The sequence below is a fragment of the Tachyglossus aculeatus genome, chromosome 21 (assembly GCF_015852505.1).
Source record: "Tachyglossus aculeatus isolate mTacAcu1 chromosome 21, mTacAcu1.pri, whole genome shotgun sequence".
Lineage (NCBI taxonomy): Eukaryota > Metazoa > Chordata > Mammalia > Monotremata > Tachyglossidae > Tachyglossus > Tachyglossus aculeatus.
Genome location: NC_052086.1, coordinates 8394674 through 8465731, shown reverse-complemented (window position 1 = coordinate 8465731; position 71058 = coordinate 8394674). Strand labels below are relative to the sequence as shown.

The window sequence follows — 71058 nt, the reverse complement described above, 5'->3', positions numbered from 1 at the left end:
ATTTTTACTGTAATCTCCCAAGTGCTTAGTACACTTCTCTGTACACAGTGAGTGCTCAATGAATACCACTGATTGACTGATTGAACAGTTATCGAATGACCATTTTACGGGTGAGGAAACTGAGGCCCAGAGGCGTGAAATGACTCCCCGGAGGCCCCATAGTTGGTAACGGCGGAGCCGTGATTAGAACCCAGGTCCCCTGACTCCATCCCAGGGCCCTTCCCACTAGGCCACACTGCTTCCCGTTGGACCAATTGGCTTGTAAGCAGAGAGCGCCATTTTGGCAACCAAGAGCTTCTATTGACTCCCTCGGCCACTCTGTTCCTTGGGCGCTTTTTCTGCTGACCCAAACTGGAAATTAAATCAATCTCTAAATAGAATGAATTGGTTAGAGTTGGCCCAGCAAGGCCAGGGGAAAGACATAATCATTAAACTAGATTACAGAAGGTCACAGGAGCAATAGGAAAGGGCAACAGGCTCTGAAACAATTGTCGTTCATCACTGGGATTTGATCCCAAAGAGCATATTCGCCTCTTCGACCTACTCTTCAGCCCTCCTCTCACCCTTCCCATGACTAGGAGAAGCAGTATGGCCCGATGGAAAGAGCACACGTCTGGGAGTGAGAGGATCTGGGTTCTAATTCCCGCTCTGCCGCTTTTTTTATGGTGCTTAAGTGCTTACTATGCGCCAGACACCATTTTAAGTGAAGGTTGAAAACAACGTAATCAGGTTAGACACAGTTCCTGTCCCACGTGGAGCTCGTGGTCTTAATCCCCATTTTATAGACGAGGGAACTGCGGCACAGAGAAGTGAAGTGACTCGCTCGAGATCACACAGCGGACAAGCGGCGGTATCGGGATTAGAAAACTCAGGTCTTCCTGACTCCCATGCCCGGGATCTAGACACTAGGCCGTGCTGCCAACATGCCCGTACAACAGGAGACAACCATTTTGTGTGCACATTACAGCCGGCATTTTCAGGTGCTGCTTTGATCTATCTGGCCAAGCACGCGTTCACAGGTGAATTTCATCGGCACTCATGTTATCTTCAAATACTCAGGGTGACTATATGAAAATAAATTCCTTACTATGGACTACATACTGTCCAAGATAATCAGGCTGGACACAGTCCCTGACCCTCATGGGACTCACAGTCCAAACAGGCACATTTTACACACAAGGAAACTGAGGCCCAGAGAATAATAATACTAACGATGGTATTTGTTAAGCGCTTACTATGTGCCAAGCACTGTTCTAAGCACCAGGGTAGATACAAGATTTGCTCCCTTTATTCACCCCACCCAGCCCCACAGCAATTATGTACGTGTCCAAAATGTATTTGTTAATGTTTGACTGTTCCAGTAGCCTGTAAACTAGTTGTTGACAGGGAATGTGTCCATTATAGTGTTGTGTTGAACTCTCCCAAGTGCTTAGTACAGTTCTCTGCACACGGTAAGGGATCAATAAATATGACTTACTGATTAAATTAGCCGTTCTGGCATTAGAACCCAGGTCCTCTGATTCCCAGGCCTGGGCTCTTCCCATTAGGCCACACAGAACGCCCGGAAACTCTTTTTGGGTCACTCAGTGACCTGACAAGATGTGTTTGCTTGATTCTGTATAGTCTCCAACATTCTCCCCATCACATGAGACCTCGGATTCACAAATTAGTCCGAAACTATCTGGGAAAAATTGTCTCTCTGAAGTCTGTTTGAGGGGCAGGGACTGCGTAAGTGAAGAGAAACCATCCTGACACTTTTCTCCCATCACTCTGGAATAATAAGACGTCAGGTTGAAAATCCTGTCAGACTCTCTTCCTGATCATCAGAGCCCTGAAACAGAATTTATTTGGGGTTATATACTGGATTCTATATTTACCAATTCACCTCCCGGCTCGGACCGCTACGTTTTATGGCTGTGTTTGACAACTGCCATAAAATGAAATGAACCCAAATCCAAAATCATCTTTACCAAGGGAGTGACTTTTGTGTTCACTAAAGCAGGCCCATAAAACAGCAAGTTGGTTTCCAGAGCCGTGGGAGACTCCGACGGTGGGATACTTAAATCGAGAGGAGAAATTAGGGGAAGTTCAGAGGGGTTGGTGCCCTGGTCAAGGGCAGTGAGTTAGTAGAACTGCAAGAGAGCCATCCTGGGACGCCCAGCCATGTTACGGACATCCATGGGGACTTAGAAGAAAGAGCGAGACGTGAGCCCAGCCCTCAAGGAGGCTACCATCTAATGGGCTTATGGATACGGATATACCGGGGGCACTGGAGCATAGGAAAAAGGGAAAGAAATCAGGAAGGTCCTCCCAGAACACATTGCTGAGCTGGGATCTCGGTCATGAGGCGTTTGGGTTGGGAGGTGGTGGGAGTGACGACTGGGAAAGAGAAGGGAAATGTCACTCCTTGCTGGAGTTGTGTCCCCAGAAGTCATCCCGGGATTCTATCTCCCCTTCCCTTGATAATAATAACAATAATAATGAAAACTACAGTACTTAAGTGCTTACTATGTGCCTAGCACTGTTCTGAGCACTGGGGTAGATACAAGTAAATCAGCTTGGGCCTCAAGTACAAGTGAGTAAGTGAGCAGGGGCTCATCATACTGTGAAGTGCTTTACCAAGTCCCAGTCCCACACGGGGCTCACAGTCTTAAACCCCATTTTACAGATGAGGTAACAGAGGCCCAGAGAAGTTAAGTGACTTGCACAAGGTTGCAGAGCAGACATATAAAGCCAGGATTAGAACCAAAGTCCTTCTGTCTTCCAGGCCCGGGCTCTATCATCAACTAGGCCCTGCTGCTTGATTCTTCCACCTGACAGGTAAAAAGATCTGGCCCCATCCCTCAAAGACTCTTGTGTCCTGAGCGAGACACTTGTATTGTAACTCCAAAACCTCACTCTCTCATTCTCGACACTCAAATCCAAATTGAGATACAAAGAAGCAGGTACTTTATTTGATGGGGGAAATCCAATAAACTATTTCCTGATTTAAAGAATGGTACACGGCAAAGAGACCCAGAATATGGATTCAACTTCAACAGTTAAATCTCTCTCTCTCAGAGACAGATTCGTGGGTTCCCCAGCTCGCTTACTGATTCTTGCGGGAGTGAGGCGGAAGGGGCTGAGAAGACTGATTGGTATATTCCACCCCAGGAAAGTCCAGTGGAAATAATAGTAATAATAATAATAATGTTGGTATTTGTTAAGTGCTTACTATGTGCAAAGCACTGTTCTAAGCGCTGGGGTAGATACAAGGTAATCAGGTTGTCCCACGAGGGGCTCACAGTCTTCATCCCTATTTTACAGATCAGGGAACTGAGGCCCAGAAAAGTGAAGTGACTTGCCCAACGTCACAGAGCTGACAAGTGGCAGAGCTGGGATTTGAACCCACGACCTCTGACTCCAAAGCCCGTGCTCTTTCCACTGAGCCACACACCTAGGTTACACTAATAATAACATCATGGTATTTGTTAAGCACTCACAATGTGCCAAGTACTGTACTAAGCACTGGAATATATTCAAGATAATCGGGTCAGATACAGTCCCTATCCCACATGGGACTCACAATCTACGTAGCAGGGACAACAGCTATCGAACCTTGATTTTACAGATGAGGAAACTGAGGCACAGAGAAGTTAAGCCACTAGCCCAAGGCCACCCAGCGGGGAAGAGACAGATTAGAAGCCAGGTACTCTAACTCCCAAGCCCGTGCCTGGGCCACACTGCTTCTCTAGTTCTAGTCCCGGTTCCGTGACCAAGGGATTGCCTGATGGGGCTTGTCCATTAGTGATGAAGGCTTTGGTCGTCCGGTGAAGTGGACGGGCCCAGAGATAATTCTGGGATAAAGATGGCTAAAAGGGGCAGCGAAAAACTTAGTGGCTACCATGGCAACCATGAGCCCAGCCATGTACCAGGGCACAGAAGTGGGATTATGTTGAGGTCACTTTAGTCCTGCTGGGAAGAAACTTGGTAATACAATTCACAATATGCTGCGCCCCTGCTCACTTACTCACTTGTTGTACTCGAGGCCCCAGAGGGAACACGGCAGACAGAGACAAGAAGGAGTGAACGGCTCGGCCCAAACCACTGGCAACGTCACCGGTATCATCATCAGTGGTATTTATTGAGCGCTGACTGGATGCGGAGAACTGTACAAAGCGCTTGGGCTATGATTAACAGAACATATCTGTAAGATCGTTGTGGGCAGGGAATGTGTCTGTTTATTGTCATACCGTACTCTCCCAATAAGAGAAGCTCAGAGAAGCAGTGTGGCTCAGTGGAAAGAGCCCCGGCTTTGGAGTCAGCGGTCATGGGTTCAAATCCCAGCTCCGCCAATTGCCAGCTGTGTGACTTTGGGCAAGTCACTTAACTTCTCTGTTACCTCATCTGTAAAAATGGGGATTAAGACTGTGAGCCCCACATGGGACAACCTGATCACCTTGTATCCCCCAGTGCTTAGAACAGTGCTTTGCACATAGTAAGCGCTTAACAAACGCTTAGTACAGAGTTCTGCACTCAGTAAGCGCTCAATAAATATGATTGAATGAACAAATACCATCATCATCAATATCATTATTACTATTACTATTTCTAGACTGTGAGCCCGTTGTTGGGTAGGAACCTTTTCTCTATATGTTGCCAACTTGTACTTCCCAAGCGCTTGGTACAGTGCTCTGCACACAGTAAGCGCTCAATAAATACGATTGATTGATTGATTGATTGATTGATTGTTGGGTAGGAACTGTCTCTATATGTTGCCAACTTGTACAGTGCTCTGCACACAGTAAGCGTGCAATAAATACGATTGATTGATTGATTGATTGATTGTTGGTTAGGAACTGTCTCTATATGTTGCCAACTTGTACAGTGCTCTGCACACAGTAAGCACTCAATAAATACGATTGATTGATTGATTGATTGATTGATTGTTGGGTAGGAACTGTCTCTATATGTTGCCAACTTGTACAGTGCTCTGCACACAGTAAGCGCTCAATAAATACGATTGATTGATTGATTGATTGATCGTTGGGTAGGAACCGTCTCTATATGTTGCCAACTTGGACTTCCCAAGCGCTTGGTACAGTGCTCTGCACACAGGAAGCGCTCAATAAATACGATTGAATATTATTTTTAATATTCTATTATTTTTAATAGACGGTGACTGTGTTCTGCTGCCGCCTGGTGGTCACCTGCAAGTATACACCGAGACGGTACCGTTCGGGTGCCCCCTAGTGGTCAATACAAATTCACAAGGAGACGGTGACTGTATTCTGCTGCCCTCTGGTGGCTACCTCTATTTTCACACAGGGTCGGTGATTATTTTGATGTCCGTCTCCCCTTCTTTAGGCCGCGAGCCCGTAGTGGGCAGGGATTGTCTCTCTTTGTTGCTGAATTGTGCTTTCCAAGCGCTTACTACAGTGCTGTGCACCCAGTAAGCACTCAATAAATTCGATTGAATGACTAAATTCAGAAGAAGCAGCAGCAAGGCTCAGTGGAAAAAGCACGGGCTTTGGAGTCAGAGGTCATGGTTCAAACCCCGGCTCTGCCACTTGTCAGCTGTGTGACTTTGGACACACCACTTAACTCCTCTGTGCCTCAGTTACCTCATCTGTAAAATGGGGATTAAGGCTGTGAGCCCCATGTGGGACAACCTGATCACCTTGTAACCTCCCTGGCGCTTAGAACAGTGCTTTGCACGTAGTAAGCGCTTACTAAATGTCATTATTATTATTATTATTAGAACAGTGCTCCACACACAGTTAGCACTCAATAAATATGACTGACTGACGGACTGACTGAGAAAACGGAGGCTTGTCTGGACCAAATGGAATCTAGGTCTTAAGGCCCATCATATTCCATCCCCTTTGTTTCCTACCATTCCTAGGGATTCTAGTCACTGGAGTTACTTCTTGTTTGCTCAAACAAGATGGTTAGGAGACAGTCAAGTGGGCCTAGCGGCGAAACTGTCCAGAGGGGACAGTCAGAAGAGAAATGGACTAATGTGAGGCCCATTGCTTCCACAGGCCCTAGCGAGAAAGAGAGAGAGAGAGAGAGAGTAGGCCGCCCTTCTCCAGGGCGGAGGGACGTGGGGAATGGACTTGCTCTCCTGCTGTCGGCCCATCCACAGCTGCTTCTTGGCTCTGCCCCCTGGCAGGAAATGATTCTCTGGGCAGGCCTGCCAACCTTCTGCTGAGTGGCAGAGCCAGAGGGCAGAGTGAATGACCGCCCTACCCGCTGAGGAACAAATGACCACTTTGTCCACCCAGAGAGCCAACTGTCTGGCAGACTCGGGAGGCAGGTTGGGGTGGAGGGTTAGGGTTTAGGAGACCCTTTCTGAGGGTCTTTAAGGAGACCGTTACTTCTTTCAGAGCCCTCAAAGCCTGTCCATCTTTTTCCCAGGATTCCCTCTGGGCCCGTCCACCTCACAGAAAAACCAAGAACATTCATCATTGATTAACCAGTCCCATCAGGCAGTCCCCTGGAAGCATAGCCGGGACTAGAACAAGAGAAGCAGCGTAGCCCAGGCACCGTCCTGGGAGTCAGAGTACCTGGGTTCTAATCTGTCCCGTCCCTGTTGGATGGTCTTGGACTAATGGCTTAACCTCCCTGTGCCTCAGTTTCCTCATCTGTAAAATCAAGGTTCGATATCTGTTGTCGCTCTTATGTAGACTGGGAATCCTGCGTAGGACCAAGAATTGTGTCTGACCTGATTAACTTGTATATGCCCCAGTGTTTAGTAAGCGCTGAACAAATGCTGCAATTAGTATTATCACTATAATAATTCAGGTGTTTGAATTCCCAGAATCATGTTCTTTCCACTGAACTATCCCAGGATGGAACATGCCAACCTGCTCTCTCAGCCCCTTCTATTTATCTCACTGCTGCAAGAATCAGCGACTGAGCCAGGAAACCCATGAAGCTGTCACTGAGAGATAAAGAGATTTGACTGCTGAAGTTGAATCCATATTCTGGATCTCCTTGTCTTATCCATAGTTAAAGACAGGATATAAACCATAATTCCCCCAATAAATAAAGAACCTTCCTCTTTTTATCTCAATTCAGATTTGAGTGTTGAGAATGAGAGGAAGAGGTTTTGGAGTCCTAATGTGAGGCCCAGAGAAACTGTTCATTCATTTAATTCATTCGGTCGTATTTATTGACCGAATCTGCTTACTGTGTGCAGAGCACTGTACTAAGCTCTTGGGAGAGTATAATACAACAATAAATAGTCACATTCCTTGCCCACAATGAGCTTCACAGTCTAAAGAGAGGGAGACAGACATCAGTACAAATAAATAAAATTATAGATAGGTACGTAAATGCTTTGGGGCTGGGAGAGCGGGGAGAGCAAAAAGAGCAAGTCAGGGTGAGGCAAAAAGGTGTGTGAGATGAGGAAAAGTGGGGCTTAGTTTGGGAAGGCCTCTTGGAGGGGACAAGCCTTCAATAAGGCTTTGAAGGGCAGAGGAGAATAATTATGGGATTTGAGGAGACAGAGTGATCCAGGTCAGAGGCAGGATGTGGGCCAGGGGTCGGCGTCAGGATAGGCGAGATGGAAGCACAGTAAGAAGGTTAGCACTAGAGGAATGAAGTGTGTGGAATGAGTTGTAGAAGGAGAGAAGTGAGGTGAAGTAGGAGGGGGTAAGGGGGTGGATTGCTTTAAAGCCAATGGTGAGGAGCTTTTGTAGGATGCCGAGGTAGATGGACAACCACTGGAGTTTTTTGAGAAGTGGGGTGGACATATCCTGAACATTTTTCTAGAAAAATGAGGCGGGCAGCAGAGTGAAGTTTGGACTGGAGTGGGGAGATACCAGGAGGCTTGGGAGGTCAGCAAGGAAGCTGATGGAGTAATCCAAGCAAGATGGGATGAGCGATTGTATTAATGTGGTAGCAGTTTGGATGGAGAGGAAATGGCAGATTTTAGTGATGCTGTGAAAGTGGGACTGACAGGATTTAGTGATGGATTGAATATATGGGTTGAATGACAGAGGAGTGAAGGATAACGCCAAGTTTACGCCGTTAAATGACTTGCCCAAAGTCACACAGCAGACAAGAAGCGGAGTAGGATTAGAACCCAGGTCCTTCCGACTCCCAGGCCTGTGCTCTATCCACTAATTCGGCATGATGAGACTGGAGAACTTTTTCATTATTCTCTGAGGCAAAACTGTAGAACCAAACTGTAAACTAGTCAGATTGGCCAGACGTCAATATTCACGATTATTTGAGAAGCTAATTTTCCTTTTTATAGAAAGTGAGTCTTGGATCACTTCAGTCTTTACTTATTTACATCTTGTTCATTTTTAGGAGGGGGCGGAAGGGAGTAAAAATGTGATACTTGGAAAACTGCCATGAATCTCTGCGGGTTGGCTATCAAAGCTGGAGTTGATGTCTCCAAAGTGGGGAAAAGGCAGAGTGAATCAGTTATTCTCCACGTTGAGGGGCGTTTTCCCAGAACTCTGAAGCACCATGGCCTAATGGAAAGGGCCCGGACCTGGAAATCGGAGGACCTGGGTTCTAATCCTGGATCTGTTATTTGCTTGCTGTGTGACACATCACTTCAATTCTCCATGCCTCAATTTCCTCAACTGTAAAATGGGGATTGAATACCTGTTCTCCCTCCTAGTTAGATTATGAGCCCTATGCAGGACAGGGACTGTGTCTGACCTAATTGACTTGTAACTACCCCAGATCTTAGAACAGTGTTTGACACACGGTAAATGCCTGACAAATACCATTAAAGAAAAAAAAAAACCCAGTCTAGACATATTCCCGGAAGCTGTGTGGGCACAGATTTTAATAGACTCATTTCCCCTACCATTCCATCTGGGTTTCAGTTTCTCAGTTTAGCGGGAAGAGCCCATGCCTGGGAGTGAGAGGACCTGGGTTCTAATCCCAGCCCAGCCAGTTGCTTACTGCATGATCTTGGGCCAGTCACTGAACTTCTTTGTGCCTCAGTTCCCTCATCTGAAAAATAGGGAATAAAACTATGAGCCCCATGTGGGACAGGGACTGTGTCTGATCTAATTAACTTGTACCTAACCTAGCCCTTAGAACAGTGTTTAATGCATAGTAAGCACTTAACAAATGCCATTATAAAAAAAAACAACTCCTCTTGGCATATCACTAGAAGTTGCCTGGCCATAGATTACATCAAACTCATTTCCCCTACCATTCCATCTGGATTTCAGTTTCTCAGCCTAGCGGAAAAAACCCAGGCCTGGGAGAGGACCAGGGTTCTAATCCCAGCCCCCTGCCTGCTGTGTGACCTTAGGCAAGTCACTTCTCTGTGCCTCAGTTCCCTCATCTGTAAATGAGGGTTTAGACTGTGAGCTCCACATGAGTCCTAACCCAATTTGCTTGTATCTACCCCAGTGATTAGAACAGTGTTTAGCACATAGCGCTTAACAAATACCACAGTTATTATTATTAGGGGAGTCCATGGAGGGTCCTAATCTAGCCAGAGTCTCCCCAGCTCCCACCCGCAATCCTCCGCTCCTCCCCTCAGACCCCCCGCAATTTCCAAGAGACACAGTCTCACTGTCTCCCTCGGCAGATGCCTGACACCAGCCTGAGAAATGGCCAGGGGCCATCAGAAGCAGGGGACTGTGCACATTGGCCCTTTTGTATTCCTAAAATGTGAACGTGCCCCATTAAAGCTCTGAAACCATTTTAATGAGAACATACAACACCAAATTGCCTTTCTCTATTCCTCATCTCCTGGCACAATTCACACTAATAAGATTTTCTCTGGCTAACCCATTTTCGCTGCAGTTGGGCTCCAAACCTCATCTTCTGGTCTAGCTATGACTTATGTCGCATTGAGGAGAAGAGCAGAGTCAATTCCCCCCGGGACTGAGGTATATTTCCCCCACCTCTTCTGAGAGAATCAAGTGATATAATCAAGCCAAAGACTCTTTTCCCCCCAAAGCCTTCTAGGAGACCAGCTGCCGGACATTCTCCGGGTTAGGATTATAACGGATGGTGCGGCCAGCAGACAAATCCAAATTACAAAACCCCACGTCTTATATTTATATAAGAAATGCCATACTGGATCAGAACAGTGGTTCAATCTGCCCCATAATCTGTTTTCAGTTTTGGCCTCAAAGAATACTTGGTGAAATACTATGTAGTTGACACCTCCATTAATGGCTAGTGATGCACCTCCTAATATACACTTGCTGGATTAAAACCCAGGTCCATGGGAAGCAGCATCATGCAATGGATAGGGAGTCTGGGAGTCAGAAGGTCATGGGTTCGAAGCCTGGCTCCACCATTTGTCTGCTGTGTGACCTCGGACAAGTCACTTATCTTCTCTGGGCCTCGCTTATCTCATCTGTGAAATGGGGAGTAAGACTGTGAGCCCCTAGTGGGATGGGGATTGTGTTCAGCCTGATTATCCTGTTTGGATTCCAGCACTACAGTGCCTGGCGCAGTAGTAAGCGCTTAACAAATTCCAAAATAAAACCAAAAAAAAAAATGAGCAACACAGCACCCGATCTGGGGAAACCAGAAGATGCCAAATGAGTTTCGGCAATGCGTTTCCTCAGGAATCACATCCAGGCCTCTGAAATGGCTCATAGAATGGTTGATGTTTCTGTGGAAAGCTGAAGGAAATGGAGAGATACCAATAATGGGTCTGGTCCTAAGGTAGCATTTTTTCCCTATTATCTTTGGAAGAATTTCAGAGGATTTTATTATTATTAGAGGCAGATGGGTGGATGAAAAACATGGGAAGAATTTGGGGAAAATTAATTCACTTCTAGCCTACTAGAAGTCTACTAGAAGTCTAGTCTACTAGCCGCCAGTGGGATCAATCAATCAATCAATCATATTTATTGAATGCTTACTGTGTGCAGAGCACTGTACTAAGCGCTTGGGAAGTACAAGTTGGTAACATGGCTGAATCTAACCTGATTAGCTTGTCTTTACCCCAGCTCTTAGGACTGTACCTAGTACCTATTAAACACTTAACAAATACCATTTAAAAAGAACAAATCAAAGACCTATTTCAGCTGTATCTCTCCTCTCCCCAAAGCCAGCTTTTGGGAAAAAAAACAGATGGGCATTTTTTCTAAAACTGAGTTCCCAGGTAATAGCTTTATCTCCCAAAATAAATAAACGCTTTCTCATTAAAATAAATCACTAAAATAAAGTTCCCCTGCATCTTGGGCAAGTCACTTCCCTTCTGTGGGCCTCAATTTCCTCATTAATACAGTGGGGATAATGCATTCAATCATTTTTATTGAGCTCCTACTGTGTGGGCTTGGGAAAGTACAATATAAAAATAAGCAGATACATTCCCCGCCCAAGATAGTAGAAATAATAATAATTATGGTATTTGTTAAGCACTTACTATGTGTCAGGCACTGTACGAAGCGCTGGAGAAAGTGATTTTTTTTGAGGGAGTTTTTGAAGTTTGCGGTTTGGCAAAACTGAGAGGGAAGGGCATTTCAGGCAGCGACAAAGTAGAAAGAAGAGGGATAAATGAAAAGTTTGTTTGGGGGGAATAAAGAGTATGAGCTGAGTTGTAGCAGAAGAGAGTATATAGATCAGAGGGAGCCCACTGTCCATTGTCTTAATTTTACTTAATGCTAGAAGCAGGGGGGAGCCTTTGGGAATTATTGAGGAGGGAAGTTTTGGGCTCCAATTAGCATTTTTAAAAGGTGTCTTTTGCAGCAGTTGACTGCAGGGAGGAGAGACTGTAGTCAAGGAGAATGGTGAAGAGGCCAGTTTATTCAATGAGGGGACTGTCTATCCCCTTATACATAATAATAATGATAATGCCATTTGTGAAGCGCTCCCTATGTGCCAGGCACTGTTCTAAGCACCGGAGTGGATACAAGCAGATCAGGTTGGACACAGTCCCTGTCTCATGTGGGGCTCAGGGTCTCAATCCCCATTTTACAGATGAGGTAACTGAGGCACAGAGAAGCAAAGTGACTTGCCCAAGGTCACACAGCAGACATGCAAGTGCCATCTGGATACACGTGCTGATCGAGTCAAGGGCAGTGGGTAAGGACATCGGGTGTTACTTAGTGCAGATTCCTGACACTTCTGAGATGAGAAGGGAAGCTTGCATAATTAGCTTTAATTGAGCTGCCCATGTGAGGTACATCATTCTCCAAAAGAGTTGAAGGATGAATGCACATTAAATGTGTATATGTACATGCAGAAGGAAACCTTATTTATTGGGAAATAAGAAGTCATACAGCAACAGAGACAAGATGCTTTGTAGTTTTATATCCAACTTGTCCCGTCTCTATATGTTGCCAACTTGTACTTCTCAAGCAGTTAGTACAGTGCTCTGCATACAGTAAGCGCTCAATAAATATGATTGAATGAATGAATGAAAACAAGCAAATCCGTTTGAACACAGCCCCTGATCCACCTGGGGCTCTCAGTCTCAATCCCCATTTTCCAGATGAGGTCACTGAGGCCCAGAGGAGTGAAGTGACTTGCCCAAGGTCACAGAGCAGACAAGTAGCAGAGCTAGAATTAGAACTCAGGACCTTCTGATTCGCAGGCCCAGCATCTATCCACTATGCCATGCTGCTTCTCTACCCATTCCCCACCCTGACCAGCTCCCTTCATTCATCCTCCCAGCACCACAGAGCTTATTACTTATCTGTAATTTATTTATTTATATTCATGCAGGGAATATGCCTGTTTATTGCTATATTGTACTCTCCCAAGCACTTCCTACCTATTAATAATAATAATAATGATGGCATTTATTAAGCGCTTACTATGTGCCAAGCACTGTTCTAAACAGTGGGTGGATGCAAGGTAATCAGGTTGTCCCATGTGGGGCTCACAGTCTTAATCCCCATTTTACAGATGAGGGAACTGAGACACAGAGAAGTGAAGTGACTTGCCCAAAGTCACACAGCTGATAAGTGGCAGAGCTGGGATTAGAACCCCTGACCTGAGCCCCCTCCTTCCTCTCCCCCTCGTCCCCCTCTTCATCCCCCCATCTTACCTCCTTCCCTTCCCCACAGCACCTGTATATATGTATATATGTTTGTACATATTTATTACTCCATTTATTAATTTATTTATTTTACTTGCACATATCTATTCTATATATTTTATTTTGTTAATATGTTTGGTTTTGTTCTCTATCTCCCCCATCTAGACTGTGAGCCCACTGTTGGGTAGGGACTGTCTCTATACGTTGCCAACTTGTACTTCCCAAGCACTTGGTACAGTGCTCTGCACACAGTAAGCGCTCAATAAATACAATTGATTGATTGATTAATACAGTGCTCTGCACACAATAAGCACCCAATCAATGCAACTAAATTGAATTGAATTTAGATTACAAAGCCCATGTGGGAGGAGGACTGCTCTTGAATCTGCTCTTCAAACTAGCTCTCTTCTTCCTTTCAAAGCCCTACAGAGAGCTCACCTCTTCCAGGAGGCCTCCCCACACTGAGCCCCCTTTTTCCTCTCCTCCTTCCCATTGCCCCCCAGAACTTGTATATATTTGTACATATTTATTACTCTATTTTACTTGTACATATTTACTACTCTATTTTATTAATGATGTGCATATAGCTATAATTCTATTTATTCTGCCGGTTCTGACACCTGTCTACATGTTTTGTTGTCTGTCTCCCCCTTCTAGACTGTGAGCCCGTTGTTGGGTATGGACCGTCTCTATATGTTGCCGACTTGTACTCCCCAAGCACTTAATACAGTGCTCTGCACACCGTAAGTGCTCAATAAATACGACTGAATGAAGAAATGCTTTTGAATCTACCCCAACGCTGAGCGCAGTACTTGGCACATTGGAAGTACTTAATGATTCTCACCTTATTTTTATTTATAATTGCATTTGTCAAGCGCTTACTTTGTGCCAAGCACTGTTCTGACGTTTCGGGTCGTGCTTCTGGGACTAGATTTTCTTTCCCAAGTTCGACAGAGGAACACAGTTGGGAAGGAAATGGACAAAGACGGATCTGGCCGGGGAAAAGCAGGAAAGGAAGGGAAGCAAACTCTGGTTAATGACTGCCCATCCACCAAGCTAGCTCTCTTCCTCCCTTCAAGGCCCTACTGAGAGCTCACCTCCTCCAGGAGGCCTTCCCAGACTGAGCCCCTTCCTTCCTCTCCCCCTCGCCTCCGCTCCATCCCCCCATCTTACCTCCTTCCCTTCCCCACAGCACCTGTATATATGTATATATGTTTGTACATATTTATTACTCTATTTATCTTACTTGTACACATTTATTACTCAATTTATTTATTTATTTATTTTATTTGTACATGTCTATTCTATTTATTTTATTTTCTTTGTATGTTTGGTTTTGTTCTCTGTCTCCCCCTTTTAGACTGTGAGCCCACTGTTGGGTAGGGACTGTTTCTATATGTTACCAACTTGTACTTCCCAAGCGCTTAGTACAGTGCTCTGCACATAGTAAGCGCTCAATAAATACGATTGATGATGATATCTATTCTATTTATTTTATTTTGTTAGTATGTTTGGTTTTGTTCTCTGTCTCCCCCTTCTAGACTGTGAGCCCACTGTTGGGTAGGGACTGTCTCTATATGTAGCCAACTTGTACTTCCCAAGCGCTTAGTACAGTGCTCTGCACACAGTAAGCGCTCAATAAATACGATTGATTGATTGATTGATTGAAGGTGGGAAGCAAATTCTTGTGAACGACTGCCCTCTAGTGGCTGAAGGAGGGAGGCGAACTCTGGTGAACGACTGCCCTCTAGTGGCTGAAGGAGGGAAGCACACTCTGGTGAACGACCGCCCTCTAGTAGCTGAAGGAGGGAAGCGAACTCTGGTGAACGACTGCCCTCTAGTGGCTGAAGGAGGGAAGCGAACTCTGGTGAACGACTGCCCTCCAGTGGCTGAAGGAGGGGAGCACACTCTGGAGAACGACTGCCCTCTAGTGCTGAAGGGGGGGAGCAAACTCTGATGAACGACTGCCCTCTAGTGGCTGAAGGAGGGAAGCACACTCTGGTGAACGACTGCCCTCTAGTGGCTGAAAACCGAACCTGCCTGGGACGCGTTCATTCATTCATTCATTCAATCGTATTTATTGAGCGCTTACTGTATGCAGAGCACTGTACTAAGCGCTTGGGAAGTACAACATATAGAGACGGTCCCTACCCACCAACGGGCTCACAGTCTAGAAGGGGGAGGCGGACCACACAACAAAACACGGAGACAGGTGTCAAAATCGTCGGAATAAATAGAATTAAAGCTATGTGCACATCATTAACAAAATAGAGTAGTAAATATGTACAGGTAAAATAAATAGAGTAAGAAATCTGTACAAATATATACAAGTGCTGTGGGGAGGGGAAGGGGGTAGGGCGGGGGGATGGGGGAAGGAGAGGAAAAAGGGGGCTCAGTCTGGGAAGGCCTCCTGGAGGAGGTGAGCTCTCGTTTTATTCAATTTATTGAGCACTTACTGTGGGCCCAGCACCGTGCTAAACGCTTGGGAGAGTACAACAACAAACAGCCACATTCCCTGTCCACAACGAGATTATAGTCTTGAGGGGGAGCAGCGTGGCCTAGTGGAAACAGCCAGGACCGAGCGCTTAGTCCAGTGCTCTGCACGCAGTAAGCACTCAATAAATACGATTGAATGAGTTAATGGACCGGAGAGACAGATAATCTGGGTTCTTATCCTGGCTCCTCCACCTGTCTGCTGCGTGACCTTGGGCTAGTCATTTCCTCTGGGCCTCAGCTTCCTCATCTGTAAAATGGGGGTTCAATATTCCTCCCTCCAGTTTAGAGTGTGAGCCCTATGTGGGCCAGGGCCTGTAGCCATCCTGATAAATATGTATCTACCCTGATGCTTGGAACAGTGCTTGACACATAGTAAACGCTTAACCAATACCATAATAAAAAAAACCTTGAGCCAATGGGAATTAATGAATTGGGGGTAGATCATAAGACTGATTGTCAGAAGGTCTGGGCCCTCATAATAATCATAATGATGGTATTTGTGAAGTGCTTACTATGTGCAAAGCACTATTCTAAGTGCTGTCCCGGCTCTGCCACTGGTCCTTCTGCCTGACCATGGGGAGTCATTTAATGGCTCAGTGCCTCACTTTCTTCATTTGTGAAATGGGGATAAGAAACCTCCTCTTTCTACCTCTTTGATTTGTATATGGTCTAACTACCTAGTGGAAAGAGCAGGGGCCTGGGAGTGAGAGGACCAGGGTTCAAAATCTGGCTCTGCCCCATGTCTGCTGTGTGGCCATGGGCAAGTCACTTCATTTCTCTGTGCCTCAGTTCCCTCATCTGTAAGATGGGGATTAAAACTGTGAGCCCCATGTGGGACAACCTGATCACCTTGTAACCTCCCCAGCGCTTAGAACAGTGCTTTGCACTTAGTAAGCGCTTAATAAATGCCATTATTATTATTATTATTCTCCGGGCCTCATCTGTAAAATGGGGATTAAGAGTGTGAGCTCCAGGGGGGACAGGGACTGTGTCCAACCCGATTTGCTTGTGTCCACCCCAGTATTTAGTTCAGTGTCTGGCACATAGGACGCATTTAACAAACACCATTATCATTTTATCTAGTATCTATCCTATTGCTTAGCACAAAGTAAACATGTAATGAATAGTAGAATTATTTTGAGGTGGTTTGAAAATACCATTTTGGACGGACACTTCTCTATACTACTTCTCGTACTATCACTCTGCCCACCAGACCAGAATATTTTATGCCCTTACCATTCGTCAGCTGTGTGACCTTGGGCAAGTCACTTAACTTCTTTGGGTCTCAGTTCCCTCATCTGTAAAATGGGAATAAAGACTTGAGCCCCACTTGGGACAACCTGATCACCTTATATCCTCCCCAATGCTTAGAACAGTGCTTTGCACATAGTAGGCTCTTAACAAATGCCATCATTATTATTATTAGCATTTTGTCATTTTACATAACTAAAGTTTCAAAAACACAAGCGCAAGATCCCTGTATGCTTCAGACAGGCTGAGGCGGAGGCTACAAAGTTTAGCGCTATCATGGCTTTGACGGACACTACGTGTCTAAAGATTGCTTCCAACGCCTAATCTACTTTCACCAACTTCTGTATCGGTTGACACCAGAACAGGCCTGCCTTACGGATAAATGTTTTTATCAAAAGCTCGCTCTTTTTAACAAGACTTTGCTTCTGTTCCAGCTTGAGGAGCATAGACCTTTGCATTGCACTTCAAGTCAATAACCCATTGGAAAAACAAAGCTTTCAGCTTCAGAAACTTCACCTTTCAGTTGTTTAAGAGCTGTAAATTTGAAATTTCTGGCACGCAGACACTCTCGTTGCATTAAAGCGATGCTCCTTTTTTTTCTTTATATTTTCTAAGCACTTACTACAGTAATAATAATTGTATTTATTAAGCGCTTACTGCGGGCCAAGCACTATCCTAAATGCTGGGCCAGATACAAGACATTCAGATCCCACATGGGGGTCATAGTCTAAGTAGGAGGGGGAATAGGTATTGAATTCCCATTTTGCAGATAATAATAATAATAATGATGATGGCATTTATTAAGCGCTTACTATGTGCAAAGCACTGTTCTAAGCGCTGGATGAAGGAACTGAGAAATTAAGTGACTTGCCCACGGTCACACAACGGGCATGTGGTGGATCCATGATTAGCACCCAAGACCTCTGGCTCCTAGGCCCGTGCTCTTTCCACTAGGCCATGCTGCTTCCCTAGGTGACAGGCACTGTTCCAAGCACTGGGGTAGATACGAGCTAACCATGTAGGACACAGTTCCTGTCTTACAAGGGGTTCCCAGTTTTAATTCCCATTTTACAGATGAGGTCATGGGTTCAAATACTCACTCTGCCAATTGTCAGCTGGGTGACTTTGGGCAAGTCACTTAACTTCTCTGGGCCTCAGCCTGTAAAATGGGGATGAAGACTGTGAGCTCCCTGTGGGACAACCTGATCACCTTGTAAGCTCCCCAGTGCTTAGAACAGTGCTTCGCACATAGTAAGTGCTTAATAAATGCCATAAAAAAATGATCACCTTGTAACCTCCCCAGCGCTTAGAGCAGTGCTTGGCAGATAGTATGTGCTTAATAATAATAATACTAATGTTGGTATTTGTTAAGCGTGTACTATACGTGCTTAATAATAATAATACTAATGTTGGTATTTGTTAAGTGCGTACTATGTGCCAAGCACTGTTCTAAGCACTGGGGTAAATACAAGATAATCAGGTTGTCCCACATGGGGCTCACGGTCTCGACCCTCATTTTACAGATGAGGTCACTGAGGCCCAGAGAAGTGAAGTGACTTGCCTAAGGCCACAGAGCAGACAAGTAGTGGAGGCTGGAATTAGAACCCATGACCACTGATTCCCAAGTCCATGCTCTTGCCACTAGGCCATGCTGCCATCATTACTATTATTATGAATGAATGAATGATTGAATGTATATATGTTTGTGCATACTTATTACTCTACTTATTTATTTATTTTACTTGTACAGATTTATTCTATTTATTTTATTTTGTTAATGTTTTGTTGTCTGTCTCCCCTTCTAGACTGAGAGCCCGCTGATGGATAGGGACCGTTTCCATATGTTACCAACTTGTACTTCCCAACCGCTTAGTACAGTGCTGCGCACACAGTAAGCGCTCAATAAATACGACTGAATAAATGAATGAATGAATGAATGAGCGAGCCTCTCGCCCGGCCCATGACGTCACCGCTCCCCCGTTGGCACCCCCTCTCCTTGCTGGGAGGCCCCGCCCCCGCCCCGCGATTGGCTCCAGCCGGGGGTGATCGGCGGGCGCGCCGGCCAATGGGCGCTCCCCACGCCAGGTTCGCGGGAGCCGAGACCCCGGAAGAGGGAAGGACTGACGGCGCGGGCCAGCCAATCGGGAGCGGGGAGGCGAGGGGCCCGACCAATGGCAGAGCGCGGGGGGCGGGGCCAAGGAGGCCGGGACCGAAGGCCGGAGGGCTCCAGAGGTGAGGAGGGGGGCGCCGCCAGCGGAACGGGCGGGGATTAATAATAGTAATGATAACGATAATAATTAAATAGTGATGCCATTTCTTCAGCGCTTACTATGTGCCAAGCACTGTACTAAGCGCTGGGGGAGAGACAAGGTAATCACAGTGTCCCATGTGGGGCTCACAGGCTTCATCCCCATTTTACAGATGAGGGAACTGAGGCACAGAGAGTAATTATGGGATCTGTTCAGCGCTTACTATGTGCCAAGCACTGTTCTAAGCGCTGGGGCGGAGACAAGGTAATCACAGTGTCCCATGTGGGGCTCACAGGCTTCCTCCCCATTTTACAGATGAGGGAACTGAGGCACAGAGAATAATTATGGGATTTGTTCAGCGCTTACTATGTGCCAAGCACTGTTCTAAGCGCTGGGGGAGAGACAAGGTAATCAGGGTGTCCCAAAGGGGGCTCACAGGCTTCATTCCCATTTTACAGATGAGGGAACTGAGGCACAGAGAATAATTATGGGATCTGTTCAGCGCTTACTATGTGCCAAGCACTGTTTTAAGCGCTGGGGAGAGACAAGGTAATCAGGGTGTCCCATAGGGGGCTCACAGGCTTCATTCCCATTTTACAGATGAGGGAACTGAGGCACAGAGAATAATTATGGGATCTGTTCAGCGCTTACTATGTGCCAAGCACTGTTTTAAGCGCTGGGGAGAGACAAGGTAATCAGGGTGTCTCATAGGGGGCTCACAGTCTTCATCCCCATCTTTTAGACTGTGAGCCCACTGTTGGGTAGGGACTGTCTCTATATGTTGCCAACTTGTACTTCCCAAGCGCTTAGTACAGTGCTCTGCACAGTAAGCGCTCAATAAATACGATTGATGATGATGATGATTTTACATATGAGGGAAATGAGGCACAGAGAATAATTATGGGTTTTGTTAAGTGCTTACTATGTGCCAAGCACTGTTTTAAGCGCTGGGGGAGAGACAAGGTAATCAGGGTGTCCCATCCCCCCACCAAGGCTGTGAGCCCGCTATTGGGTAGGGACCGTCTCTATGTGTTGCCAACTTGTACTTCCCAAGTGCTCAGTACAGTGCTCTGCGCACAGTAAGCGCTCAATAAATATGATTGAATGAATGTGGGGTTCACAGTCTTCATCCCCATTTTACAGATGAGGGATGTGAGGCACAGAGAATAATAATAATAATCGTATTTGTTAAGCACTTACTAGGTGCCAAGCACTTTTCTAAGCGCTGGGGGAGAGGCAGGGTAATCAGGTTGTCCCACGTGGGGCTCACAGTCTTCATCCCCATTTTACAGATGAGGTCACTGAGGCCTAGTGAAGTGAAGTGACCTGACAAGTGGTAGAGCCGGGATTAGGATGACACCTACCCTCCCTCCCTGCCCCATCACCATCCCCCAGCTGCAAGGTCGTTGTGGTCCGGGAATGTCTCTGCTCTATTCTTGTCTTGGACTCTTCCCAGCCCTGCCACTTGCCTGCTTTGTGACCCTGGCTTTTCTGGGCCTCGGTGACCTCATCTGTACAATGGGGATGGACACCGTGAGCCCCATATGGGACAACCTGATTACCCTGTATCTACCTTGAGAAGCAGCGCAGTTTAATGGAAAGAGCCTGGGCTTGGGAGTTCTAATTCTTACACCACCACTCGTCAGCTGGTGCTCACAACGGGGCCTGGCACCTAGTAGGCGTTTAATAAATGCCATCATTATTATTATTATTAGCTTGGATCTCAGAACAGGGCCTGGCACCTAGTAAGCGCTTAATAAATACCACTGAAAGTAGAAAAAGTGTACTATAATGGTCACAATCCCCGCTCACAGTGAGCTTACGGTCTAGAGGGAGCCGAAACAGAGCCGTGTTTTTCCCTCCTTCAGTCCGCGGTGCCTGTGGCCGACGGCCCCCTGCCCCCGAGGCCCAATGAACCTGGCGACCATGGCAGCGGGGGTGGCGGAGCCCAAGTGGACATGGGCCTGGGGCTGGTTCCGGTGGGCAGCGCTCCTGGGGGTGCTGCTGGGGTCCCTGCTGATGCTGCTGCTGCCCCGGGGGAGCAGGGAGGAGCCGTGCACCCTGGTGCTCAAGGGACTCACCCTACTCCGGAGCAGGCTGGACGGCGGGCACCGAGCCGCCGCCGGCAAACCCGGCCCTCCCATCACCGCCGCCACCGGGCTCAGCGTCACGGCGGGCGGGGTGGACCTGCTGGTCGTCAAACAGAAGCCCTCCGCAGGTAAGATCCTCGTTGACCCTTCTATTTCCACCCCATCCCCTACCCAGAAGCCACCAACAGTATGAGGAGGGAGAACGGGGATGATAACTGAGGGGTTTGTTAAGCGTTTACTGTGTGCCGGGCACTGTACTAAGCACTGGGGTGGGTACAGGCCAACTGGATTGGACGCAGCCCCCATCCCCCTTTTACGGATGAGGCACAGAGAAGTGAGGTGACTCGCCCAAGGTAACGCAGCAGAAAAATGGCAGAGCTGGGTTTAGAACCCAGGCCCTTCTGACTCTCAAACCCGGGCTCTATCCACTGGGCCACCCCGCTTCCCCACTCTAAACCCCGTTTTGCGGATGAGGAAACCGAGGCCTGAACAAGTTCAGTGACTTGCCCGAGGTCACCCAGCTGGCCAGTGGCAGAGCTAGGGTTATAACCCCGGTTGCCTGACTTCCATTTCTGGGGTCTTTCCGTTAGCCCTCAGAGTTTCTGCTGAATCTTTATTCACAATGCGCACTATGTATTTTCCACACTGTTCTGCCTGTTGAGAAGCTGAGCGCGGGCCTAGGAGTCTAGACTGTAAGCTCATTACGTCTGTTTATGTAATTATGTAGTATGTCAGCTCACGTGTCTGTTTTATGCTCTTGTACTGTACTCTCCCAAGTGCTTAGAACAGCGCTCCGCACAGTGATACCATTGACCGAGTCAGGGGTTCTAATCCTAAATCTGCCAATGGTTTGCTACGTGACCTTAGACAAGCCACTTCTCTGGGCCTCAGTTCCCTCATTTGCAAAATGGGGACTCAATCCCTCCTTTTTGGGCCGGGAGCGCCCCGTGGGACAGGGGCCGTATCCCAAGTGATGAACCTGTATCCACCCCCATGCTTAGAACAGTGCTTGCCGCATAGTAAGCATTAGCGGATACCATGGTGATACTACCGCTCGTGTGCCTGGCGGGTGTCTCGATGTATCATTAGAGCAAGTAGCCCTCTTAAGCTTATTATGTGCAAAGCACTAAGTGCTGGGGAGGATACAAGGTGAGAGGGGGCTCACGGTCTCGTACTGAGCGTGCCGCGCCTTGTACTCACCCTGCTGCCCGAGCCAAGCCGAGGGTCCCTCCGGGTGTCTTGCAGATGTCCAGCTGGAGGCCAAAGCAGCTCTGAAGCAGGCGCTGGAGATGAAGCGTCAGGGCAAGCGGGCGAAGGCCCACAAGCTCTTCTCGCACGCCCTGCGGATGAACCCGGACGACGTGGAGGCGCTGAACGAGTTCGGCATCTTCTCCGAGGAGGAGGAGGACATCGTCCGGGCCGACTTCCTCTACGGCAAAGCCCTGGCCCTGTCGCCCTGCCACCAGAAGGCCCTGAGGAACCGGGACCGGACGCTGCCCTTGGTGGAGGAGATCGACCAGCGGTACTTCGGCCTGCTGGACGCCAAGGTCAAGAAGGTGATGGCCGTCCCCAAGGGGGACTCGGCCCTGCGCCGCGTCATGGAGGAGGCCTACTTCCACCACATCTACCACACGGTGGCCATCGAGGGCAACACCCTGACCCTGGCCGAGATCCGCCACATCGTCGAGACGCGCTACGCCGTGCCGGGCCGCAGCCTGGAGGAGCAGAACGAGGTGGTGGGCGTCCACGCCGCCATGATGTTCGTCAACACCACCCTGCTGGCCCGGCCCGGGGCCGTGACCCTCCGCGACGTGCTGGACATCCACCGCCGGGTGCTGGGCTACGTGGACCCCGTGGAAGCGGGCCGGTTCCGGCGGAGCCAGGTGTTCGTGGGGCACCACGTGCCCCCGCACCCCCGGGACGTGCCGCGGCAGATGGAGGAGTTCACCCAGTGGCTCAACTCGGAAGACGCCGCCAGCCTGCACCCGGTGGAGTTCGCCGCCCTGGCCCACTACAAGTTCGTCTACATCCACCCCTTCGTCGACGGTAACGGGCGGACCTCGCGCCTGCTCATGAACCTCATCCTGCTGCAGGCCGGCTACCCGCCCATCACCATCCGCAAGGAGCAGAGGGCCGAGTACTACCACGTCCTCCAAGTGGCCAACGAAGGGGACGTCCGGCCCTTCATCCGCTTCATCGCCCAGTGCACCGAGACCACGCTGGACACGCTGCTCATCGCCACCACCGACTATTCCGTGGGGCTGCCCGAGGCGCGGTCTCCGGGGCCGCCGTCGGACGGCCGGACCATCCCAGTCAAGACCTGACCCCTCTCGGGGCGTCCGGTGGGAGCGGGGAGCCGAGCGTCCTCCCTCCGGGACTCGCTTCTCGCTCGGCTGCACCTTACCTCAGACGTTTCTCCTTACGTGCTAAATTAAGCCCGGCCCCCCACGTTTTAATTTATTCTGCCCAGTTATTTATTTTGTTCTCCCGCGTTAGCGGACTAAAAAATGCCAAGGCTGCGAGTCCCCGGAGGCACGATGGACGGACACCGGGATGACTGTCGCGCCACGGTCGGATCGCGTGCTCCCCGCCTCAAAGAGGCGGGGCCGGAGCAGAGTCTCCCAACTAAATGGCCCGTGGGAATTTTTCGCCACACTGAAGCAGGGGGCTTTGGGGGCGAGGTGGAAAGAAACGCCGGGAACAGGTCAAGGGATCTGTTTTCCCGGAGAGGGTCGGTACCTTTTGAGAACCAGATGTAAATTTTGAAGAGCAAGTTGGCTGCTCTTCATTTCCGACGTCTGGGTCGGTCCACTGGGGGTGAGGGGAGGCCCGTCGCAGGCTGGGTGGAAGGATGAGAATTTGGATATTAACTTGGGGGTTTGTTGGATAACAGTTTGATTTCACGGCCTGTTTATTGTCAGGAAACCCAACCTTGGTGACCGGAATGTTATTTTGTGTCTTCAGCCTCTAATGTGCGTTTAACTGGATATTCCCCGCCCACCCTCCCCTCTCCCCCCATTTTTTCTCCATTTCAAGCTCCACAGAGTTCCGTAGACCCACCTGTTAATAAAACAGCTGTTTGTCTACCAGAACTGGCCCTGACCAACCAGATTCAAACTAGAAACTGGACAATTGTGGACAGTAAATTGAACAGTTGTGGACAATGTCAATCTTTTGTCTCTCCACCCCAGCATGATTTCCATCCCCGTGCTGGAAACGTTTTTCTCACCCTAGTAAGGTCTGGCTCTGAGAAACTGCTACCAGTGTAGAGGACACTCCAGGTAGAAACTCCACCCCATCACTCCCCGTGTTCTTGAAAACATGGTTTTCCCACACTGATGGCGAGCTCGTTCTCTTCTTCCAGCTCCGGAGTTGGTCCCCTGCATGCTGCGTGAAGGGGTTTAAATGTTTCTAGCACCTTGGAAGGAGGTAAAATGTTACAAAGTTACAGTTACATAAAAGTCAGCTACATCCTGCGGCCTACATCTCATTTGCTATGGGCAGGGTTTGGGCTCTTTGTGACCCAAAAGCTAACCGGATTCCCTACAGGGACTGGAGCTCCCGAAAAATTAAATTTTCTGACGGCAGTACCCGCCTACAACGAATGTACCTAGAAATGCTGGAGGGCTGCCTCGGAAACTTTTAAACTTCCCCATTCTGGGTTCGATCTGGCTGAAGACTTCTCACTTAAGATATTCTGGTTACATCAAAATACAACCAGGAGTGACAATGAGGGAGATCGGGGAGAGTCTTTAGAGGGATGAGTTTCCCTGCTAGGCCCAGGCATTAAGCTGACCTGTATAAAGGATGTTCGCCTTTCTAAAAAGGCAACGTGCTTTTACTTCATGACGTTACTTCGTCCCTACTGAATCCAGACCTAGGAAGTATACGGTCTTGGGAAGACAACTCACGAGATGAGCCGAATGGCAACCTGATCGGAAAAAAAGACACTTTATAGTTTGACTGCAAAATGAGTGGTTTGCACTTTAGCTGTGTCCAAGATGTTATTTTAACCGATTATTCTAATAAACTATTTTATTAAGTAAACCCGTCCTGTGACATTTCCTCGTGGGTCTAAAGCTTTGCCGCTGCAGGAAAGCAATTTCTTACCAAGTTTTGGGATGCAGGATAACAAAGGATGTCCTGGCTGGGATAGCACCCCTGGGGAGGGTGAGGAACATGGGGTCTTTTCTGGGTGGGGCAAAGGGAGCCCACGGTCCCAAAGCTACAGCGCTTAGTACAGTGCACAGCTCTTAGCGCAGTGCCTGGCACAGAGTAAGCGCTTAACAAATACCACAACTATTATTACTTCAAAGAGCACACCTCAACTGGAAGGTGGAGGGGGGAGATTCAGAGATCAAACCGAGGCCCAATCCTGATCCTTGAAAGGGAAATTTTGGTTTTGTTTTTTTTAAATCAATCTAAGCGGCTCCTTCAGACTTCAAACGGGTCAAAGGAGAAGCTGTGTCCTTCAAGGTGGTGGAGGGATTCACACCCTGATAGAGCACAGGCCCTGGAGTCAGAAGGTCATGGCTAATCCCAGCTCCGCCCCTTGTCTGCTATGTGACCTTAGGCAAGTCACTTATCTGGGCTTCGGTTACCTCATTCGTAATCAAGGATTGCGACTGAGCCCCACAAGGGACAGGGACTGTGTCCGATTTGCTTGTATCCACTCCGGTGCTTAGCACACTGCCCGGCACACAGTAAGTGCTTAATGAATACTGGATTGTACTTTCCAAGCACTCAGTACAGTGCTCTGCACACAGTAAGTGCTCAATAAATACAACTGAATGAATAAAATATTATGATAACTACCCCACCTGCACCCTCTTTCAAGGCAGACTTAAGTCACCCCCAGGGACAGACTCTCCACCTCTCCTGCACAGACTAGAGGGTGGCTAAACCTCACCTTCAGAACCGGAGTCAAAGATGCCCCCTGCTCCAACGACAAGTCCACCCTTCTCCTGCCCACCCCAGTTTACAACTCAATTCCCCACTTAGTGCCCCAGGGAGCCAAAACGGTTGAGGGGAGTGAAAAGGTTGCATGGATGGGGGGAGAAAAGGGAGGGACTAGGAAGCCACCTTGCAGCAACATAGTAGAGAACCTCTGTTTAATAAAACCAAGGCGGCAGGAGGGACAGAGTCGGGTTCGCGCCGAATGCTGAATGCGGACAACAGAAATTGAGGACTCAAACCCGGGGTTCACACGAGAGATACAGGGTCATTTAGCACACGCGGCGACGGGAAGTGGTCCAGGGCGGGAGCGGACAGGGTGTGCACATACCAAACCGACGTCTCCGGTGTCTCCGCTTTGGGAAACAAAGACAACGGGTTTGCCGAGTCGTGTGCAAATGCACCATATAAAAATGGACGTTATCACCTGGAAGGGAACATCCACCCCGTGGACGGGTGATGTGGTTTTGCCCCTCCCCCCTACTAAAATAGGCCATCATGGTGAATCACTAGCGTCTGCCATCGGATCGGGTGAAAAACGCAGAGAGAGGTGGGCGCGGCTGGCGTGGGGGCCGAACGCAGGGCATCGGGCTGGGGGGGGGGGGGCTGCCCGCAGGCCACTTGGGATGAGTGGAGCTCTGTGAGTGTGCGCTATCGAGGTGTCGCTTTCATCTCTCCCCCATCGGACAGAAAAATAAAGACCCAAAAAACAAAAAACACGAAACACGAATATCCTATGAAACTCCTCTCCGTGCCCAGCCCGTACAGCTAGCGCCATTTCCCCGGCTTCTTCCCCTCAATATGAGGGATCATCTTCGGTCCGCCCACCCCCACCCCCGGCTCTCTCTGCCTAATCCGAGCCGGGCTCCCGCCGCCGGCTCCCCGCCTCCCCAGGAGATGCGACCGCCCTAAGTGGCTCTTGGCGGTGGGGGACGAATGGCTGTTTTCTCTCGCTAGCGTTAAGTAAGGACACAAAATGGCTTCCTAGAAGGCATTGTCACATCTCCCCTCCGGTCCCGTTCACTTTTTCAGGAGCATCCTGGCGAAGTCGGCGTTGGACATTTTGGCCCCCGGCGGGGACGGGGAGGAGACCCCGGCGGACTCGTCTGGGCCAGTCCCGTTCTCCGTCTTGGGGCCGGGGCGGTGGAGGGCCCGCGGGAGCAGCGAGAGCTGGGTTCTTCCTTTTCCCCTTCTGAAGAAGTAAAGGGAGACATTAGGGGGAGCCCAGAAAGGCGGCCACGGGTCACCACCCGCCACGCAGGATCTCCTTACTCTACGAAGCACCCCAAATACTCCAGGGGATCGTGGGTATTAGTGGACACCTGGAAAGACAGCAGGCCCGGTGCTCAAGAGGCCTGGGCTCTAGCCCCGCTGGGCAGTCTCGGGCCAGTCGCTTAACTTCTCTGGGGCCCCGGTGCCCTCATCCGTAAAAAGGGGATAACCACTTCCCCCTCTCCGACTTGGCATTCACGACTGAAAGTCGGTCCCCGGGGTTTCTGCGTGAACCGCGGGGCCCTCCCCAAGTTAGCGGAGAACCGACCGCCCGGAGGGAAGCTTCGCACGGTCCGGACGGATCGCCCCCGGGAATCCACTGGGGAAAAGGAGGTTCAAAGCCCACCTTCCCCTGGGATACTCACGCTCCGTAAATCTGTCGCGGTACCATGGGGGCCGAGGCCTTTCCTGCCTCGGGTCTGTCCGGGAATTTCCTCTGTGGGGGGTTGCTGATGGCCACCTTGATGGTATTCTGTTTGATGGTCATGCCGTCCATCTTCAACACCGCCTGCGAAGCCTGGGCTTCGTTCTCATACTCCACGTAGGCCAGGCCCTAAATGAGGAAAACCCAAAGGCGTCGGCAACTCGGTCGACCGATCCGTCACACTGATCGAGCGCTTGCTGCTTGCAGAGCACCGTACTAACCACTCAGGAGAGTACACGAGAACAATAAACGGACCCATTCCCTACCCACAATGAGATTACAGTCTAGAGGGGGACACAGACACTGGTACAAATAAATCACAGCTGCGGACAGAAGTTCTGTGGGGCTGAGGGAGCGGTGGATAAGGGGTGCAAAGGAAGGGGAGAAGAGGAAACGAGGGCTGAGTCGGGGAAGGCCTCTGGGAGATATATGCATTTGATAAGGTTTTGGAGGTGGGGAGAGTAACTGTCCGTTGGAGATGAAGAGGGAGAGCATTTTGGGCCAGAGGCAGGATGTGGGCGAGGCTGGCGATGAAACAGACGAGATCCAGGGACGGTCAGTGGGTTGGCAGTAGAGGAGCAAAGTGTGTGGATTGGGCTGCAGTAGTAAATGCAGGGAGGAGAAGTAAGAGGAGGCAAGGTGACTGACTCAGTGCTTTAAGGAATTATAGGTAAGATGGCCAGAATAACAACAACTCTAGTACCAGCGTATTCATTAAGGCCCCCTCCTCTGAAATATACAGTCAATAGCACACTCAATTCCTCATCCGGCTAAATCCGGTCGTCAACATTTATTATGCCGCCTCCATTGGAAGGGAAGCTCCTGGCGGGTAAGGAAGGGACGTCTTGCTTTCGCCGTGCTCTCCCAAGCGCTTAGGCAGCGAGCGCTGGAGAAATCCCATCCCCGCTTCTACCCCCGGAACGGTGACCCTCCCGCGCCAGGCGGTCTCCCTGAACCGGCCCCCCGGGGCTCCTGGCTACCTTCGGTTTCCCGGCCCGGTTGGTGACCAGCCTGAGGTCTTTGATGGTGCCGTGCGCCCGGCAGATCTCTTCCAGCTCTTCCTTAGTGCAGGAGAACGGCAGGCCGGAGATGAACAGTTTGTGCTTCTCGAGCGCGGTGCTGTACCTAAACACCTGTGAAAACGGGATCAGGACGCTCGCCAGTTGGAAGCGCCATAAAGACCGCCCCCCTGCCCGGAATCTGGCCCATTTTCCCAGGGCCCGTCCACGAGGGTCTTCCGGAAGTTCCAATAAAGGGATCCCGGCGCTGAGAATTCCACGACTACCAATGGTGGGCGGCCGGCCATGTGGCTACCCATCATATTAATTCATCCATTCAATGGTATTTACTGAGCACCTACCGTGTGCAGAACACTGTCATAATAACATCTGTTAAGCGCTTACTATGTGCAAGGCACTGCACTAAGCACGGAGATGGATACAAGCAAATCGAGCTGGAAGCGGTCCCTGTTCCATATGGGGCTCAGTCTTAATCCCCATTTGTCAGATGAGGCAACCGAGGCCCCGGAGAAGTGAAATGAATTGTCCAAGGTCACAAAACAGACAAATGGCGGAGTCGGGATTTGAACCCATGACCTTCAGACTCCCAGGCCAGGCTGCTTCTCACTAAATGCCAGGCCTCGGGCTCGCTTGACTTGTGGTCGGGGTGGGGGTGGTGTGTTCCTGCCCCGAGGCTCCCCGACCGGCGAGAAGGCAAGAACGTACGAAGTTGAAAGACAACGAAGAGGGTCTTGAGCCACTGCACTAAGCGCTCGGGAGAGTACGACAGAACAGAAAACAGAGAGGTTCCCCGCCCACAACGGGCCGACAGCCCCTCTCTCGGCAGGCGTACCTTGAAGTCCGGGTGCTTGTTCTTGTCGACGCAGGGCGACACGAACATGGGGCGGTCGGCCACCAGCTGACGGTCCAGGCCCAGGGCCTGCAGGGCCGCCTTCTCCTCCTTGAACTCCACGTAGCAGTAGCCGCGGAAGTCGCCCCGGTTGTTGAAGATGGGGCGGATGTCGGCCACCTCCCCGCAGCCCTCGAAGAGGGGCCTGAGCGTGCTGGCCGGCTCCCCCATGCTGTAGGGCAGGTTGCTGACGAACACCGTGATGCTGTCCTTGTTGCTGTCGTGTAAGACCTTGGGCATCTCCTTCTTCAGGGCGGCCGCCTTCTCCTTCTGCTTGGAAGGCGGGTCCACTTTCACGGCGGCGCTCCGCCCGAACAGTCCCGCCTCCAGCTCCATGGCTTCCGTCCCTTCTGGCACAGGCAGGCCGCTTTCGCCTCTCGGCCGCTTGCTGGGCTGTTCTGCGGAACATCCGAAAGCAAAAAAATAAACAGGGTTGGGAGGTGGGGGGGATTTGGGACATCCATGAAGTTACCTAAAGTATTCCCGGTGGGAGGGGAACATGTCGACTAGCTCTTTTGCAGTCTTAGTCCAGGGCTCTGCATGCAGAAGGGCTCCATAAATATCGCTGATTGAAGTGTCTGTTTACTGTTGTACCGTACTCTCCCAAAGTGCTTTTAGTACAGTGCTCTGCACACAGTGAGCGGCTCGAGAAACATGACTGAATGACTGAGGAGCAGTGTGACCTCGTGGGAGGAGCCAGGGACAGGGGGTGAGAGGGCCTGGGTTCCAATCCCAGCTCCGCCGCTTGCCCGCTGGTTGTCCTTGGGAGAGTCACTGTACAGGGCCTCAGTTTCCTCATCTGTCCAACGGGCATTTAGGTCCGGTTCTCTTCCTTAGACTGTCAGCCCCTTGTGGGACAGAGGCCGTGTGTCTGACCTGATTATCTTGTAGCTATCCTCAGTCCAATGATTGGTGCACTGTAAGGGCTGAACAACTACCACAGTTCATTTTTATTTTAATTATTGGAGGGTCATTAAGACCTGAAGGAAAACAGGGATCCCGGCGGAGGTGGGTTTTCCTACACCTACCCAACCAGTGTGGGCAGGGACTGTTTGTTGTTATATTGTCCTCTCCCAAGCGCTTAGTTCAGTGCTTTGCACACAATAAGCGCTCAATCAATACAACTGAATGAACGGTATTAATACTTCCCTGCCTGTCCCAAAACAACACGGGGTGATAAACATCTGCCCGAATCGACCCCAACCTTCTTCTTCTCCCCACTCCTCGTCTTCGTCCTCATCAGCTTTGCGTTTGTCTCCGGCTTTGGTCTTCCTGAGTTTCTTCAGCGCTTTCTTCTCCGTTCGCAATCGCTTCCGCTGCTCGGCCTTCTCTTCTTCTTGCTGGGCGAGGACTGCTTCCCTCTCCGCAGCCTAGGGACACGAGGGAATCGCATAAATCTCTCCGCGCGCTCTGGGGAGATCCGTTCCTCCCGGCTTCTGCGGGGAAGGATCAGGTCAGGCCAAAAGAGAAAAGAAAAAGGAAATGGGTCTGTCGGTGTCACGGTACTCCTCGGCTGGAGGCCTGCATTGAGCGGCCACTGCGCTCACTCCGGGTTAACAAAACCTTCATATACCGCGAGGCCTCGGTGGGGACCCACTTACTAGTCACCCCGATTGCCTCAGTTTGGGCTGATCGCAGCTTGCCCTGGTTAGCTTCTCTGGGCCTCCAGCACAGCCACGGCCTAGGGAACTTTGGGGCCAAGAATCTCTCCAACGGAAAAACTACTATCCCGCTCTTCACTGCAGCGGCTTAAGAGAAGCAGCGTGGTTTAGCGGGAAGAGCACGGGCTTGGGAGTCAGAGGCCGTGGCTTCTAATCCCGGCTCCGCCGCTTGTTGGCTGTGTGACTTAGCGCAAGTCACTAAAATCTCTGTACCTCAGTGACCTCATCTGTAAAATGGGGATTAAGGCTGTCAGCCCCATGCGGGACAACCTGATTACCCTTTATCTGCCCCAGCGCTTAGAACAGTGCCTAGCAAATAGTAAGCTGTTCATAAATGCCATCATCATTATTAGTATTTAGATTCATTCATTCGTTCTATCGTATTTATTGAGCGCTTACCGTGTGCAGGGCACTGTACTATGCGCTTGGGAAGTACAAGTTGACAACACATAGAGACAGTCCCTACCCAACAACAGGCTCACAGTCTAGAAGGGGGAGACAGACAACAAAACATGTGGACAGGTGTCAAGTCATCAGAATAAATAGAAATAAAGGTAGATGCACATCATTAACAAAAGAAATAGAATAGTAAATACGTACAGGTAAAATAAATAGAGTAATAAATCTGTACAAACATATATACAGGTGCTGTGGGGAGGGGAAGGAGGGAGGGCCGGGGGGTGAGGAGAAGAAAAAGGGGGCTCAGTCTGGGAGGGCCTCCTGGAGGAGGTGAGCCCTCAGTAGGATCAGCTGTGATCATCTTCTTCACTCCCCCGAGTACGGCATTCTTTATCATCGACAATTATTGATGTTCTCCGGGCAGTGGAAATTTCAAGAGAGATCTTAGGACAGTTTTCATCAGGCCTCTATACAACGAGTCCCCCAGATCAAACATCACCTTTACTCTCTGTTCGTTCACTCGAGCTAGTCGGTTTTCCGTTTTCTGAACTGCTACATCCCAGTCTTCCAAAGTGCCTGAAAGTCAAAGGCAACACAAAACTGAAGAAATGTCCGACGCTTTCTAAAATTTCCACGACTCCACCACCCCTCCAGGGTACAGCTCGTTACTGCGAGTGCATTCGGAAATCACGTCTCCTCCAGGTGGCTTTTTCCACAGTGAATCTCATCACCTCCAACGACTCCATGGATCACGTCCACCCATTCCACCTTTCCTTCCCAAGCTTGTACAGGACCCATACACCACTGATCAAAACGGTTCAACCAAGCCAGCGTGGCTTGGTGACAAGAGCCCAGGCCTGGGAAGTCAGAGGACCTGGCTTCTGATCCCGGCTCTTCCAAGGGCTTGCTGTGTCACCGCTGCTTTACTTTTCTGGGCCTCTGTTTCCCCAACTGTAAGATGGAAATCAAATACCCGTCCTCCCTCCTTACTCAGACTGCGAGTCCCATGTAGGACAGGGACTGGGACCAACTTGATAAATTTACATCTACCCCGGTGCTTAGAATAGAACTCGAACAAGGTGCCTAATGAATTACACCACCACCACGATGATGGTGATTATGATGATATGTTGCCAACTTGTACTTCCCAAGCGCTTAGTACAGTGCTCTGCACACAGTAAGCGCTCAATAAATACGACTGATTGATTGATTGATTGATAATAATAACAATGGTAGTAGTCCCTGCTGGAGAACAAAGAGGCCCCACCCCATCACGGTAAGCCAGGAGGGTATCGGCCATCACCTTCGATCCTCTCCAGGGTGAGAAGCACTTCGCAGACATGCTCCGGGTAGTCACTGGTGCACTGGACCGCTCGGTGTAAGGCCTTGCGACAGTGCTGGGTGTCACCGTGAGCCCTGGGGAGAGCACGAGCAGAGCATCAGAGTCGACCCACCCGCTCCCCGCGAGAGTCAGGCCCGGAAACCACCATTCCCAGAAAACTCGGCGTTTGCCCGCCCTCGGATTCGGGGGTGGGGGGGGGGGGGGGGGGGGGGGGGAGTGCATTCCAACACATAATAATAATAATGATGGCATTTGTTAAGCGCTTACTATGTGCAAAGCACTGTTCTAAGCACTGATAATAATAATGATGGCATTTGTTAAGCGCTTACTATGTGCAAAGCACTGTTCTAGGCGCTGGGGGGGATACAATGTGATTAAGTCTTACAGTCTTAATCCCCCTTTTTACAGATGAGGTAACTGAGGCTCAGAGAAGTTAAGTGACTTGCCCAAGGTCACACAGCAGACTTGTGGTGGAGCCAGGATTCGAACCCACGACCTCTGACTCCAAAGCCCGGGCTCTTTCCACTGAGCCACGCTGCTTCTCTGCCAAGCTCGCCCACACTATAAAGCTCTAACACGCAGAGGTGAGACTCCTTTAACGTCCACCTTGGTTCTCCAATTTCTTCCCTCTCTGCCTCTTTGAGAGCCCCAGCAAACAGAATGAGCGTGTATTTCTTTAACTCAGAACGCTGGTGGCTAAATGAAGGAGTGTGGCCTAGTGGACAGAGCCTCGGCCCGGGAGTCAGAAGGACCCCGCGTTTTCTAATCCCGGCTCCGCCACCTGTCTGCTGTGTCACCTTGGGCAAATCACTTGGGCAAATCGTGAGGCCTGTGGTGGCTTAGAGGGAAGGTAACAGCCTTGAAAGGCTGGAAACCTGGGTTCTAATACCCTCTCTGCCATGAAAACTAAAAAAAATTGTAAATACACAGGAGTGTTTAAAATAAATCACCTAGGAGGGGTGAGATAAAATTTTCTTTTAGACTGTGAGCCCACTGTTGGGTAGGGACTGTCTCTATATGTTGACAACTTGTACTTTCCAAGCGCTTAGTACAGTGCTCTGCACACAGTAAGCGCTCAATAAATATGATTGATGATGATGATGATCACTTAACTTCTGAGCCTCAGTTACCTCATCTGGAAAATGGGAATTAAGACTATGAGCCCGTTTGTTGGACATAGATTGTGTCCAACCTGATTATTCTGTATCTACCCCGGTGCTTAAAACAGTGCCTGGCACACAGTAAGCACTTAAATACTAATATTTTTTTTTTTTTAATGGAGAAAGCTCTCCTCAGGTCCATGAAAGGTTTTACTTAGCACTGCCATTCTAGTTTTCTACCAAAACTGACCTCGAATCACCCGGAACGGGTTTACACGCAAGGGAAATAAAAACACCGCCCCACTCCCCAGAAGCCAGTTACCGTTCCAGGTTGTAGTATTCTAGCCACATATTGGCGTATTTTGCATTTCCTTTAGTCATGATGCTATCCCACAGCTCCCTGGCTTTCTGCATATTGTTACACTGGCGAGCCTAAAAAATTAGAAAGGCGGTATCAAAATGTGTAATAATAATAATCATAATAATAATCAACAGAGGCATTCAGAAAATATTCATTTCTAGATTGTTCCACCTCTAGCTCTAGCATTGGTCCTGGCTACAAGATTGAAGGTTTTACAATGAGCAACATCAGAATGACTGATTTGACAGACTGCTGGACAAACCCACTTTTATCGTCCATGAAAAGCAGGGGCATCAATATAACGGGGTCTTCACCACTTAGGCGCCAACACGAGGCCATCGCCAACGCTATACCCTCCCCGCCCAGTCTTGAGCAGGGAACCCCAAGGCCGAAGCAGGGTGGGTGTCCATGCGCGGTCATCATCAGCGAAAGGACTTTTCGCCTTTAAATGTAAAAAAGCATCTTTCTTTGACATTTCCAGAATGAACTACGCTGACAGACCCCGTACTGAGCAACGATGCTCTGGAAGGACCCTGACGACTCCTTTCCATCCATGTACGTCTCCAAATATTCGAGGCGCACTCGATTTGGAATTGATACCGGGGATAGGCCACGCGAATAAAATGCCACTAGTCCACTTAGTGGCTGGCTCCCACTCAACCGGACATTTCCATGGGCTTATCTCTTCAGCAGGGACCATTAGAACTTTGGCCAGCGGACTCTAGCTGTGTCTACGGGGCTGGAGGAGTGCGAGGGTTTATCCTCCACGGACTCGGAATATTCAGGAATGACATGTGTGAGCATGAGAGGGAAAGGAAGAGGGAGACGGAGACAGACACACACAAACACACACAGAGGAGTGAGGCAGAGGAGGAACCGGAGAAGAAGCAGAGAGAGGCAGGCCAAGGGGATTTTTTTTTTAATGGTATTTGTTAAGCACTTACTATATACCAGGCGCTATACTAAGCGCTACGACACAAACTAATCAAAGATTGGGCACAGTCCCTTGTCCCACATAAGGCTCACAGTCTTAATCCCCATTTTACAGGGGAGGAAACTGCGGCCCAGAGACGTGAAGTGACTTGCCCACGGTCACACAGTGGAGCCAAGATTAGAACCCTGGTCCTTCTGACTCCCTGGCTTGTGCTCTAGCCACTAGGCTCTGCAGGGAGTTAGTTCCCTGCTTTACAGGTGGAGTAGGAGGTGAGGCGAGAAGCTGGAAAGGATGGATGTGGCAGCTCACTCAGGCGGCAGAAGGAAGAGAAAGACGGGGGGGATGAGAGGGAGTGAGGTGTAAGGTAAAAGAGAAATGGACACGCGGGGGGCAGTAGGGCTCTGCTCTATTCACTCCCTTCTGCCTCTCTGCCCATGTCTCTTCTCTTTCCTCACTTGGCCTCCATCTTTTCTCACTCCTCAGGCCTCACCACATCTTCGTCTCTCCCCTGGGGTCTACGTTTCACTTTTCTCCCTCTCTCCGTTTCAGGGCTGTCTTCGGCTGCACCCTGGGCTTGGTACCCAGATGCAGATCGAGGGGTCTTTACCGTGGGCCCCTCTCTTGCTAAGCCCCCTTTATTTTAAGCACATCATCCCCTGGCCGTTACACTCTCTTCCCCCCACCCTACCACATCCTTCATGAACTACAGGCACCCGTGACAGACTGCTCCCTGGCAAGTTTAAGCGCCGCTGACCCCCTGCCTGTGGAAAGCTTTACCTCGATTCTTGCCCAGTTCTGCATTATTGTACAGGACGGGTCCCCGCTTTCGCTGAAACCTGGGGAGAAAAGAATTCAGGATGGTTGGTGGGCAAAGCCACTTTGGAAAAGAAAACTACTCACTTGGGGGCGTGCGGAGTGAAGGAGAAAAATGGCAACTTACGCTCCTCGACTTCCTGTTTCAGATAGTCTAACGCCCGAGCGAACGCGGACCTCAGCTCTTCTAATTCTTTACTGGAGTCTACAAAAAATGGAAGCATGTTAGTTCAGACCTTAGAACGGAATTGAGAATCCACTGTCCTTAACCTATGGAAGTCTGGATCGCCCCTAGACTACTCGCGTACCCTCTTGATGGTCTTGGATAAAAAGAAATTGCCCAGTGGCTGTCAATAAAGATTCAGGCCCTCAGGACTTTAGTCTCTGGGCGTGAATACCTGCCACTTGAAGAAGACTGTGGACCCTGGAAGAGCTGATTACAAGCAGAAGCTATTTCTTTCCTTTCTGTTCACTGGCTCAGATTATCTATCAGACAAAGAACTTCCCTGTCCATCAAACACTTGCCAAGTGCAGTGCTAGGAAGAGAATGGAGAATGTGGACATTCACTCTGCCCTGGTTTCTGGCCCATGGGAGGGGGTCCCGGAGGGGGTGGAGGAGAAGAGAAGGGCACAACCAAAGAGAGGGAAGGACATATATTTAGCAAAGGGTGGGGAGAGTGAGGAGAGAAGGAAAAAAAAGTTTCTGAAAAGGCAACAGTAAAAACGAGCAGCTCGTTTCTTAGCTCCTCTGGTTCTCCCCTGCTCCGGTCTGAGCTGTCCCGATCAAACCATCTCAATTTTCCCCACATTCTTTGGGGGGAACTCGTCTCCCATGACAGCAACAATCAATCAATGTATTTACTGAGCGCTTACTGTGCGCAGAGCACTGTACTAAGCTCTTGGGAGAGTACAATGCAACAAAGTTGGTAGACTTGCGGGGGGGGGGGGACAACACTGTACTAAGCTCTTGGGAGAGTACAATGCAACAAAGTTGGTAGACTTGGGGGGGGGGGGGGCGGAGGGACAAGCAGGGAGAACTTCCATCACTAAGTTTGGGGGCATCTTCTCTGCATGAAGTTAATGGCATATTGAACGGGACTGGTTTCTCTTGGGGAGAAATATCTGTACAACACACGATACCTTGTTTGAAATCCACCCTTCTCCTCAGGTAATCGAGGTAGGCCTGCCAGATCTCCACATAGTCTGTGGCCTGAATAAAACCAGCATTCAGGGCCTTTTCAAAATTGTCTGTGGATAGAGCAAAAGAAAACCACACTGAGTCTGTTCACTAAGTGAAAACGGACTTTAAAATGATCGGGTTAACTTCCCTCCAAAACCGCTACTGACTTGAAGATGAAAGGCAACTAACAGCGGGAACTTAAGAAAAAGAATGCTAAGGCTGGGATTCAGAGAGTAACCTGAGCTCTGAAGAAGCTCTATTAAGTCCTTCGAAGAGGCATCTTCACATAGCAATCGTGGTTTTAAGGAAAGAAACGCTCAGAAATGAGCTCCTGAGCTCCCTCAAAGCAGGGTGCTCCTGCTGTTAGAGCAGTGGGCCCTGTACACCAGATTTCTAGAGGAAAAATCTCCTTCCCTAAAAGATCTACGTGCTTTTTCTGAACTCAAAAAGCAGGACCTGAATTTTGGATACCTATTAGCGCAGAGCCCAGCTCTCAGATAAATAACCTTCATCCTCTTAACCCAGCTGACATGGAACCTGAGGGTCAGTGAAACTCGCCCAAAGCCTCCCCTCGGAGCTGACCAGCTCTGGCCATCTAAGACTCCCCGAACCCCAGGAGCTGAGGTGCCCACCCTCAAAATCCTCAAAACATCTTGGAATTGGGGGCGGGGGGAGGCAATTTCCAGCACGAGGGAGCTCGGGGGCCTCCCCCGGCCCGTCCCAGCTCCTAACCTGCCCAATCCTTTCATAAACCACCCCTCTTCCTCCTCAAACCCAAAGACACCAGGCCACCCCACAGTGAAAAGCAGGAGCCCTGTCCTATGAAATATCCAGCCACCTTCCCGCGGAGCCTCCCCAGATCTGGGTTTCTTTCTACGGCTGGAGGGAAGAACGAGCCTGGCTGCTTCCTCACCGGAAACCAGGTGATGATCCACCCCGTGCCTTTCCATGGCCAAAAGATAGCGGTTCCACAGGCCAACTGTCCACGGACAGTTCCTCACAGCACGGTCGTGGGCTGACAGGACCAGTTCCTTCATCTTCAATTGGCGGTCCTTTAAAAAACAAAAAGCAACCAAAATTAAAAAAGGAAATAGGTCAGGGAAGGGCAGGGGTGTGGCCCACTAAATATTCAACTCAGAGCCAGGCACAGAGTGTGTATGTGTGTATCTGCGCATATGGGCCACTTATAGAAATGCGGGACAACCCGACAATACAACACGATGTACTTAGGTTTGCTCCCTTTATTCACCCCTCCCTCAGCCCCACAGCACTTAGGTCCTTATCCATCATTTATTTATTTCTATTAATGTCCATCTCTCCCTCTAGACCGTAAGCTCACTGTGGACGTGTCTACCAACTGTACTGTCCTCTCCCAAGTGCTAAGTACAGTGTTCTGCCCCCATTAAGCGCTCAATGAATACGACTGAAAGACTCACTGGATTACTGGTTTATGGAATCTCTTTTTAAAACAGCGTTAAGGGCTAGAAACTCGACAGCGGCAGAGGGGAGCAAGGGAATGGAATCCATTCACTGCTCTCTATTTCTACACCTTATACCTTTTTCCATTCCGAACCGCCCCTCTCTTGGGCTACGTTGAGATTCCCTTACCAGATACTGATTGTAGCGGGCCCACAGGTCCGGAACCAGGCAGTTCTCGGCCAGCGCCCGCTCGAAGATTAGCTGGATGCGAGCAGGATCGCCCGTCTTCAGCTCCAGGTCGATGTACGTTTGATATTCCGCGAGTTTAGGTGTCTCGGCTACCAACTAGGGAGCAAAACGACGGGAGGCTTTCGTCACCGCAGGGCGCGGGTTTAAGAGAACAATCTTCAGTACAGGCAGTTCGGAGGGCAGGGGTCAACCGGGCCGGACAATCCCGAGGTTGTGGCTCCGCCGGCTCCGGGTGGCCATGAGGTCCGGCCTCGCCCCAGGGGTTTCCCCAGGACCGGGGGGAGGGCCATCCGCTGCAGCACCCCCAACTGACCCCTTCCCTCGGAAGCATGCTCCACAGGTAACCCACTTGGGAGGCGGGCAGACGATGCCACGGAATACCAGCAGGGCAGACGGATTAAGGACGAAATGTGACCCCTTCCTAAGACTGTGAGCCTCATGTGGGACACGGACTGTGTCCAACCTATCTTGTATCCACCCCGGCACTTAGTACAGTGCCTGGCACACAGTAAGTGCTTTACAAATACCACCACTTTAATCGCTTGGTACAGTGCTCTGCACACAGTAATAAATACGATCGAATGAGTGAACCAACCCAGCAAGAGTAACTGCCAGGGTAGGGGGAGAGGAACTTCAGGAAGCAAGGTTCGGTTTAAACTGCAGGCGGATCACTGGGCTGATAGGCGGATCTTGGGGGGGGCGGGGGCATCAGTGGCTAAATACTAGCCACTGATACTAGACAAAATACTAAATACTGGATAAAAATATTTCACTGAAGCAGGTAAGATCTAGAGGGCAGCCCAAAACCATTCACGACTGTACCAAAGAACCCCAGTGGCACCTGCTTTCCGGTGGCTTTGGGAAAGAATGCACACCAGGGGGTGGGGTGGGATGCACAAAGCAGCCCTCAGCCCCGAAATCGTGAAATCCCGCCATTTAACCCTCACCAGGGCCTCTTCGTAGGGTTTGTATTTCTCCATCTGCTGCAGTGCCTTCCTGTAGCTCTGCGTGACGGAGTCCGGGATGGGGTCAGCCGACCATTCTTCATACTCTGCGTACGTTGCCTCCATATCTACCAAAGGTAAATTCAACCCGGGGCCCATACTGTTAAAGATGAGGGGTCGGGAGGGGCGCCCACGTATGGGTCTTGCCACAGGGAAGCAGAGCTGTGGGCTGAGAGACTATCTCAGGGGGGCAGGGGATCACGGGAGAGCAGTGTTTGGGTTATTATTTAGAAACAAATATTATTCTTCTTTATAAATCACTAATTTTCTTCGTTTATATTAACATCTGACCCCCCTCTCTAGATGGTAAGCTCACTGTAGGCAGGGAGCGTGTCTGTAATATTGTTAAATTGTCCTCTCCCGAGCGCTTAGCACGGTGCTCTGCACACAGTAAGGGCTCATTAAATCTGATTAACTGACAGAGCAGCAAAACCCTGAGGGGCAGGGAAAATGGTTCTGCCGTTCAAGTCGGTCTCCTCGGACTGTGTAGGACGGCTCAGTCTGGGACCGTGCCGATAGGCCTTTCGGCCACATGCTTTCTAGGAGTTCTGCCTTTGGACTTCACATAAACAGTGAGGGAAGAGGAGGGATTGGGTGTACCGATTGGGTAGTCCTACATCAAGCACTTAGTACAGCGCTCTGCACCCAGTAAGCGCTCAATAAATATCACTGAATAGCCTGCTGATGGAGCAGAGAGTCGTTTTCCCCTTTTGAAATCAAGAGCAGACTTTGTTCCACTCTTGCCGAGCTCCGGCAAAAATGGTATGGGCATCCAGACAAACATCACCCGATGAGTCTGATTGGAGTCCTATCCCTTGGTGGTAGTCCCCCATTGCCACCCCAGGACCGCGCTGAGGAAATTGGCAACGTACCCATCTCCGGGCCCCACTACGTGGAGGGATTTTCCCAGCACGCAGTGGGGCATCCCGCTTGGCCCGCTTCCCCGGAGCCGCCCAAAGGGCATCCTTACCTAGGAGGGGGATGCTGAGCTGGCGCCGGAAGAGCGTGTGGATTCTGTCGAGCTGCACAGCCAGCGCCTGCTGCTGCTCGGGGGACGGGACGCTGCCAGCCGCGGGCTACGGGAGGAGGAGGCCCAGAGACGCGGGCGTGAGCCGCTCAGCGTGAGAACCGCCACCACCCCGCTCGCTCTTCAGGACCTTTCACCCACCTCTTCCTCTCCCCCTCAGCCCCATGGCTCCATCCTCACTCCAGTTCGGCCAGGCCTCCCTTCTCTCAGCCTATGCGGGAAATCTAATGTGAACATTTTAATTGCCGCTGCCGCTAACCTCCTCACTGTACCTCGTTCTCACCTGTCCCGCCGTCAACCCCCGGCCCTCGTCCTTCCCCTGTCCTGGAATGCCCTCCCTCCACACATATGCCAAGCTAACTCTCTTTCTCCCTTCAAATCCCTACTGAGAGCTCACCTACTCCAAGAGGCCTTGCCAGACTGAGCCCCCTTTTTCCTCTCCTCCTCCCCATCCCCATGCCCTACCTCCTCCCCACAGCACCTGAATATATGTTTGTACAGATTTATTACTCTACTTTACTTGTACATATTTACTATTCTATTTATTTTGTTAATGACGTGCACTTTGCTTTAATTCTTTTTGTTCTGACGACTTGACACCTGTCCACATGTTTTGTTTTGTTGTGTCTCCTCCTTCTACACTGTGAGCCCGTTGTTGGGTAGGGACCGTCTCTATATGTTGCCAACTTGTACTTCCCAAGTACTTAGTAGTGTGCTCTGCACACAGTAAGTGCTCAATAAATACAATTGAATGAAATGAATGAATGAATTGCTTATCTGAGCAAAGAGAAAACTCATCAAACTCTTTCGGTATTTCTTCACGCTGTACCACTCAGTGCATCTTCTCGGAAACCTGACTACTTAGAAGGATCACCGCCTTGTGGAAAAAGCCCAGGCCTGGGAGTAGGAGGACCTGAGTTCTAGTGTCGGCTCTGCCGCTTGTCTGCCGTGGGACTTTGAGCCCGTTGCTGGGTAGCGACTGTCTCTATATGTTCCCAACTTGTACTTCCCAAGCGCTTAGTACAGTGCTCTGCACACAGTAAGCGCTCAATAAATACGATTGAATGAATGAATGAATGCCTTTAGGCAAGTCGCTTACCTTCTCTGGGCCTCAGTTCCCACATCTGAAAAATGGGGATTAAATGGAACAGAGACTGTGTCCAACCTGATTAGCTTGTATCTTCCCCAGCGCTTAACAAATACCATTTAAAAAAAAACTTTTCTTGAATATGAAGTGGAACAAAGACTGTCCCATCCTCTCCTTTGCTTTAGACCTCCAGAGGCAGGTTGGCCTAGTGCAAAGTGCATACGACTGGGAGACTAGGGGTCTAGTCCTGGCTCTGCCACTGGCCTGCTGTGTGACCTAGGGCCAGTCACTTACCTTCTCCGTGCCTCAGCTTCCTCACATGTAAAATGGGCTTAAAAACACTCGCTCTCCCTTCCTACTTTGGAGCTCTGGACAGCTCTGGAAACACCGTGATAAGAATCCGCGCCAACCCACACCCTGGGCGGGTTCTGCCCTTACCTGGGCCGTTTCCAGAATCGCGTTCTCGAACTCTCGGTAGGCCTCCCACATGGCCGCCCCCTTGGTCACGTGTAAACCGACAGACGTGAGGGCCCTCTCAAATATCCCGCGAACTTTCTCGATGCCTCCTTCCTCGCCGATCCCGCCAATCGAGTACTGGGCGTACTCCAGCCAAATTTCGGGACCTGGAACAGAAGGAAACCTTCGGGACACTTGGAACAGCCATTGTTCGCTGTCAGAATCCATCAATCAATCGCATTTATTGAAGGCCTACTGTGCGCAGAGCGCTGTGCTAAGGGCATGGGAAAGGACAATATAACTGAGTCGGTAGACATGGGTCTTGCCCACAAGGAACTTACAGACCTGTGTTTCTAGAAATATATTAAACTACATAAATAATATGAGACACTATGTGTCCTACTGGAAATAGCACGGGCCTGGTTGCCAGGACCTGGGTTCTAATTCTAGCTCCTCCACCTGTCTACTGCGTGACCTTAGGCAAGTCACTTCACTTCTCTAGGCCTCAGTTACCTCATCTGTAAAATGGGGAATGAGACTGTGGGCTCCATGCGGGACAGGGATTGTGTCCAACTCGATTTACTTGCATTCACCCCAGCACTTAGAACAGTGCCTGGCACATAGTAAGGGCTTTAACGAATACCACAGTCACAATTATTATTACGAAGGCGGTTGGACCTGGTCCAAAATGGTAAAAAAAAACCAAACTAAAGTATTTTCATGGGGTCTCAAACCAGGAAGGGGAATTTCCCCGGGGTACAGACTCCCAAGCCGCCATCAGGGAGGGCTTCTTCAATGCTGGATTCCGGCAGCATGGCATCCATCGATCCTGTCAGGACGCTGATTCATTCTGCTGGCACTCCCAGTCACTTCTCAATGCCCGGTGAGCTCGTTGTGAGCAGTAATGTGTCTGTTTGTTGTGTCTATTTGTTGTCACAGTGTACAGTGTATACTCCAAAGCGCTTAGTACAGTGCTTTGCACACGGTAAGCGCTCAATAAATACGATTGACTAAATGAATGAATTTAGTCTAACTACGGTTACGATCCCATTATGGGGAAACCCACCAGCAGGATGGGGAGACGGAGGGAATCAGTGGGGCCTAGCGGAAAGAGCTTGGACCTTGGGAGTCAGAAGTACAATAATAAGAATAATTCCTGTGGTATTTGTTAAGTGCTTAGTAGATGCCAGGTACTATTCTAAGCACTGGGGTGGATACAAGCAAACTGGGTGGGACAGTCCCTGTCCCACAAGGGGCTCACAATCTTCATCCCCATTTTACAGTTGAGGTAACTGAGGCCCAGAGAAGTGAAGTGACTTGCCCATGGTCACAAAGCAATCAGGTGGTGGAGTCAGCATTAGAACCCAAGACCTTCCGACTACCAGGCCCGTGCTCTATCTACTACACCATGCTGTTTCTCATGGACCTGGGTTCTAATCCCGGCTCTGCCACTTGTCTGCTGTGGGATCATGGGCAAGTCGCTTCACTTCTCTGGGCCTCAGTGCCCTCATCTGGAAAATGGGGATTGAGACTGAAAGCCCCATGTGGGACAGGGACTGTGTCCAGCCAATTATCTTGTATCTACGCCAGCTCTTAGTATAATGCCTGGAATAGAGTAAGCACTTAACAAATACCTTCAAAAAAAAAAAAAAGAATCTAACCGAGGTCTCTTTGGCAGACAGAGAAAATCTAAAGTCTCGCCCATCGCAAAGCCTGGCATTAAACTGGTTGCTCCCAGGGCTAATGAGGGAGCGGAACAGCAGCGGATCCAGCTCTCCTGGCCAGCCAAAAGCAGGAAATGATATGTTTGGGGCTCATTATCCCACCTGCTTTTTCATCTTCTCTGAAATGTGCAAGCTGCTTCTCGCTGCAGAGGAATCTGACGGGGATGACTGACTTGCTTCACAAAATCTGGTCGATAGGTTTAAACCAAAAAAAGGGGCAGCTGAACAATCCTCACCATCAGAGATTTCCCATTCTGGGCTCAGAAAAAAGAAGGGACCCCAGGAGGCCTCGGGGACGTGAAAATAATCATAAACTTTGGAAATCCTACTTTAAAACCAAAAACCTAAAAAAAATTGGTGAAAGGCTCCTTAAGGACAACCGAATTTTGTACCTCCTGTCTGACAGAAAGGTGGGCAACTGAAGGAATAATAATTATAAAAGAATAACTGTGGTATTTGTTGAGCACTTTGTATATGCCAACTAAGTGCTGGGGTGGACACAAGCAAATCAGGTTGGACACAGTCCCTGTCCCACATGGGCCTCACAGTCTCAATCCCCATTTTCTCATTTTCCAGATGAGGTCACTGAGGCCCAGAGAAGTGAATTGACTTGCCTAAGATCACCCAGCGGCAGACAAGTGGCGGAGGCAGGAACAGAACACAGGTCCTTCTGATTCCCAGGCCCAAGCCCCATCCACTGGCCAAGAACGGAAAGGGTGCAGGTTGGGCAGGCCATTGGCCTCCTGGAAAAGAGCAAACCCGGCTCCAGATGGCCCTGCAGCACAGCTGCAGTCCTTGAGGACAGCGGTGCCCAGCTTTACTTCTAGCCCCACCGTCACCACTCACACCTCGGCCTCGCTTCCAAAGAGTTTTGGGCCCGTCCCCAACAACCGCCAAAATTCCGCACAGCTGCCGTGGGGACAGAGGCCACGGATCAAAGGAGGGTGACCCACGTGAGCTGAGGTACCAGCTGTGGAGGGGAATTGGTGGGGGAGGGAAGTACTTTGGATGAAGCTCGATGCTCCCGGAAACGGTGTCTAATACAGGGCTGAAAAACCCCAGCTCCCCAGCACTAGCGGCCCCCAGCACCATTTCCCAGCAACCCCCAATGGTCACGACCAGTTGACCGGAGAGCCCAGCTTGGAACGATAAGCACCTCCAAGAAGTCCCTAATCGCTTTCTTTCTTACTAATCCTGCCCCACTTTCCCTTGACCTCAAAGAGCCACAGCCAGCTGGGGAAATAATCAATGTGTTAAGCACCTACTATGTGCCCGACACTGTACCAAGCATTGGGGTGGATACATGCAAATCGAGCTGGACACAGTCCCTGTCCCATATGAGGTTCACAGTCTCAATCCCCATTTTACAGAGGCGGTAACTGAGGCCCAGAGGAGTGAAGCAACCTGCCCAAGGTGACACAGCTGACAAGTGGTGGGGCTGGAATTAGAACCCGTGACCTTCTGAATCCCAGGCCCGGGCTCTTTCCAGTAGACCCCGCTGCTTCGCTGATGAATGCCAGGCCTCGGGCTTGCCTGACTCGTGGGATCCTGCCACCCTGGCCTCCCCCACCAGCGAGGAAGCAAGAACATACAACGTGGCAAGACAACAAAAAGCGTCTTGAGTCACTCACAGATGTAGTCTTTCACAGCTCGCTCAAAGAGCTCATACACCTTCTCGCGATCCGAGCCTTCCAGAGCCATCCTGATCTCGTCCTTCAGCCAATCCAGCCAGATTTCTACAAAAGAGAGATGGCCTTAGCTTGCCGTGTCTGGGGTTTAAAGGTCAGAGTGCCTGCCATCCTCCAGAGGAACATTTTGCCTAGAGTCTGGAGAGGCAAAGATTGGCTTAATCATTCCATTGATCAGTCGATGGCATTTATTGAGCGCCGACTGTGTGCAGAGCACTAGACTAAGTGCTTGGGAGAACAGAATACAAGAGAGGTGGTAGAGGTGATCCCTTCCCACAGGAAGCTGACAGTCTACAGGGGGAGACTGACTTTAATAGAAATAAATTATGGATATGGACAAAAGGGCTGTGGGGACGAGGCAGGGATAAATGCCAAGTGTCCAAAGGGAGACAGATCCAAATGCATAGATGGGTGTATTAGGGTGTTCTACTGGGTCATTTTAAAAATGTTTATGCCAAGGGCCCAAATGGCTTTACTTTTCTGGAAATCGGAGGATTAAAAATGAGGCCTCACATGAAAATGGACAGAGCTCTGTCCGTGTTAGTGATTACTTCAAGAAGCCGGGCAGCGGGAGGACAGGATTAGATGTGCAAACAAAGCCAACAGTATCTGAGGAGACATTGACAATCTGCGCATTGCCGGTGGGGGGGGGGGGGGGGGGGGGGGGGGGGGGGCATTTAAGCAGAGGTGTCATTTGGGAATTTTGGGAAAAGAAATTTGGGGTGTAAAACGAGGCATTCTCCAGCCCCGAGCCCTAGGTAAGGAATTATGGGTGGGAGAGTTGTAGAGAGGGGAGATAAAACGATACATGGCCTGAGAGAAAAGCCAAGGCAGAGACTGCACAACTACTTTATAACGGAAGTGCAGAGGTTGATGACTCCTTTCAAACTGCAGGGTGATTCTGAAACGGAGGAACATGAGAGCTCCATTTAAAATGAGGCTCCCTAATCCGCACTCCCATTACTCTGGTTCCCCTCCTGCGAGGAGGGTTGGAATCTCTGATGTGACCTGCAACACACCTCTGAACCCCAGCTCCAAAGGGCCCAGCATGAGAACCCAAGGGGTAGATGATGGAACCCGGCCCTGCAGCACAACGCAGGCAAACTTTACTTGAGCTTTACTGGTGGGCAGACGGAGCTTAATGCCCTGATTTGTGGGAGACAGGAGGCAAAACAGACCTCCAGGTTGAAAAGTGTAACTGCGGACAGAGTTGTGGGTGTGAGTGAGAGACGGTGGGGGGGACGGGGAAGTCCAGGAGGCAAGCTAAAAATATTTCCCAAGCATTCACAAAACAAGAAGGCATCGTTAAACCTCTTGGCCTTTTACCAGACATCAATGAGAGCTGAAAAAGCCCAGATGAATGCCCAAGGAGGGTAGGCAGGATGAAGCCCTGACGGGGGAAGTGACAGACCACCCGCCCCAGCCCCCCAACACCGCCCCCTCCTTTAAACTGCCCAGCACAGTCAAGCCTAACTGGGCCGTCGGGTTGTTCCAGAGCCCCCGGAAAGGGAAGGGTCAGGGCTTTACCTTCGGTCAGAGGGAAGAGCTCACTCATCTTCTGGCGGGCCCGTCTCAGCTGAACCAGCTCTCCTTCCTGCCGCAAGAGCTTAATCAAGTCCACGTGGCAGTTATAGTCGAAGGCGTTGATGGACAGCTTTGGGGGGGGGGGGGGGGGGGGGCAGGAAGGGAGGCAAAAGAAAAAAAATTAAATTGACCCCAGACCCACCAAGACCAAAAATGCACCACCTACCTACAGCTCTGCATACCAAAACTCACCGTCACATCCTAAATGAAATCAATCCAACAACTAACAGGTCTACCGTCAGCCCTCACGGTAGCAACAGGAAGACACAAGAGAAACGTGAGAGAAATGATTTCAATTAAGAACACAGCCCTTTCCGAGAGTCATCTTTTTAAAATACCTGGTTGAGGGGTTTTCCCATCTCCCTAAAGTAGAGCACGATCTCTCTTGCAGAATGGAGAGAATTACTATTATTCTCATTTTTCTTCCTGGCTCTCAAGAGAAACAGTGTGGCCTAGAGGATAGAGAATGGGCCTGGGAATCATTAGGATATGGGTTAATCCCGGCTCTGCCACCTGTCTGCTGTGTGACCTTGGGCAAACTGTTTCACTTTTTTGTGCCTTAGTTTTCTAAGCTGTCAAATGGGGATCAAGATAGTGAGCCCCATGTGGGACAGGGACTGTGTCCAACCAATTTGCTTGTATTCACCACAGAACTTAGACCAGTGTCTGGCCCACAGTGGGGCTTAACGAACACCACACATTATCATCATCATCTCAGGCAAAAAGAATAATAGTCAGCTCCTAATCAGGAGGCTGCACTGCCATCCCGACAACAAAGTCTGGATGAGCGCTGTGACCCCTCTACTTTCTGCCATCCCATTTCAGTGAGCAATTTCCCACCCTGCAACTGCCCACCAAGTCATCGGGAGAGAATTCTGGGAGCCCTCAATGCCGATTTCACCATTTCACATCCAGCTCGTTCTCTAGAATCAATCAACTGTATTTACTGAGCTCTTATTATGTGTAGGGCACTGTACTAGGTGCTTGGGAGAATACAACAGAATGAGCGGAAACGTTCCCTGCCCATAACGAGGTTACAGTCTAGAGGGGGAGACCTACGTTAATATAAATAAGTCATTTATAATATAGAAATAGAGAGAAAACTGTATAGTGAGTTCACCCCGGTAATCCAAAGGGGCTTGGGGGGGCGGGGGGGGTGGAAGCAAACCATTTGGGGTGGGCCAGAAGTTCTTGAAAAGGAATGAAAGCATATTTTCTGAGAAGTAAACCTACATATTTCCGTATTCTGAAAGAACATGCGAAGATTTCAAAGAGGACAGTTGATGATTTGATTATTATTAATCAAAACCAGACTGGCCTAGCGGACAGAGCCCGGACGTCAGAAGAACCTAGGTTCCAATCCCGGCTCTGCCACTTGTCTGCTGGGTAACCCTGGGTAAGTCACTGCACTTCTCTGTGCCTCAGTTCCCTCAGCTGGAAAAATGGGGAATAAGACTGTGAGCCCCATGGGGGACATGGACTGTGTCCAACCTGATTACCCTGCATTTACCCCAGTGCTTAGAACAGTGCCTGGCACATAGTGAGCACTTAACAAATAACCTTTAAAAAAAAAGTGCTTATTCATTCATTCATTCAATCAATCATATTTACTGAGCACTTACTGTGAGCAGGGCACTATACTAAGTGCTTGGGAGAGGACAATATAACAATAAACAGACACATTACCTGCCCATAATGAGCTCACAGTCTAGAGGGGGAGACAGACATTAATATAAATGACAGATATGGACATAAGTGCTGTGGGAGGGGGGATGAACAAAGGGAGCAAGTCAGGGCAATGCAGAAGGGAGTGGGAGAAGAGGAAAAGGAAGCTTAGTCAGGGAAGGCCTCCTGGAGGAGATGTGCTTTCAATAAGGCTTTGAAGCGGGGAAGAGTCATTGCCAGATCTGAGAGGGGAGGGTGTTCCAGGCCACAGGCAGGACGTAGGCAAGGAGTTTGCAGCGAGATAGACAAGACCGAGGTACAGTGAGAAGGCTGGCATTAGTGTCTGGGGCAAAGTGCGTAGGCAAGGTTGCAGCAGGAAAGTAGCAAAGTGAGGCAGGAGGGGACAAGGTGATTGACTGCTTTAAAGCCGATGGTAAAGAGTTTTTGTTTTGATGAGGAGGTGGAGTTTCCTGAGGAGTGGGGAAAAACGTCCAGGATGTTTTAGTAGAAAAACGACACGGGCAGCAGAGTGAAGCACGGATTGGAGTGGGGAGAGACAGGAGGCTGGGAGGTCAGCAAGGAGGCTGATGCAGTAATCCAGGCGGGAGAGGATAAGTGATTGTATTAACGACGTAGCAGTTTGGATGGAGAGGAAAGGGCAGATGTGAGCGATGTTAAATATGAAATGCTACAAAAATCTGCATGTCACCCTTACGCAGGAGCCATGCTAACCTTCTCTGCATCGTTCCAATTTTAGTATGTGTGCTGCTGAGGAGCTTAAGCGTAGCGCCCCATGGACAGTAAGCGCTCAATAAATACCACTGATGGGCTGAAAGGTGCACGACCCGGTTTTCAGGGGCACGCTGAGCACGAGTATCTCACATCCCTGGAAACAATCACGTCGTCGGCAGCGTGCTGTCCTCCGGCCGAAGGACACCCCTATGCGGCGCACAAGCCAGTTATTACAAAAACCAATAAGGTTATAACATCGAAAAACGTTCCCCTGACGACACATCCGAATCTACCCATCCAGCTCCCAGCTGCACATCAGATCCGCACGGAGAAGCTAAATTTAAACGGCCAGGAATTTGTTTCTTTTGTAAGAAGCAGAACAGTTATGTAACCTCCTGGATGAAAACAAGGATGGGGAGCTGACCTTCCCTCACAGCCACACAGATGGGCTTCGGACCCCAGCCGCTGGGAGGAGGGCGGACGGAGATCGGCCCCGCCGAAATCCAACGGGAAGGGGGGCGGGAAGGGACGGGGAAGCTGCAGTCCTGCCGGCCATCCTTGGGCTCCTCTTCCTCTCCCCTAGCCAGCCCAAGTGTCCAGAAGCCAGAACGGCCCGGGTGACCCTGCCACCCTATTTTCCGCCGTGGCTTCCCTAGAACCATGCCGCAAGGTGACAAAAGGATTCAGAAGATGGTAGCTGACTCCCTTAAATCTTCAGTGGTATTTACAGAGTGCTTACTATTGCACAGGGCACTGTACTACGCGCTTGGGAGAGCACAACATAAAAGCTGGCATAGACGTTCACTGCCCACAACTTCAATGGCCATTCCGGGGATGTGCATGCTAAGCTTCGAGACTTGGGACTTTCCGCCGCCTTTATCTGGGTGAGGTCTAAAGCTCTGCCTCTCTGACACACTAGCGGCTCTACCGCTTGTCCGCTGCGTGACCTTGGGCAAGTCACTTTACTTCACTGGGCCTCAGTTCCCTCATCTGTAAAATGGGGATTGAGCTTGTGAGCCCCACGAGACAGGGACAGTGTCTGACCCGATTTGCTTGCATCCACCTAAGGCTTAGAACACTGACTGGCACATAGTAAGGGCTTAACAAATACCATAATTATCATTGTTATCAATTAGTCCCCATCTACTTTCCACCTGTCCCTCCCTATCCGCTTCTCACACTGCTCTTCCCTCCTCATCGTGGCTCTCCCTGTCTTCAAAGCTCTCCATCCTCCAGGAAGTCTTCCCTGACTAATCTGCAGTACTCTGAACGTGTTCACCCCCTCTCCACTCTCATCGCTGACAACTCTCATTCCCATCCTCAACACTTATGAATATTACATCTTATCTGTTTACAGTCTTAATGCCATAAACAGGTGTTTATTCGACTGGTTCATCCTCTTATATGTGCCCTACTTCCTGCTTTCTCCGGCTATTTATGAGTAATTTCTGCCCTTCTCCCCCATTTCACTGAAAATTTCTTGCAGGCAGCAGCAGTAGTAGCAGTAAGAGTTGTCTTCCAGGTGCTGTGTAAAAAGGCTTCGCACTAGGTGCTCAATAATTTAAAAAAAAATCATGATATTTGCTGAGTGCTTACTATGTGCCAGGCACTGTACTAAGCACTGGGGTTGATACAAGCAAATTGGGTTGGACACAGTCCCTGTCCAACATGGGGCTCACAGTCTCAGTCCCCAGACTGAGCCCCCCCTTTTCTCTGCTCCCCTGCCCCTCCCCATCACCCCGACTCACTCCCTTTGCTCTACCCCCTCCCCGCCCCACAGCACTTGTGTATAAATGTTTATACTTATAATTCTATTTAATTTTATGAATGATATGCATATATCTATAATTCCTATTTATAATGATGCTACTGATGCCTGTTTACTTGTTTTGATGTCTGCCCCCCCACTTCTACGTGAGCCCGTTGAGGGCAGGGATTGTCTCTGTTGCTGAATTGTACTTCCCAAGCGATTAGTACACTGCTCTGCTCACCGTAAGTGCTCAATAAATACCACTGAATGAATGAACAATCCCCACTTAACAGATGAGGCACATTTACTGAGGCACAGAGGTGACACAGCAGACAAGCGGCGGAGCTGGGATTAGAACCCGTGACCTTCTGATCAATCAATCAATCATATTTATTGAGCGCTTACTGTGTGCAGAGCACTATACTAAGCGCTTGGGAAGAACAACCCGCTAATGCCACGCTCCTTCCCCAGGACTGACTGGTGGGTTGCTTGAAGAAATGCAGGCAGAAGCCATCATTATACACAACATGCATGAACTCCAGTACTAAACACCAGGACAGGCTACTATCCAATCGCAAATCACAGATGTGTGTGCGTGCGCGCACGCATATATGCCTGTACGTGTGTGTGTGTGCGCGCGCGCATGTATGTATGCTGGGGGGTGGCAGCCTCATGGTCAACTATTAGCAGAAAACAAGGGTGCTCAAACTGGCCCGCTATTATACTCTCCCAAGCCCCTGGTACAGTGCTCCGCCCACAGAAAGCGAGGATCGATCATTCATTCATTGTCGTATTTATTGGGCACTAACTGCGTGCAACACACTTCACTAAGCACTTGGGAGAATTCAAAATAACAATAAACGGACACATTCCCTGCCCGCAAGGAGCTACCAGTCTAGAGATCGCTACTGTGGTCTGGTCAATCAATCAGTCAATCAATCGTATTTATTGAGCGCTTACTATGTGCAGAGCACTGTACTAAGCGCTTGGGAAGTACAAATTGGCAACACATAGAGACAGTCCCTACCCAACAGTGGGCTCACAGTCTAAAAGGGGGAGACAGAGAACAGAACCAAACATACCAACATACCAACAAAATAAATAGGATAGAAATGTACAAGTAAAATAAATAGAGTAATAAATATGTACAACCATATATACGATATATATCTGACCATATATATATGGTCAGATCACGCCTTAGTGCACAGGAGGCGATTTGGAAGTATTTAGGTGTCTGCCTCCCCGGGGGGGCTGCTACATCTCAAGCTCTGAGGGCCTGATCGCTCTCTGCTTCCTCAGCAGTAGTCTCTCCCAAGCAATTAGTTCAGTGCTCTGCAGAGAGGAAGTGCTCAATAAATACTCCTTGTGGGCAGGGCACCTGTTTACCAAGTCTGCTGTATTGCACTCACCCACGTGCTTAACACTTTTAACGCAGCGCTCTGCGCACGGGAGATGGCAAACTCTTTAAGCGCAAGGACTGTGTCCACCTAATCTGAGGTACTCTTCCACAGCGCTCTGTACACAACACACTGTAAACTCCTTAAGGGCAGGAACCATGTACTCTCCCCAGCACTTAGCACAGTGCTTTGTACACAGGAGACTGTAAACGCCCTAAGAGCAGGGATCAGGCACACAGGTTTTAAATTCCTTAGGGGCAGGGATCATGTCTACCTGCTCCAGTGTACTTTCCTGAGCACTTAGCACAGTGCTATGCACACAGCAGATTATAAACTTCTTAAGGGCGGGGATCATGCACTCTCCCATGTGCTTAACCCAGTGCTCTGCCCACAAGATACTGTAAGCTCCCTAAGGGCAAGAATCATATACTCTCCCGAATGCTTAGCACAGTGCTCTGCACACAGGAGATTGTAAATTCCCTAAGGGCAGGGTTCATGTACTCTCCCGAGCGCTTAGTACAGTGCTCTGCACACAGAAGACTGTAAGCTCCTTAAGGGCAAGGCCCATGTCTATCTACTCTAGGGAACTCTCCCAAGCGCTCAGCACAGTGCTGTGCCCAACGGAGACTGTAAGCTCCTTAAGGGCAAGGATAATGCGAAGCCGCTGTGATTCCAGTGCTGCACAGAGAGTAAGGGCCCAAGGAGCACTGCTGATTCCTGCTAGGGAAGCAGTGTGGCTCACTGGAAAGAGCCCGGGCTTGGGAGTCAGAGGTCATGGGTTCTAATCCCGGCCCCGCCACTTGTCAGCTGGGTGACTTTAGGCAGGTCCCTTCATTCCTCTGTGCCTCAGTTCCCTCATCTGTACAATGGGGATTAAGACTGTGAGCCTCAGGTGGGTCAACCTGATTGCCCTGGATCCACCCCTGCGCTTAGAACAGTGCTCAACATTTACAAAAAGCATCATTAGTATTATTATTATTATTATTGTTATTATTATTAACAATGCTGTGTGACCTTGGGCGAATCACTTCACTTCTCTGGGCCTCAGTTCCCTCATTTGTAAAATGGGGATGAAGCCTGTGTGCCCCACATGGGACAAACTGATCACCTTGTACCCCCACCCCCAGAACTTAGAAGAGTGCTTGGCACACAGTAAGTGCTTAACAAATACCGTCATTATTATTATTCTCTGGGCCTCAGTTTCCTTGTGTGTAAAATGGGGATGAAGACTGGGAGCCCCACGTGGGAAACCTGATCACCTTGCATCCTCCCCCAGCCGCCTCAGTTCCCTCATCTGTCAGATGGGGATGAAGCCGGTGAGCCCCACGTGGGACAACCTGATCACCTTGTATCTCCCCCGGCGCTTAGAACAGTGCTTGGCACACAGTAGGCGCTTAACAAATACCATCACTATTACTATTATTATTCTCTGGGCTTCGGTTTCCTCGTGTGTAAAATGGGGATGAAGGCTGGAAGCCTCACGTGGGACAACCTGGATTACCTTGCATCCTCCCCCAGCACTTAGAACAGTGCTTGGCACATATTAAGCGCTTAACAAAAACCATCATCACTATTATTATTATTATTAACAACAAAAACCATCATCACTATTATTATTATTATAAACAATGCTCTGTGACTTTGCGCAAGTCACTTCACTATGCCTCGGTCCCCTCATCGGTCAAATGGGGATGAAGACTGGGAGCCCCACGTGGGACAACCTGATCACCTTGCATCCTCCCCAGCGCTTAGAACAGTGCTTGGCACATAGTAAGCGCTTAACAAAAACCATTATTATTATTATTATTATTAACTATGTTGTGTGACTTTGGGCCAGTCACTTCACTACGCTTCAGTTCCCTCATCTGTCAGATGGGGATGAAGCCGGTGAGCCCCACGTGGGACAACCTGATCACCTTGCATCCTCCCCCAGCTCTTAGAACAGTGATTGGCACATAGTAAGCACTTAACAAAAACCATCATCACTATTATTATTATCATTATTATTATTAACAACAAAAGCCATCATCACTATTGTTATTATTATTATTAACAATGCTCTGTGACTTTGCGCAAGTCACTTCACTATGCCTCGGTCCCCTCATCGGTCAAATGGGGATGAAGACTGAGAGCCCCACGTGGTACAATCTGATCACCTTGCATCCTCCCCTAGCGCTTAGAACAGTGCTTGGCACATAGTAAGCGCTTAACAAAAACCATTATTATTATTATTATTATTATTATTAACATTGTTGTGTGACTTTGGGCCAGTCACTTCACTACGCCTCAGTTCCCTCATCTGTCAAATGGGGATGAAGCCGATGAGCCCCACGTGGCACAGCCTGATCACCTTGCATCACCTCCCCCCGTGCTTAGAACAGTGCTTGGCACATAGTAAGCGCCTAACAAAAACCATCATCACTATTATTATTATTAACAAAAGCCATCGTCACTATTGTTATTATTATTATTAACAATGCTCTGTGACTTTGCGCAAGTCACTTCACTATGCCTCGGTCCCCTCATCGGTCAAACGGGGATGAAGACTGGGAGCCCCACGTGGGACAACACAGCACATAGTAAGCGCTTAACAAAAACCATTATTATTACTATTATTATCATTATTATTATTATTAACACTTGTGTGACTTTGGGCCAGTCACTTCACTACGCCTCAGTTCCCTCATCTGTCAGGCGGGGATGAAGCCGGAGGGACAACCTGATCACCTTGTATCTCCCCCGGCGCTTAGCACATAGGAAGCGCTTAACAAAAACCATTATTACTACTATTATTATTATTATTATTAACACTGTAGTGTGACTTTGGGCCAGTCACTTCACTACGCCTCAGTTCCTTCACCTGTCAGACGGGGATGAAGCCCGTGAGCCCCACGTGGGACAACCTGATCACCTTGTATCTCCCCCGATGCTTAGAACAGTGCTTGGCACATAGTAAGCGCCTAACAAAAACCATTATTATTACTATTATTATTATTATTATTGTTATTATTATTATTAACACTGTAGTGTGACTCTGGGCCAGTCACTTCACTACGCCTCAGTTCCCTCACCTGTCCGACGGGGATGAAGCCCGTGAGCCCCACGTGGGACAACCTGATCACCTTGTATCTCCCCCGGCGCTTAGAACAGTGCTTGGCACATAGTAAGCGCCTAACAAAAACCATTATTATTACTATTATTATTATTATTAACACTGTAGTGTGCCTTTGGGCCAGTCACTTCACTACGCCTCAGTTCCCTCACCTGTCAGACGGGGATGAAGCCCGTGAGGCCCACGTGGGACAACCTGATCACCTTGTATCTCCCCCGGCGCTTAGAACAGTGCTTGGCACATAGTAAGTGCCTAACAAAAACTATTATTATTATTATTATTATTAACACTGTAGTGTGACTTTGGGCCAGTCACTTCACTACGCCTCAGTTCCCTCATCTGTCCGACGGGGATGAAGGCGGTGAGCCCCACGTGGGACAACCTGATCAGCTCGTATCTCCCCCGGCGCTTAGAACAGGGCTTGGCACATAGTAAGCGCCTAACAAAAACCATTATTATTACTATTATTATTATTACTATTATTATTATTATTAACACTGTAGTTTGACTTTGGGCCAGTCACTTCACTACGCCTCAGTTCCCTCATCTGTCAGACAGGGATGAAGGCGGTGAGCCCCACGTGGGTCAACCTGATCACCTCGTATCTCCCCCGGCGCTTAGAACAGTGCTTGGCACATAGTAAGCGCCTAACAAAAACCATTATTATTACTATTATTATTATTATTAACACTGTAGTGTGCCTTTAGGCCAGTCACTTCACTACGCCTCAGTTCCCTCACCTGTCCGACGGGGATGAGGCCGGTGAGCCCCACGTGGGACAACCTGATCACCTCGTATCCCCCCCGGCGCTTAGAACAGTGCTTGGCACATAGTAAGCGCCTAACAAAAACCATTATTATTATTATTATTATTATTAACACTGTAGTGTGCCTTTGGGCCAGTCACTTCACTAGGCCTCAGTTCCCTCACCTGTCCGACGGGGATGAGGCCGGCGAGCCCCACGTGGGTCAACCTGATCACCTCGTATCCCCCCCGGCGCTCAGAACAGTGCTTGGCACATAGTAAGCGCCTAACAAACACCAGGATTAGTAGTGTTATTATTATCCTCCGGTCTTGGCCCACCTGCTCCTCCAGGCGCTGGATCTCCGCCTCGTTCTCCTTCTCCTCATCGTCGTCGTCGTCCTCCTCTTCGTCGTCCTCCTCCTCCTCCTCCGCCGAGGAGCCTCCCCCGCCCTGGTCCTCGTGGCCGTCCCCGGCCTCCTCCTCCTCCTCCTCTTCCTCCTCCTCCTCCATTCGCCGCTCCTCAGTCGTCGACGCCGCCGCCGCCGCCTCCTCTTCCTCCTCCGCCGCCTCAGGCCCGGAGCCCGGGGCCGCCATCGCCGCCGCCGCCATCTTGGGCCGCCCAACAGCCTCCACCACCTCCTCCTCCGCCCGCGCGCCGACGCGCCCACGCGCCGACGTCATCACGCACGACGTCATCACGCTCCCCCGTGCGTCCCGCGCGCGCCCCCTCGCCTCAGCCAACGCAGTTGGGTTTTTTTATGAATAATTCATTCATTCAGTCGTATTTATTGAGCGCTTACTGTGTGCAGAGCACTGAACTAATTAATAATAATAATAATAATAATAATGATAGCATTTATTAAGCGCTTACTATGTGCAAAGCACTGGGGAAGTTACAAGGTGATCAGGTTGTCCCATGGGGGGGCTCACAGTCTTCATCCCCATTTTACAGATGAGGTAACTGAGGCCCAGAGAAGTGAAGTGACTTGCCCAAAGTCACACAGCTAATTGGCAGGGCTGGGATTTGAACCCATGACCTCTGACACTCTTTCCACCGAACCACGCTGCTTCCCTATAGCATTTATTAAGCGCTTACTATTCATTCATTCAATTGTATTTATTGAGCGCTTACTGTGTGCAGAGCACTGGACTAATTAATAATAATAATAATGATAGCATTTATTAAGCGCTTACTATTCATTCATTCAATTGTATTTATTGAACGCTTACTGTGTGCAGAGCACTGGACTAATTAATAATAATAATAGCATTTATTAAGCGCTTACTATGTGCAAAGCACTGGGGAGGTTACAAGGTGATCAGGTTGTCCCATGGGGGGCACACAGTCTTCATCCCCATTTTACAGATGGGGTAACTGAGGCCCAGAGAAGCAAAGTGACTTGTCCAAAGTCACACAGCTAATTGGCAGAGCTGGGATTTGAACCCATGACCTCTGACTCCGAAGCCCGTGCTCTTTCCACTGAACCATGCTGCTTCCCTATAGCATTTATTAAGAGCTTACTACTCACTCATTCATTCAATTGTATTTATTGAGCGCTTACTGTGTGCAGAGCACTGGACTAAGCGCCTGGGAAGTACAACTTGGCAACAGATAGAGACAATTCCTACCCAACAATGGGCCCACAGTCTAGAAGGGGGAGAAATAATAATAATAATAACAATAATAATGGCATTTATTAAGCGCTTACTATCATCATCATCAATCGTATTTATTGAGCAATTACTGTGTGCAGAGCACTGTACTGAGCGTTTGGGAAGTACAAGTCGGTAACATAGAGAGATGGTCCCTACCCAACAACGGGCTCACAGTCTAGAAGGCTGGGGGAGATGCAAGGTCATCATGAGAAGCAGTGTGGTTCAGTGGAAAGAACATGGGCTTTAGAGTCAGAGGTCATGGGTTCAAATCCCGGCTCGGCCACTTGTCAGCTGTGTGACTTTGGGCAAGTCACTTCACTTCTCTGGGCCTCAGTTCCCTCATCTGTAAGATGGGGATGAAGACTGTGAGCCCCACATGGGACAACCTGATCACCTTGTAACCTCCCCAGCAATCAGAACAGTGCTTTGCACATAGTTAGCGCTTAATAAATGCCATGATTATGATTATTATTATTTCACTAGCCCATGTGGCGGGCCGCGGCCACGTGGGCAGAGCGGTCGGGTCACGTGGGGGAGCGCGCGTGACGTCACGGTCAGGGTCAGCCTCTCCTCCCCCCCCCCCCCCAGCCGCCGGCCCCCCCCAAGATGGCGGCGTGCGGGTCCCTGGGCCTGGGCCTGGGGCTGCGGCGGTTGGGCTGGGGCCTCCGCTCCCCGCCCGCCCGGCTCTACCACAAGAAGGTAGTGGGATGGGACGGGAAGGGGACGGGAAGGGCCCTACCCTCCTCCTCCACCCCTTCCCCTCTTCTCCCATCCTCTCCTTATCCTTCTTCCCCTTTCTCCCCCTCCTCTTTCCCTTCCCTTTCCCCTACTCTCCCTCCTTCCCCTCTCCTTCCCCACTCCTCCTCTTTCCCCTCTCCTTCCCCCCTCCTCCTCTCTCCCCTCCTCCTCTTTCCCCTCTCCTTCCCCCCTCCTCCTCTTTCCCCTCTCCTTCCCCCTTCTCCTCTTTCCCCTCTTTCCCTCTTCTCCTCTTTCCCCTCTCTTTTCTCCTTCTCCTTCCCCCTTCTCCTCTTTCCCCTCTCCTGCCCCCTTCTCCTTTCCCCTTCTCCTCTTTCCCCTCTCCTGCCCCCTTCTCTTTCCCCTCTCCTTCCCCTTCTCCTCTCCTTCCCACTTCTCCTCTTTCCCCTCTCCTTCCCCTTCTCCTCTCCTTCCCACTTCTCCTCTTTCCCCTCTCTTTCCCCCTTCTCCTTCCCCCTTCTCCTCTCCACTTCTCCTCTTTCCCCTCTCCTGCCCTCTTCTTCTTTTTCCCTTCTCCTTCCCCATTCTCCTCTTTCCCCTCTCCTTTTCCCCCCTCCTCTCTCCTTACCCTTTCCCTTCTTCTTCCCTCATCTCCTCTTTCCCTTCTCCTTCCCCTTTCCTCTCTCCTTCCCCCTTCTCCTTTTCCCCCCTCCCCTCCTCTTCCTTCCCTCCTCTCCCCTTTACACGCTCCCTCTTCCCCCTCCTCCTTGCAGCCCTCTGCACCTTCCTCCCGTAGACCATTAATCTCCCACTGAGCTCATCGGGCCATGTTCTGGGCTCCTCTGCCCCATACTCTCGCAGAGAGCCTGGGGTTTTTGATGTCTTTCTCCCCCCTTCTGTAAGCCCAGTGTGGGCAGGGATTGTCTCTATTGCTGAATTGTACTTTCCAAGCGCTTAGTACAGTGCTGTGCACACAGTAAGCGCTCAGTATATATGATTGAATGAATGAGGGACAACACCCCCCCCACAAACACACACACACCCCACCACCAGAAATTGCCCATGGACCATCCGCACCACATGGCTGGGGCTTCAGGCATCTCTCTGCCCCTCATACTTGGAAACCTTCCATGTCCCAAGGCCTGTTTTTGTTTGCAGTCACCAGTCAGGGTTCTTCACTGCTCTCTCCTTGCCCGCACCCTCCTTCCGAGGAAGAGAGGTAGAGCCACCTAGATGGGGTGGTGGGCGGGACGGACCCATTCCCTGGCTCCTCTTTTTGGCTCGTCCCCAGCACAGTCCTTGTTGCAAAGGTGTCTCCCCAGGGGCCCACGGGGACAAATCTTGGGGCGTGCTAGCACGTCAAACTTACACGCCTTTACAGGTAACCTGCCTCAGGCAGCAGGAAATGTGAGTTCGACATCCCAAACTAATGGAGTTCCACAGTCAGCTGGCATCACTGGTTGCGGCCTGTGGCCCAGCGGACTTGGAACCCTCCCCCGGGACACCAGACCCCTCTGGAAGTGACCTTCGGGTCCGTTTCAAGCTTGGTGTGAGGCGATTGCGGTGACCCGTTGTTCCTTTCAGGTGGTCGACCACTACGAAAACCCCAGGAACGTGGGCTCTCTGGACAAGACCTCTAAGAACGTGGGCACTGGGTTGGTGGGGGCCCCCCGCGTGTGGTGACGTTATGAAGCTGCAAGTAAGTGAGCGGTTCATCGGCTGGAAAGGCAGGGTATTGAGCATCTCCAATGTGCAGAGTGCTGTCCTAAGCATTTAAGGGACTACAGTGGCGTTAGTAGAAATGATCCCTGACCTTAAGGAGTTTTCATCAAAGTGGTCACTTGCCCCTTTTTATTACTTTACGCTATATTTCCTGCAGTCTCACTCCCCCCGCCCCCGAATCAAATTTATTGAGCACTTACTGTAGGCAGAGCACTGTACTAAGCACTTGGGAGAGTCCACTGCAACAGAGTTGGTAGGCATGTTCCCTGCCCACCATGAGCTTACAGTCCAGAGAATAATAAGTGCTTAACATGTCCTGTGATGGTAAATGGGCTTGTGAGCAGTGCTGTGGAGCCACCATTGTGGGGGAAATCAGCCTCATCGCCATGGGTGGGCCCTTAGCCAGAGACTCTCATTAGCCCACTCTCATCCTGTGGGGGAGAAACAGAAACAGGCTCATCCCAGTGAGCAATAATAATTATTATTATGGTATTTGTTAAGTGCTTACTATGTGCCAAGCACTGTTCTAAGCATTGGGGTAGATACAAAGTAATCAAGTTGTCCCACGAAGGGCTCAACAGTCTTAATCTCCATTTTACAGATGAGGTAACTGAGATGTTAAGTGGTTTGCCCAAGGTCACACTGCAGATAAATGGTGGAACTGGGATTAGAACACACGTCCTCTGACTCCCAAGCATGTGTTCTTTCCACTAAGCCACGCTGCTTCTCTAATTGGAAACACAATCAATTCCAATCAATCACTGGTATTTATTTAGTGCTAACTATGTGCAGAGCATTATACGAAGGTCTCAGGAGAGGACGAGACAACAGAATTAGCAGACATAGTCCCTCCACATAGCAAGCTGGCAGCCTAGACTCGGAAATCACTGGGAAGAGGGCCAGGGCCTGAAGGGAGAAACTGAACCAGTTGGCCTACCTGGGACAGAGCATTGAGGAATTGGAAATACCATTATTGATGGCATTTATTGAGCACTTATTGTGTGCAGAGCACTGTACTAAGTGCTTGGGAAAATACCGAGTTGCTAGCCATGAGCCCCGACATGGACTGTGGGCGCTCAGTGTCGAGCACTGCATTCGTGATATTTGTTAAGTACTTACTATGTGTCAGCCACTGTTTTAATGGTGTGGGTTTTTTTTGTTTTAATGGTATTTGTTAAACTTTGTGCCAGGGACTGTCCTAAAGGCTGGGGTAGATACAAGAAAATCAGGTTGGACACAGCCCCTATGGGGCTCACAGTCTTAAACCCCTTTTCCAAATGACGGAACTGAGGCCCAGAAAAGTGAAATGACTTACTCATGGTCACCCAGCAGACAATGGCGGAGCCAGGATTAGCATCCAGGTCCTTCTGACTCCAAGGCCAGGGCTCTATCCACTAGGCCATGCTGCTTCCCCTGGAAAGGGATCCACTCCCGGGAGGGCATGGGGCAGTGGAATCCGGGGGTGAGGGGAGCGGTGAGAAGCGACTGACTCCCCACCATCTCGTGTCTCCAGATTCAGGTGGACGAGAAGGGGAAGATCGTCGATGCCAGATTCAAGACCTTCGGCTGCGGGTCCGCAATCGCCTCCAGCTCCCTGGCCACTGAGTGGGTGAAAGGAAAAACGGTACGATCGGATGGCGGCAGAGACTTTGAAAGGGAACCCACCCGTAGCCCCCTGCAAGCTGGTAGTGGGCCAGGGCGGGGCGGGAACTACCTTTGAGTCCATCACCAAAGGCTGAGGTACAGTTTTTCTGCCACACCACCCCTACATCCCTCTTTCCCCCATTGGTGTTCTCGCGCTGGCCCTAGAGCATCTGGAAGAAGGTCTCCTCCGGGACCTTCTCATCATCATCAGTGGTATTTATTGAATGCTTACCATGTGCAGAGCACTGTACTAAACGCTTAGGCGAGTCCAGTAAAAGTTTCATGGTCTACAGGAGGGCACAGGCTTGGGAGTCAGAAGGACCTGGGTTCTAATCCCGAGTCTGCCACTTGTCTGCTGGGTAACCTTGGGCGAGTCACCCTAGGCTATGACATTCTCCGTCTGACTCAGTCAGCTCCTCTCTATCTTAGACCAGAATCATTTTCTCCTTTCCTTCCCCTGCAGGAATTGGCTTTTCAAAAGCCAAAAGCAAGAATGTACTAGTTGTAGGCCACAGGCAGAGGATGATGATGATACGGATAACTGTGGTATTTAAGCACTACATGCTAAGCACTGGAGTTGATACAAGGTAATAAGATTGGTCACAGTCCCTTCCCCTTCACGTTCTAAGCGGGAGAGAGAATGGATTTCATTCCCATTCTAGCAGGGTGTCCTAGCAGGTAGAGCCCAGGCCTAGAAGTCGGAAGGACCTGGGTTCCAGTCCCACCTCCGCCACTTGTCCGCTGTTTGACCATGGGCAGGTCACTTCTCTGTGCCCCAGTTCCCTCTTCTTTACAAAATTGACTATGAGCCCCATTTGGGACATGGACTGTGTCCATCCTGATAAACTTGTGTCTACACCAGTGGTAAATGCAGTGCCTGGAACATAGTAAGTGCTTAAATACCATTTAAAAAAAACAAAAAACACAAAAACTGGTTTCTCAGGCCAGTTCTCAATGGGAGGCAGCTTCAGAATGACATCCACTTCTCATAAGGCATCTCTGCCTGTTTAACTTCTAGGCATTTCCTTGACCTTTCTTGACTCTCTTCTCCATCAACTCTTACAGGGAGATGCAGAGCAAAGCCAATCCCGTTCAATCCCATCGGGAAGTTCTTGCGTGTTTGACGTATTGTTGATTCTGACTTTCAGGTTGACGAAGCGTTGACCATCAAAAACACAGATATCGCCAAGGAGTTGTGCCTCCCTCCAGTGAAACTGCACTGCTCGAGTAAGTATGGATTTCAAGTTCAGTTGAAGCCTCCGCAGTGTTTCGTATAATTTTGGATCACAAATAATAACACTCAACTCCTGTCAGTCAATCAGTGGTATTCAATAGGAGGAGGCCAGGTGATGAACTGCATTAAAGCTGATAGTAAGGGGTTTCTGTTTACGGAGGTGGATGGGCAGCCACGGGAGGTTCTTGAGGAGTGGGGAAACCTGGACTGGATATCTTTGTAGAAAAATAATCCGGGCTGCAGAGTAAAGTATGGACTAGATTTTAGAGAGATGGGAGGTGGGGAGGTCAATCAGTGAGGAGGCTGATGCAGTAGTCAAGGCCGGATAGGATAAGTGCTTGGATTAACGTGGTAGCAGTTTGGATGGGGAGGAAAAGGCGGATTTTAGCAGTGTTGTGAAGGTGGAACTGACAGGATTTAGTGATGGATTGAATATGTGGGGTGAATGAGAGAGAGGAGCCGAGGATAATTTGAGCACTTACATTGTGCAGAGCAAAGCACTTGGGAGAACACTGCAACGGAGTTGATAGACACATTCCCTTCCCACAAGGAGTTTCCGGTCCAGAATTTAGGAGCCGTTGGTGGCTTTGTAATGAGAAGGAAATCCCCAGATTTAGTCAGACTATTACCTTGTATCTACCCCAGTGCTTATTACAGTGCTTGGCACACAGTAAGCACTTAACAAATACCATTATTATTATTCGGGGGGGGGGGGTCTTTTAAATAGATGCCCCTTGATAAAGTTTGTGCCTCCCTGGGATCTCTGCAGCCCCTTTTGGAGGAGGTGCAAAACAGGTTAGTGTCCCTTGTCAAGCTGGTTAGTCCTTTGTCCCCTTCTGCTTTCTTATTTGCTCCCTCACCGGGGTTGAGAGAAGCACAAGTTCTCACTGCCGAAAGGTGTTTACCCCATTGAAGAACAACTGTGAATTCCTCCTCAGAAAGATGGGAGAGAGGTTGGAAGGAGTTAGGGAGCCCTCACTGAGGTTTCTCAATTATGCAGATGCTTAATTTCCCACTCAGTAGTGTTTGCATGCGTATTGTTGTGTACCTTTGTACTAGAAGTGGAAATTCAAAAATGGCCCTGCCCCCAGGAACATTCCGTCTAATGGTGGAGGGTTGACAAGCTCATGTAGTTTGTTTATTTGTATTGATCTCTATATCCCCCATCTAGACTTAAGCTCCTTGTGGGCAGGGAACATGTCGGTTTATTGTTGCATTGTCCTCTCCCAAGCCTTAGTACAGTGCTCATCATCATCATCATCAATCGTATTTATTGAGCGCTTACTATGTGCAGAGCACTGTACTAAGCACTTGGGAAGTACAAGTTGGCAACATGTAGAGACAGTCCCTACCCAACAGTGGGCTCACAGTCTAAAAGGGGGAGACAGAGAACAAAACCAAACATACTAACAAAATAAAATAAATAGAATAGATGTGTACAAGTAAAATAAATAGAGTAATAAATATGTACAAACATATATACATATATACAGGTACCATTAACAAATACCATCATTATTATAACTGGAGAGAGAGGTGGCCCTTTTGAGGACTTTAGGGAATCAGAATTCTTAAGTTTGCCAAAACCATATTACATTAGTCCTCTTGTTGGCCTCTCAGTCCCCATCCTCTCCCTCCTCCAATCTCCGCTCCGTGCCGCTAATCAGATAATAATAAAAATATTATTATACTGTGTGCTGTGCACACAGTAAGCGCTCGCTAAATACGACTGAATGAATCTGGCAGATCTTGTATTCCCTTGTGACTTGTGAACCCTGGAAAATGAAAATAACTTTATTGGTGCTTTTAAAAGGCACTGAAGCCAGTATCGGGTGGTATGTCAGGTTTCTTCTCAGGGTAGGTTCTCGGCTCACTCACATATATTTTCTTTTTCCCTCTCCTTCCCAATTTCTCCCTCCCTCTCTCTCCATCCCCCAGTGCTAGCTGAAGATGCCATCAAAGCTGCGCTGGCAGACTACAAACTGAAGCAGGATCCTAAAAAGGGAGGAGAGGCAGAAGAGAAATCTCCCGGCGTGTAGAACCCCAGCTTCACCCTCCCCACCCATCGTTTGCAGCGTCCTTGGCCCTTAGTTGTTAGACCTGATCAAAAGCCACAGCACAGAAGCTGAAAGACACATCGCGTCGCACTGTCTACAGCATGATTCTAGCACATATGAAATGTTCGCTTCATCAAGAGCCCCACCCTTCCTGGCTGACGTGGGCCCGGAGAAGTCCGGGCATTTGGAAGCCTTCCAATCGAAAAGGTGGCCCAGGTGAAACTGTAATGAGCTCCTCAAGGGCTCTGTCTGAAGGGGATGGATGTCTTTAGAGCGAATAAAGAACTGGTGCTGGAACATATCGTTGGAAAAGGGTCAGTTGTTTCAGACTGTCTGGATTTGGGATGTTGGAAGGAAATCAACTGTATATAAGAGCTCTGCATATCTATCTGTAATTTAATATAATAAAAACTCGTGTGTGAAAGTCACCTCGCCTCCTGCACTGCTTTATTTCGTCAACAGTTGTGTGGAATCAGCAAGGAAAACTGTATTTTGGGTGTCTTTTGGATCAAAGAACACAACAGAGTGTGGTATGGGGGGGGGGGGCATTTGGGATTTCAAATGCAGAGAAAGAGAGGGTGGGTTTTCACCCAAACACACTCTTATTTAAAACAGATAATAATAACAATAATAATAATAATAATAATGGTATTTATTAAGTGCTTACTATGTACCAGGCAGGGTTCTAAGCGCAGGGATAGATACAAGGTTATCTGGTTGTCCTACGTGGGGCTCAGTTGTAATCTGCATTTTACAGATGAGGTAACTGAGGCCCAGAGAAGTGAAGTGACTTGCCCAAAGTCACACAGCTGAGAAGTACAGTGCTCAGCACACAGTAAATGCTCAATAAATACGATTGAATGAATGAAAGTGGCAGAGCCGGGATTAGAACCCGCATCACCTCGCCCCCTCCTACCTCACCTCCCTTCTCTCCTTCTACAGCCCAGCCCACACCCTCCACTCCTCACTGTGCCTTGTTCTGGCCCGTCCCGCTGTCGACCCCCAGCCCACGTCATCCCCCTGGCCTGGAATGTTCTCCCTCCACACATCCGCCAAGCTAGCTCTCTTCCTCCCTTCAAAACCCTACTGAGAGCTCACCTCCTCCAGGAGGCCTTCCCAGACTGAGCCCCCTCTTTCCTCTCTCCCTCCTCCCCATCCCCCTGCCTTACCTCCTTCCCCTCCCCACAGCACCTGTATATATGTTTGTTCGTATTTTTTACTCTTTTACTTGTACACATTTATTCTATTTATTTTATTTTGTTAATATGTTTTGTTGTCTGTCTCCCCCCTTCTGGACTGTGAGCCCTCTGTTGGGTAGGGACCGTCTCTATATGTTGCCAACTTGTACTTCCCAAGCGCTTAGTCCAGTGCTCTGCACACAGTAAGCGCTCAATAAATACGATTGAATGAGTGAATGACCTCTGAGTCCCAAGCCCGGGCTCTTTCCAGTAGGCCACACTGCCCCTCAATCATCATCATCATCATCAATCGTATTTATTGAGCGCTTACTGTGTGCAGAGCACTGTACTAAGCGCTTGGGAAGTACAAATTGGCAACATATAGAGACAGTCCCTACCCAACAGTGGGCTCACAGTCTAAAAGGGGGAGACAAAACCAAACATACTAACAAAATAAAATAAATAGAATAGATATGTACAAGTAAAATAAATAGAGTAATAAATATGTACAAACATATACATATATACAATCGAAGAGAAGCAGCGTGGCTCAGTGGAAAGAGCCCGGGCTTTGGAGTCAGAGGTCATGGGTTCGAATCCCGTCTCCGCCACATGTCTTCTGTGTGACCTTGGGCAAGTCACTTCACTTCTCTGGGCCTCAGTGACCTCATCTGGAAAATGCGGATTAAGACTGTAAACCCCACGTGGCACAACTTGATCACCTTGTATTCCCCCGCCAGCGCTTAGAACAGTGCTCTGCACATAGTAAGCGCTTAACAAATGCCATCATTATAAGCGCTTAGTACAGTGCTCTGCACACAGTAAGCGCTCAATAAATACGATTGATCGATTTTGTCTCGAGCGGCTCTACTTTTTAACCACACGAGGGCGTCAGTGCACACTGCTTTGTACACCTCAAATTTCACTTTCCGAAAGGCTCTCATTATTAAAATCAGTGGATCAGTCAATCGCCTTTATTGAGCATTTACTGTGTGCACAGCACTGTGCTAAGTGCTTGGGAAAGGACAAAAGAACAATAAACAATCTCCCCCTTCTAATAATAATAATAATAATGATGATAATGGCATTTGTTAAGCACTTACTATGTGCCAAGCACTGGTCTAAGTGCTGGGGGGAATACAAGGTGATCAGGTTGTCCCACGTGGGGCTCACAGTCTTAATCCCCATTCTACAGATGAGGTAACAGGTTCAGAGAGGTTAAGTGACTTGCCCAAAGTCACACAGCTGTCAAGCGGCGGAGCCGGGATTAGAACCCATGACCACTGAGCCACGCTGCTTCTCTAGGCTTGTAGACTGTGAGCCTGTTGTTGGGTAGGGACCGTTGCCAACTTGTACTTCCCAAGCGCTCAGTACAGTGCTCTGCACACAGTAAGCGCTCAATAAATACAATTGAATGAATGAATAAACAGTGACATTCCCTGCCCACAACAAGCTTACAGGTTAGAGGGTACAACAGGGGAGTAGAGAGTGGTGGTCTAGGTGGAGTCGGGGATATTTCTGGGGTGGGGAGAAAGAAGGCCAAGATTGTGCCCTCTCTGGTCTCTGCGGTTCCCAGAAAATGTTCGTGGAACTGGTGACTTTGTTTTAGACTTTTGTTTTAGTCTTTTAGACTGTGAGCCCACTGTTGGGTAGGGACTGTCTCTATATGTTGCCAACTTGTACTTCCCAAGCGCTTAGTACAGTGCTCTGCACACAGTAAGCACTCAATAAATACGATTGATGATGATGATGGTGGCTGAATAGGGCTATTGGTTTCAGCTCATAATAAACTCATAATAAGCTCATTTGGGTTCACTCCATCGACTTGCTTCCACTCTAAGGTCTTAAAGCAAATTTTAATCTCCAGTCAGCCTGGAAATAATAATAATTTTGGTATTTGTTAAGTGCTTATTACGCAGTAAGCACTCAGTAAATACGACAATGAATGAATAAATGTTTCAGGCACTGTTCTAAGTGCTGGGGTGGATATAAGCAAAGCGGGTTGGACACAGTCCCTGTCCCACGTGGGGCTCACAGTCTCAATCCCCATTTTACAGATGAGGTAATTGAGGCACAGAGAAGTGAAGCGACTTGCCCAAGGTCATCCAGCAGGCTAGTGGCTCCTTCTGACTCCTGACTCCTAAGACCGGGCTCTAACGAGTAGGCGATGGTGCTCCCCCAAGCTCAAAAGCAGACCTTGTATTCCCATGAATCTGGAAAGCAAACGGAAGGATCGCAAAATATTCCTTTTGCCTCATTCCTGTCTGCAGTGTGGATCGTAAAATGTGACAAATTGACCAGGAGCGCGCCTCCCCGCCAAAGTCTTTTCATTAAATGACACAGAAAGTTTGTGATGCTCCCCTCCCTCCACGACTGCTAACACAGACACATCAGCAGAGTGGCTTAGTGGAAAGAGCCCAGGCTTGGGAGTCAGAGGTCATGGGTTCTAATGCCACTTGTCAGCTATGTGACTTTGGGCAAGTTGCTACACTTCTCTGTGCCTCAGTTACCTCATCTATAAAATGAGGATTAAGACTATGAGCCCCGTGAGGGACAACCTGATTACCTCGTATCTACTCCAGCACTTAGAACAATGCTTGGCACATAGTAAGCACTTAAATACCATTCTTATTATTATTATTATTATTATTATTATTATTATTATTATTATTATTATTATTATTATTATTATTATCAGTAGAACCATAAAATGTTTTCTTAAAAGGCAAACCACCTGAAGATGCTACACTGGAAGCTCCTAGAGGGCAGAGGAGAAGCAGCATGATGTAATGAATAGAGCACGAGTCTGGGAGGTCATGGGTTCTAATCCTGTCTCCACCACTTGTCTGCTGTATGACCTTGGACAAGTCACTTCAGTTCCCTGGGCCTCAGTTCCCTCATCTGTAAAAGGGGATTGAAACTGTAAACCCCACGTGGGACAGGGACTGTGTCCAACCCGATATGCTTGTATCCACCCCTGTGCCTGGCACATAGTAAGCGCTTATTAAATACAATAATAATAGTTAACTGCCCTGTGCCTCAGTTACCTCACCTGTGAATTGGGGCTCAAGACCATGACCCCCATGTGGGACAGGGACTGTATCCAACCTGATTAGCTTGTATCTACCTCAGTGCTTAGAACAGTACTTAGCACATAGTTAGAGCTTAACAAATACCATCATCATCATCGAATCACATTTACCAATGTAAGCTCCTGGAGGGCAAGGATTGTTTCTACTAATTCAATCATACTTTCCCAACTATTTAGCACAGCGATCTGCCCAGACTAGGTGCTCAATAAATACTATCGATTGACTGAAAATGTGTTTCCGGTTCAAACCACACCTGTTCAAAATGGGGTGAAAGAATGTACCAATTCTTCCTATTCTTATGACAAAGAGCAGAAGACTTTATCCTCCCATAAGAGATTGTCTCATAAGAACGCATTCCATCAACTCATTCCACCTCTGACTAGAAGACTTTCCTTAGGAAAGAATTCGAAGAAGCCCACTTCTGATGATGTTTAGCTCTCCAGTGCTTCCGAGATTACGTCAAACACCCCTTGAGAAAAGATTAACTTTCCCAATGGAAAATGAATCCTGAAGCCAGGCTGAGTCTTCCAAATCATCACATGACATTCGCCCCGCCACGACCAACCCTCTCTCCTGAAAGAATCTTCATTTTGAAGCTTCGATCTAGCTGAAGCGGAGGGGGAGGTAAAGATCCAGAATCTACAACAAATACAGTTGCATCCAGATGGCCTGAAAGCCACTAATTCTTTCTGGAATTTTGGTTTCATCCCCAGACATAATTACCGTATAGGAAACTTG

General features: G+C 49.3%; 3 protein-coding genes and 1 non-coding gene across 4 annotated transcripts; 2 read left to right on the top strand and 2 right to left on the bottom strand.

Moving 5' to 3' along the window:
* Window positions 1-20686: 20686 nt before the first annotated feature.
* On the top strand, window positions 20687-25100 carry FICD (FIC domain protein adenylyltransferase). Its single transcript, XM_038763754.1, has 2 exons — window positions 20687-21181; window positions 22299-25100. Exons 1-2 carry the CDS (start codon window positions 20875-20877, stop codon window positions 23375-23377), a joined length of 1386 nt encoding a protein of 461 aa, XP_038619682.1. The 5' UTR covers window positions 20687-20874; the 3' UTR covers window positions 23378-25100.
* Window positions 25101-26136: 1036 nt separating this feature from the next.
* Window positions 26137-57737, bottom strand: SART3 (spliceosome associated factor 3, U4/U6 recycling protein). The gene is made up of 19 exons (XM_038762689.1): window positions 57381-57737; window positions 47582-47708; window positions 45998-46102; window positions 42625-42809; window positions 41043-41148; window positions 40016-40140; window positions 39009-39164; window positions 38314-38452; window positions 37361-37468; window positions 36348-36425; window positions 36185-36243; window positions 34435-34544; window positions 32974-33086; window positions 32170-32246; window positions 30815-30980; window positions 29554-30008; window positions 28683-28835; window positions 27644-27831; window positions 26137-27198 (listed from the first exon to the last, which is right to left on the bottom strand). The coding sequence occupies exons 1-19, from the start codon at window positions 57735-57737 to the stop codon at window positions 27027-27029; spliced, it is 2979 nt and encodes a 992-aa protein (XP_038618617.1). The 3' UTR covers window positions 26137-27026.
* LOC119943161 lies at window positions 49978-50082 on the bottom strand. The gene has a single exon (XR_005455635.1). It is a non-coding gene; the product is annotated as a U6 spliceosomal RNA (small nuclear RNA).
* Window positions 57738-59287: 1550 nt separating the features above from the next.
* On the top strand, window positions 59288-66478 carry ISCU (iron-sulfur cluster assembly enzyme). The gene is given in 6 exon segments (XM_038763066.1): window positions 59288-59396; window positions 60978-61061; window positions 61063-61092; window positions 62629-62739; window positions 63908-63986; window positions 65932-66478. Coding segments are annotated over 6 exon segments (498 nt in total). The 5' UTR covers window positions 59288-59303; the 3' UTR covers window positions 66033-66478.
* Window positions 66479-71058: the final 4580 nt, after the last annotated feature.

Coding starts and splice junctions, on each gene's coding strand:
- FICD (XM_038763754.1), top strand. CDS start 20,875: ATGAACCTGGCGACCATGGCAGCGGGGGTGGCGGAGCCCAAGTGGACA. Junction 21,182..22,298: donor CAAACAGAAGCCCTCCGCAG/GTAAGATCCTCG, acceptor GGTGTCTTGCAG/ATGTCCAGCTGGAGGCCAAA.
- SART3 (XM_038762689.1), bottom strand. CDS start 57,737: ATGACGTCGTGCGTGATGACGTCGGCGCGTGGGCGCGTCGGCGCGCGG. Junction 46,103..47,581: donor GCTCTTCCCTCTGACCGAAG/GTAAAGCCCTGA, acceptor TCTCTTTTGTAG/AAATCTGGCTGGATTGGCTG. Junction 36,244..36,347: donor GAAACAGGAAGTCGAGGAGC/GTAAGTTGCCAT, acceptor TTTTCTCCCCAG/GTTTCAGCGAAAGCGGGGAC.